Source organism: Castanea sativa, chromosome 4 (assembly GCF_040712315.1).
Source record: "Castanea sativa cultivar Marrone di Chiusa Pesio chromosome 4, ASM4071231v1".
Taxonomy (NCBI): Eukaryota; Viridiplantae; Streptophyta; class Magnoliopsida; order Fagales; family Fagaceae; genus Castanea; species Castanea sativa.
In genome coordinates this window covers 4,891,406-4,963,494 of record NC_134016.1, presented here as the reverse complement: position 1 = coordinate 4,963,494, position 72,089 = coordinate 4,891,406, and the positions used below count along the sequence as shown (strand labels likewise).

Below are 72,089 nucleotides of genomic sequence, written 5' to 3'. Positions count from 1 at the left end.
CCAAGATTGTGAGAAAGGTGCTCAAATCTCTGCCCGAGAGGTTTCATGCAAAGATCATCGCCATTACGAAATCCAAGGATATTGACAAGATTCATCTAATAGAGCTTGTTGGAAATTTACAGACCTATGAGTTGGTTTTGACAAGACTCGAAAAGTCAAGCAAGAATAAGAGCATGGCACTGAAGGCCAAGAGCAGTGACACTGATGAGTCATCCGATGATGAAGATTCTAAAATGAAGTCCTACATCATCTGGTAGTTCAAGAAGTTCATAAAGAATGCCAATGCAAAGGGCTTCGACAAGGACCGTAGGCATTCCAGTTCTTCTCAGTTCAAGAGTCAAGACAAAGGGAAAAAGGATGCAAGAGATGGTGGTTAGTACATTGTTCCCTAAGGACCCAAGTGCTTTAGGTGTCAAGGCTTCAGACATATGAAACAAGAGTGCCTCACATATCTCAAGACCATTAGGAAGAGCAATGCGTTTGCTGCTACATTAAGTGACACCAAACCTGAGGATGATTTTGACAATGAGGATGACGGAATTCTAAATGCTTTCACTACAACTATCAATCCTATTAAGGGGATTGTTGAAGATGTGGATGAAGAAGAGGACTTGGTGGAATCTAAATTTGAGAATATGGATGAACAAGATGACATCCATACAGCTTATGCAAAGTTATACAAGGTCTTAGAGAAACATGAAAAATTGTATAGGTTGACCACCAAGAAGCTTAGTGATGTGGAGCTTGAACGTGAAGAACTCTCCACAAAGTTTGATGAAGCCAATCAAATTATAGGAGCACTGAGGTTTGAGAACAACTTCCTAGCTGAGAAGACCAAGAAGCTTGAGGTAGAACTGTTCCAAGTCAGAGCTCAGTTGGAAAGGACTTTAAGCACTAAGCTCGATGAGATGATCAGTCTTTAGAAATCTGCTTCTGATCGAACCGGTTTAGGGTATGATCTCTCTTCTTCTAATATTGCTTCTACTGGTACTACTGTTTTTGTTCCACTTAGTAATAATGGCAAAATTGAGAACACTAATGTCAAAATTGATTTAGCTAGTGAGAACATAGACAAGGGTAAATCTATCTTAAAAGCACCCCTAAGCAGAATAAGAAAAAAGCTAGAAACCCTAGGGCTAAGAAGGCTAACACTCAAAAGCCTAAACAGAAGAAGCAGCATCTCTGTCATCACTGTGGAGCAGCCGGTCATACTCGACCTAATTGCTATAAGTGGTTAGCCACTCAACAGAGCAACGACATGATCGCATCGGGAAACCAAAATCAGTTTCCGTCCTCTCTTGCACCTCTTGGATATTTTCTCAAAACCCTCATGTTCCTTTTGAACTTGAACGGTTTCAATTCTTCCCCCTCTCAGCCGACTCAAGGCTTTGCTCAAAGGAAAGGTTCTTCCAAGGTGTGGAAGGAAAAGGGCTCCAAGTGATTTTATCACTTCTTTCCTCTCTCCCTCTTTGTTTTTTATTGCATTACTTGTGTGTTTTTTATTTCTTGTTTTAAGTCAATCTAGTTTTATTCATTACTTTGCTTTGTTTAACATGTTTTTGTTGTTTAGTTTCAGTTTGCTTTATTTTGTTTTTCTTAAAAAAAATTGCAAAATTGAAAAATACAAAAACAATACGTGTTTGTGTACATTGGTACTTGTGTACCTTGAATGGTCATTAAAACAGAGTTTTCTAAACTTTATATCTCTTGTAGCTTAGATGAGCTTCTCTATGCATAACTAAGCAAGTGAGCTTTGTAGCTCGTGTTTGTGATGAGTTAGATTAAATTATCTCTTGTACTTAACACTCGTATCACTCTATTTGATGGGAAGGACTAAAAAATCCTACGAGAAAAGCATAAATAATCATCTCACCAATGTTGCCCCCCAATCATAAAATGACATTTGTATGCTTCGGCATAGCAAAAGTGCAATGTCAAAAATCTTAACATAATTGGGTATTTCTTTCCTCTCTTTTATATGTCCATACATGGTTTGCTTAATAGAAAAATATGCAAAGAAAAATAAAAGCAAAAAGATCAAAATGTCTTACATATGATTGCAAGCATGTATTCTAAGAGATGTGAAAGTTATAAGATGTACCTTAAAGGTGATAGTCCCCATCAAATAGTTATGATTGTGTGTGAGTTAAAGTGATCTTTTCATATCTCAAATCGTCATAACATGTATACACTTATGCAATCTTGCAATGTTTTTCACACACAACATGTAATATTCTTTGCTACTTTTGACACATGTGCAGGTACAATATGATTTAGCCATCACAAGGTTTACATGTGTTAATGTATGCTCACTAAACTATCTTAACTTGTTTTTGAAATATAAAATTGGTTAGACTTGTTTAGTGTGTGTGTGTGTGTGTGCGTGTGCGCGCGCGTTTTGGGATCTATGTGCTTCAAAATGTTTGTAGAAAGTAGTTTTTGAGAGATAAAAATGTTGTTTGGATCCTTAGTTGAGTTGCATGCTTGATTGCATTCATGTTTGTGTTTTTCTCTTCTTTGAAAAATATTTTTAAGCAATCTCGACAGCACCTCGACACCTCTCGACACCTGGCTTATCTATTGATCTCATCAGTTTATTTCTTATCGCAATCTCGACACCTCTTGACAGCTAGTTCGATCGATTGAGAATCTTTCTATCCCCTCGATAGCTCCTCGACAGATCCTTGATCCATCGAGCTTCTTTTTGCCTTGGACACCTCTCGATAGATGCATCTGTCGAACCCTTTATAACTCAACACCTCTCGACACCTCTCGATTTGTCGAGATTTACTGGGTTTCTATATAAAGGGTCTTCACGACTCTAATCTCACTTTCCTTGATCTCTCTCCCCTGATCTCAACTGTTTTACCTCCCAAACACACTTTTCTCTCTCTAAACCTTTTCCTCAAGGGATTTTCGGCCTTTATCAAGTTTTTCTTCACTTGGTATGTGTCCTAATCCCTCATATTCATGCATTTCATGTTTTTAACCTAAGTTTTTGGGATTTTTTTTGAAAATTTTGGGGTTTTTCAAAATCAAAGAGGTTTTTGCAAAAATTTTGTGATGGGTTTTGTTGTTTTGATCTTGAAACTTCATGCATTGCATCTAATTTGCATTTCAACTATATTTTCATGCATTTTAGATGTGTCTTACATATGTTCTATGATTGTGTGTTGGTAGGATTGGATTGGGCTAAGCCCATGATGCAATTACCTTTGCGTGTCACATGTTCATGCATTCCTATACATACATTTTTTTTTCTATACTTTGATATATTTGAACTGCTTAGGACTCTTCTGATTGTCTTCTTCTCCCTCTCTCTCTTCTGTTTGTGTTAGTTTGCTTCTATGGCACCTAAACGTAAATCTACTTCATCACGGAACCCTCTACATTTCGGGGCATCCACTTCTTCTGATCCTGCTCCCTTTCACGTCCGGTTCAGTGATGAGAAGGCCAAATTGGACTTATTTGAAAACTTTTCACAACGAGGCATTTATTTGGAACACCAAGTCAGTTTGTCAGACTTCTCCGACATTGACCTACCCACTGTCATTCACAGCGGGGGTTGGGAGTCATTGTGTGACATCCTGGTCACTTGTCCATCCATGCTGATCTAGGATTTCTACTCCAATATGCATGGATTTGATCATTCAGTACCTCAATTTTTCACTCACGTTAGAGGTACGCGCATCGTGGTCACTTCGATTCTTGTAGCCGATGTGCTCCATGTCCCTAGAGTAGTGCATCCTGACTACCCTAGTTGTGATCGTCTTAAGACTGTGTCTAAAGACGAGCTTATGTCTGCCTTCTGTGAGCGCCCTTCTAATTGTGGTAAGTGTCAGTTCACTTACTATTCAACCTTTGCTAAAGGTCCCAGGTTCATATACATGGTCATGACTTTTGTGTTACATCCTTTATCTCATTAAAACTCTATTACAGAGCCCCGTACTCGATTTTGCTTTCCCTTCTTGAGCATCTTAATATAGATTTTCCCTCTCATTTCATTCTTTCTATCATAGATGTGTATAGGGATACGGCGACTCGTGATAAGCTCATCTTCCCTTCTGCTATCACGAGGCTCTTACGCCATTTTTCTGTTCCTTTTTCCGTGTCCAACCACTTTTCTACTATGGGTGCTATAGATGCCGCTACCGTTAAACGGAGCGAGGCACAGCTTCAGTCGACGTGATCTGGGTCAGTAGCTCCTCCCACTCCTTTCGCTTCATCAACATCTGCTTTCTCTTCTTCTACGAGCAGTGTGACTGTCGAGGACATCATGGCGCAGCTTCAGCGTATGAATGCTCACCTCGACACTCTTAGTGATGAGTTGTGTTAGGTGAACACCCGAGTTAGTCGTATTGCACGACGGCAAGCGGTCATGGGTGGCTTCGTTGCTTCTCCTCCACCAACTCTAGAGGCTTCTAAGGATGAGGATGATGCTGATGATGCTACTGCTTCCAAGGATAAGGATGATGGTGATGCTAGCTCTTCCAGTGCTGACAAGATGTCTACTTGACACTCTTACCCTTTGTCACGCGTGACAAAAAGTTGGAGTAGTTTTGGCTATGAGAGTAATCATAGTTAGGGGGAGAGTTAGTATAGGAGATTTTAGTTAGGGGGAGTGTTGATATTGAGGGATGTAGTGAGGATACTTGTATCTTTTTCTTTTCTTTCTACTTTAGATACATTATCTCTTATACATGGGTCTTGTGAACATTTTGGCATACATTGTACTTATCTTCTTTATATGTTGTTGCATGTATGTTGTTCACCTACCCTTACATGTGTTGTTTCTTTTCTCTCTTTATGCACATGCTTCTTATTTTTTATATGCAATCTTTTATTTCTGTTTCACACAAAGATGTCTTGATGAGTTTTGTTTAAGTGTTTCAGAAATACAAGCTATCAAAGTCTTCCTTGCCATAAACTTTCTTCTTGCAAAATTTTTCAAGAGTTTGTGTTAGGATAGATTTTATTGTATTCAGCAAGTGAGAATGAGTCGAGTGATTTATGACTTCTCTCATATGTTCATTTGTTTGTTGTGGTTTTGTCACAGATTGCTAAAGTGGGAGATTGTTAGGACATATGTGATTAAATGTTAGGAACATATGTCACTATTTATGTAATTGGCTAATCCTTTGACAAAACACACTTTAATTGTAATTGGATAGATCTAGGATGTGTTTAATACTTCAAGAAACCTTGTTTTAAGACCAAGTGTTAAAGCCATGCAAGTCTGTTCGAGATTCAAGTGTGAAAAGTTCTATTCATTAAAGCTCGACAACTAGCATCTATCAAGCCTTGAAGAGCTATTCTATCCTATGACTCGATAGCAACTCAAAAGATAGGGTATCTATCGAGGTTTATGAAACTTAGATTTTCGAGTCCGTTTTTCCTCCAATCCATGATTCCGTGTTTGGGTTTTCTTTTCTCACAACCCTAGACATATAAAATGATTATTTTAAGGGTCGTATCAGGTTACACAGCCAAGAGCACAATTGCACAAGAGCATAATTCATCAAGTGTGACTAAAAACCTAGCTTGCCTTAGTTCTTAAGAAGCTGCTATGTTTTGTACACTGTAGGGTTTTGTGACCAAGCAACTTCAAGATCTTCATGTGTTGAAGAACAGAGGAACTTTGCAGTCAACATTCTTCTCTAGTTAGTGATTGAAGTCGCGTACTAGGATCCACGCAATTGGTTAGTCACGTACTGGGAGCCGTGCATTGAAAAGGAAAGATTGTCACTACAGAACAAGCCCAATTGGGTATTGGGGTAAATGTTCAACTGTACGTTTGTATAAGGTATTGGGATTTCTGTACTTGTAACCGCTTGTTATGATAATAGTGAATTCTCAGGAGTGGTGACCTTAAAATCACCCAGTGGGGATTTTGTTATGTTGGTTTTCTCCATTTGTAAACAAATCATCGTGTCAATTTATTTTTCGCTGCATACTTCACTTAATTCATGATTTTTTTGTGCTACCACACGTTTGCATGTTAATTTGATTAATTAATAAACTTAGCTAATTAATCAATTAGTTCATCACAAGGGGTCAATACATTCTTGGCCTATCACATAAACTTATTTTTTATGTATAATTTTAGACTACAAAAACTCAAAATTTAAACATTTGATTGATGATAAAGCTAGTGATCTTTGGTCTTATTGAAAATTTTCATGTATAGAGGATATAATAAGAAAATGTAATCCAATTGCTGATTTGTTAAAATTCACATCCAATAAAAAATATATATATTAAGTGGGGTTGTAGTCTTAGTCTACAACCAAATTTGTTGCCAAATTTTGTCCAAAATTTAATTACATTGGGCCTATATAAATTTAGGGTGGTCACAAATTTTTTTAAAGGTAAAAAAATCATAAATTTTTAAAAAACTTTTTCCATGTCAAGGGACAAGGTGGTCCTGTGACCACCCTGGCTTAATGTGGAGCTGTCCTTGATTCCTTTTATCATTAAAACATAACGAACTTATTTTCCAATAATAAATCTTACTTTGTATAGAAACTTCTTCACTTTCATGATAGTAATTTTTTATTAACAAAAAAATACAATGAAATTTTAAAGGAAGACAAAGTTTTTTTTTTTGCTAATTAAATAGTATAAAATGAAGATAATAATTATAAGGGGAAATTCCCTAAAAAAATTAGAAGGGAAAAAACCGTAGGTACTTTTTTCTTTTTTCTTTTTGATAGAAAATAAAACCATAGGAACTATGAAAGTATTATGATCAATAATCACATTATAATAGGAGAACTATGATTTTAACCCTAATTATGCCGAGAGTGGATTACATCCAATGCATCCAGTGTACGTGTTAAAAAATTGACTTGTGTCACAATCAAAGCGGGTTCAGTGTTTCTAGACACTGAACATAACCCGCTCCTAATTATACCAAGGAAATAAAAATTGTCAAAGTATTCATTATTTTAAGATTTATTTCTGCCTTATATATATATATATATATATATATATATATATATATATATATATATAATAACTAATAGCCGAAACGTTTGAGTTTTTGTTGATCACTCCTTGTTGCGCCATGTGGCTGCATAAATTACTGCCACATTTACATTTTAAAAACATGAAAAGAAGTGACTTTTTGTATGGTGATTTCTGCGAAACATTTTGATATTCTTAGTAACTTTGATGTTTAGTAGCCTATATTAATTTAAAGACACAATGTTTTGATTCATTAGATACCATTTTACTTCTCAAAAGTTTCTGGGGAAAAAAAAAAAAAAACCATTCTTCTTCTTAAAAAAAAAAAATACAACGTTCTAACTTTTGGGTAGGAATTACAAACCCATCTCGTGTTCCTACCCATAAAAACTATATAAAAAATATCTAAGGCTTTACTCTCTTTGTTTCTATACGTTACTCCTCTCTCCCTTTCTTTCTCTCCCACTCTCTTCTAAAATTTATTTTTCTGTGCACAACTTTGAAACAATTTCTCTCTATTTGGTGGAAAATCTCAGAAAAATGGCTTCTCTTTTCAATTCCGCTCTTTGTACTTTATTTCTTGCAAGAACTTTGTGACAATCTCTCCATACAAGTTTTTACCTATTTTCAAGCAAAGCCTCAAACCAAGAAAAAACATCTTTAAGGCACATTGAGAAGAAATAGAGACCCGGAGAGAGAAGTTTGAGGGCTGCCAACATTGTCAAGCCAGAACTCACCTTCAGTCGACATCCCACCACTGTAATACTGCTGACACCATATCAGTTAAAGGTACTTTCTTATGTTCAAAAAATTTGATATGAATTGTTTAGTTTTGATTTACGTATGTAGCCTAGAATTGGTTTTGATTAAGGTTTAAAATTTATAATTGGCTTGAGAGACTTAGAAAGATGAGAAAAAGAAGGGCACGATTGGAGGATTGAAATGCTTTTTGGTTGGTGGAATTGGTTGGGGAAGCATTCATCTCAGATCTGGAATTTAGTCCCGCTGTGCATCCTTTGGTGTATTTGGAAGGAGCATAACCGGAGGATTTTTGAGGATTTGGATAGCTCTAGTGAACAGTTGCTTGTTTTTTTTAGTGGGACTCTCTTTGATTGGTCGCGCGCGTGGGGACTCACGTCTAGTGATTCCCTCCCTTCTTTTCTTTGCTCCCTTTTCCTTTTCTAATTTTCTTGTTGTCTTTGTTTCTCTTTGTTTTCTTCTTCTTGTATCTCCTAGGTTGCTTTGTGTTTTTTCAGGCATAGAGTAACCCTTCGTATATATATCATTCTTACTTATCAAAAAAAAAAGGGTTGCCTACCATGTGTTTGATGAAATTTCTCTTTAGACAGGTGGTACATAATTTTTGGATTCAATTCTTTCTTTTTCCCGTATTGATATAAATTTTGGCCTTCTGTTGTATTCACAAAATCCTTTTGAGTTGTCGTTGATTTCTTGGCTTGGTTTGTTTGCAGCAGTTCTGCTGCTTTTCGGATTTTGTATATATATGTTGATTTTATTGGTTTATTTGTTGTTCAATTCTAAGATTCCAACATAATCAAACAAAGAAATATGTGGCACTGGTATGAAACTATGAAATGTTGGCACACCTTTGAGGTTTGTAAGTTGGAACATTTGTAGTTGTAGTTTTTTTATTGACAAGATTTGGCAAGTTTTTATCACCTTGATTTATAATAAAATATAATAATAATAAAAAACCCTCTTTTTTTGTCGTCTCATAGTGGAATTGATACTATTTATGCCTATTTCTTAATTTTTTAATTGTTGAAATTGTTTTAGTTATTGGATTAAAAATAAATAAATAGTTTTAGTTATATTTTATATGGAGGTTTTGTAGTTCTATACCTTCGAATTAAATCAGTTTTAACCTCTATCATATTGCACTCAACATAACTCACATACTTAAGTACTGTGTATCTAGGGATATTTTTGACACCTACACTTCGATATATGGATTTCATAGAGAGTTTGTAATGGTTAAATTGTTAAGGTGATGTTACATTTACTATTCTTTTGATCTTTTATTTATTTACTATTCTTTTGACCTTTTATTTAATTTGATTAGTACTTAATGCATTTAATCATTTGTTTAAATATGTTTTGGAAGTAGATTAGAACTTGATTTTAAAGTATGATATTTGTGGAGTTGAGGTTTGCTTAGGTTTCCAATCGATCATGAATGCACTTTTCTACTTTATTTCACTAAAAATTTGGTCAATTCAGTTGCTTGATATTTAAATTCTAACATGTGCTGTAATTTGGTTGATAGTTTCAGTATGTGGCCATATTTATAGGCTCTAGAAGTTATTTTTTGCTATATGAATAAAAAAAGTTATGAAATTTAGTAATTTTGTTGTTAATTGCTTGTGTTGAGATGTAATTTTTCTTAACTCTCTAGGATCTTTTGTTTGTTATGTTTATCTTCTGAGTTGTAATTTTGTTGTTGTTTGCTTTTGTGATGTGTCTTTAAGGTTTTGCTCTTAGGAAGTTTGTTGGCTAAGGGCATGACCTATGTTTATATTAAACATGTTGGTGAGATCTTGCTTATTTACATTAAAAAAGTTTTGTTGGGTAAGTGTTTGATTTGTGGTTATATTAAACATGTTGGTGAGATTCTGCTAATTTATATTGAACTCACATTATTGTTGGTGGAGGAAGTCACATTATTTATAATAATAGACCTGACCTGACTACCATATTAATCAAGGTTTCATTTACTTTTGTTGTTTTTAATTTAAAGGTGAAAATATGTTGAAGTAGTTAATGGTGGTCATTGCAATGGAATGGTACGTTGCTTTCTCTCTAAACTAATAAACATGTTCGTTACGTTTTTTTTCTATATTATTCTATTCTTAGTTGGTTATCTTTTTGGCATGTTATACAATCTTTAGATTTGGGAGAGTTGCAGACTATGGCCTAGACTTTAGGAGGTTCACTCTTTATTTCTCAAGGGAGTAATTGAATTCATGTTTGAGTAAAGCAAATGACACAGAAATTTTTATTGCAATGCATGGAGAATTTGGCAACCAAAAATCAACAAAGGACTGAAATTACAAAGCATCCACTATGGTCCATGGAGCATCTCACTGTGGGCACAAGAATACTTGATTGAATAGACTGGATTAAGAAACATAGCAAATTGATTTATGGTTTTTTTTTTTGGTTTAGCTTCCGTGAAAGCCAATAAAATACAGAGTGATTGGGTGTGATGTAGATGTAGGGGTATCATATTGATGGTAAAGTTGTGTTATTTTATATTTATTTTGTTACAATTTTAATTATTCCTCACTACTAGAATTTTGTCTGTTTGATTTCTTAACTAATTAGATATGCTCTCTATTTGTCCTTTATTCTAGATTTGTTCTTTCTTTTTCTTTTTTCTTTTTTCTTTTTTCTTGCAATAATGTAGAGTACAACTCCCAGCCTTATACTTATATTGGATTATGCATTATAATAATAATTCTCTTGGTTCTATTGTGGTTTAAAAGAATTTTGTTATTATATCTAATTTTAATTTTCTCTTTTTACATGGTTGTAGTTCCAATTTTATGTGATAAACTACAATTGTGGGGCAAAATTTTACCCAAGATAATATAAAATAGTTGTCATCTATCTTAACATTTACCAAGGAATTGTATTTGTGTAATAGCACGTTATGATTATGTAATATATTACTATATAAAATTTGAATGTTTCTCATTTTTAACAATGTTTAAAATTTTGACAATTTGTCATACGAGATGTTTAATTACTGTCTCTCCATTTCATATGGGAGATGATTTAACTTTAAAATAGTCGAAATTATTAATTACTCTCTCCATTTCATATGGGAGATGATTTAACTTTAACATAGTCGAAATTAGATAAATATTTAAATTTGGACATGTTAACATTTTGAGCTAAAAGTTACCCGTGCATCACACAGGTTAGCGACTAGCATATATATATAACCGAAATCTCTGAAACTCTCACGATTTTTCACGTCAACACAATATTAAAAAAAAAAAAAACATAATAAAACTTTTCCAAAACCCTCGATGCTCTGCTTTTACTTCCACGATGCTTTGCTTTTACTTTCACCAAAACTCTTTCACGATGCTCTACCTTTTCTTTCACCAAAATGCACGCCCTACCTTCCTCTACCAGCTCCTCCTCGAGCAGACCCACGGCAAACCAAGACACCATACCCACAAATTCCTCAATCAAAACCCACCATACCCACAAACTTGCAAACATCTTCTTCCTCAGAATAGAGACAGAAAAAAGGAGATTGAGAGAGAATCGTCGGAGTGTCAGACTATCATCCATCGGCAAGCCAATCGCTCACCAACATCAAGCCACCTAAACAGCTATCGGTAATATATATATATATATATATATATATATATATATATATATATATATATATATATATATATATATTCTAAATCTAGTACTCTTTTTTTCTCCCAAAATACCCGATGACCTCCACTCTCTTTTCAAATTCTTTCATGCAACCATCTTCTTCCCTGAAAATCAAAACCCTCTCCTTCCCCAAAATCAAAACCCAATAACCCAAAACTTAAATGACGCCAGTGTTGTCAAGGAAGCTATGAGCAATCCAAAACTCTAACGCAGCCTCTGAAGCAGGTTTTGGAATTTTCTTGAGATTTAAAATATATATATATTTAACCGTTCATGGTTGGTAGTGTTGGAGAATTGGAATTATTTGGATGAGAGGAAAAGAGGATGGTATAACCCCAAAAATCAAAATTTCTTTTTGTGGGTATTGTTGTATATTGCTATATGACTTAAAATATTTGTTTTGGGTTTGTCTTATTTTCCATTTCTATTTTTGTTTGTAGAATGCAAATTACGTGTTTGATAAAATGCTTCAATGAACTATCTATGAGTAGTGAAGTAATAAGTAATTGATTTAATTAGTATGTGAGGTTAGGTTATGCCTACAATGCAAGTGTATAGCTTATTTACTCCTGAATTAGTGAAGGAGCTATGAATTTGAATTTTGGTAGATTTGGCTCTTAGAGGACTATAAGAGGGATATTTAAGTGAGGGCAGAAATTGAGGAAAAATGAGAAATCTGGGGATCCGATGGTATAGATTTTCACCTGGTTGCTTTAAACATTGTGTTGAATAGACACTCTTTTTGTTGCACTGACATGCCATTTTTGGCGACGTGTCGGTGTCCGACATGTGTTAGACACCAAAATGGGTATGACTCATTGGACTCCGGTGTCTGAGCAGTGTCTTTTATTTTTTTTATTTTTTTTCGCTTCTCCAACATGGCACTAACACGCCCGACACGCCAACAATGAAAAAAAAATCATAGACCTCTGCCTGCATCTCAAGTTCTCAACCCACCCTCCCTTTGACCTCTGCCCACTGCTGCTTCCCTCTTTCCCTTGCCAGAGCTAGATCGGGCCGATCGGCGAGCTCCATAGACGTCAACGTCGTGCCCTATCCCTTCCGATCTCTCTCTCTCTCTTGGCTTGGACTGTCCGACCTCTTCTCTTCTCTCTCTCTGTTTTTTTTTTTCTTTCTTTCAAATATTTTGGTGAATGGTGTACTGTGTTACTCACTTTAATATAAGGTATAACGCGTTTTTTTTTTTAACCCCACTCTCACTGTCACAGTCACTGACACTCAGTGGGTTATATCTTTAAAGCTTGGTTTCCTTTTATGTTTTTAGTTTGATGTTGAATGTAGCTATTTAAACTTTTGGTTTGTACTCTAAACATTTTTTGCGTATTATTGTACTACTTTGGGGGTTAGTTTACTTATTTGTAGTTCTTACATAATTTAAATTCTAAACATAAATGTATTTTATGTCTAAAAATATTTAAAAAATATGCCTAAATATAAAATTTAATTAATTATTTAATTGCCGTGTTCACGCTATGTCGTGTCTTTATTTTTCAAAAATTGCCGTATCGTCGTGTCCATGTCCATGTCGGTGCATCATAGGCACCGACCTGAAATCTACACCAACCTAACCTCACCCACCAAGCCTTCTCCGACTATCAAACATTTAGATCACAAATATAGTCCAACTAATACTCGATGAAGTAAACATAATCTTTTTTTTACCCACCATAATAGGTAAGTGATGACCTGAACACAAGACCTAGGACTTGACACGCCAAGGCCTCACTAGCCTAGCTGGGTGGCTTAAGGCAAAAACACTAAATCTTAGCTGTTGAAAAACATGGCATGGCTTTTTTTATGTTACTTCGCAGTAGCAATTCCAAATCTTCAGGCCACTCCACTTATCCCCTTCCTACATTACCACCAAAAATAAAAAACCTTGCAAAAGCCATAAATGTGAGAACTGGTTCTCTTATCACTCTGCACATCCAAATACCTCTTGACATCTATTTGATCAACTCGAATGTCATCTCTGTTTCACTTTCTATTCTATAGAAGTTGTTATTTTTGTTTTGAAGGCTGGGGTTGGTTATTATAGCTGTTTGAGATTCCTAACAGGTGTTTGATAGAATGCCTACAAGATATATTAGTAAATAGACAGTATAGACAGTTTAATTATCTATATCGATTAATTATCCTACATATCTCTCAAATTTTGAATGGTGGTTGTGCTTTTAATTGTGGCAATTTAAATATCAGTTTTTGCTTTATTCGACAAAATGATAAAAAGAGTCTCTATAATAGTGCCTGTGAGGTGTTTGATGCTAGGTCTTAGTGGGATTTTGCACATGGGGAGCAATGATAAATTTGACAAAATTACAACAATTTTGACTTTTAATTTGCTTAACATCTGAACTTTGAAAAATAACAAGCTCGACGTAGGAGAAGGAAAAGAGGTCAATCATGAGAGATGTTCTAGATCGAAGCTTCAATTGCAGTGCATCAGATATCTTGGTCCGGTGAGTCTCATGTCCCTGCTTTATGCTCCCTAGCTAGGAAGTAGAGTTTGTATTTTGATAAAAAGCAATCATGCATCATGGAACAAACACCATACTTAATTTGAAGTTCAATCATCATGCATTGTAGGCAGAAAGGAAGGCTTATGAAGTTGTGGTTCAAGATGGGAAACTTATCTTCAACCATAGTGGTGAATTCCTTCACATAGCAAGAGGACTTGAAAATGCGAAGTGGATCTTTGTCCTTAGTCAAAACTCTTCTTTTTGTTGAAGGGGTTCTTAAAAGTAGAAGTTTTCAAATCAATGATTCTATCAAAAGTTCATTCACTTGGGTAATTACCTTTGTCTAAGCCTTTTTAAAGTGGTAGTATATTGTTCTATCCCCATAAACATCCATGACTTAGATTTGCTACCAGAAGAAGAAAAAAGCTTTAAGTGGATATTGTTTGGGTTGGTTGGAAAATTTTGATTAAAAATAAAATTTAATAGAAATATTTTATCACGCTATAAGTTGAAACCTGTGAATTTATTTATATAATCAATTTTATGTGATATTGTGATTAAGATGTTTGATATTTTGGTAAATGATAATTCTCCCTGTTAAGTTGGTTTATATATTCTTTATAGGTCTTTATTGATTTCTTTAAGTTATAATTTTGTTTATATAGAACTGTTAACATTTAGATGCATTTGTGTGTTGTTATCTTTAGAATAAATAGATTATGGCTTTGGGAATTTACGTTTTTACCTGAGTAGCTTATAAATCTTGGGGTTTAGAAGCTTATTCCACTATAGTTTGCCACAAATCCATTTGATATGACCTACTATCTATGACTTTAAAAGAAAAGGTTTGTGAAAAAGCTTTTCTTGGTCCTGTTTGATGCTTTGTCAATGGGTATCATGTCAACAATCTAAATACTAATTGGCATGTACAAGTTAGAGAATTAATAAAAAATAAACCCAGCAGCACACTCACATTTTTTTTTTATTGATTCATTTATATTATTTTGTGCAATTTTTGCAGCAGATTTTCCTTTTAGCTATGTACTAATTATAACAAGTAGACATGTTATCTAATATTGCTATTGTTGATGTGATGCTACTTTAAAGTAGTGAGAATGGGAATTTGAATTGTGCATGATGATCTATAGAACATATGGGGTTTGATGGAAGGTTGAATAATCAAAACACTTTGAAATGCATATCATTTATGCCAATGGTGTGAGACCACTCCACAAACATTTTCATGCATGATAGCTTAGTGATTGACTTTGTGTGGATAGTAGAAAAGATTCACATCTAAGATAGATGTGAAAGCTTTTTTTTAACTCTTTGCCCATTAAATAATAAGTTTAGGGATATAATTTCTTTTAAAAAAAATATTAAATTCCTATTTTGCAGATTTTAATATTGAAGTTAGATAAAAGAGCTACACTTATCAAGTTACAAAAGGACCAGGTTTTTACATTCCATGTTAAGTGTGTACTCAGAACTTGATATATTCTTTTTCTTTTTTGACATGGCAATGCTTTAGATGATGATTTTCAAACCACATGCTCATATCTTTTGTTTTTCATGATGGAAATGATGGACTGTATGTAATTTAAAGTCTTTGGTGTTATCTTTAATGTGAGTTACTAAATTCAATTGTGGATGAGTGAAACTAAATAATATGATTCTTATTCTGTTAAGTGGACATTTTCATGTGATGGTCTTTGTTATTTTCAAGGAAGTTAATAAGTTATTTTCTTTTTTAAGGCATATAAGCTGCACTTTTGGGAGATCTAGGATACCATGGAAAAGAAAGAACACTGCTAGGGGCCTGAAAACAACCTTATGTTGCTCTTTGGGACCATGATTTAACTTTGCCTTGAGGTTAAAAATGAGATTACATCATACAAAGATACAATTGTATACAGTAATGAAGATTTCCAACCATGAGAAGTGGAAGCATATAAGTATAAACGAATTATTTTTGTATTTATTTGTATGTAAGTTTTTGATGTTATATTATTGCAATTTTAATGTGGAAATTGTTACTATAAGCCTTTATTTATTTGTTCAAATATACAAATTTATTTATTAGTGCTTAATAAAGAAAAAAACATATAATATATTAAAATAAATTTCCTGAACTTTTCCGTGCACAACACGGATTAGCGACTAGTAATATTATATACCATACACATGGTAGATTAGATAGTATATAATGATAGATCTCAGCGGGAAAAAAAAAGTATATAATGATAGATTTTACTTTCTTTGTCAAAGCATTAATTTTTACACTACGTGATCGATTGATATGGTATTTGGGTTTTTTTTTTTTTTTTTTAGATAGGATAATATTTTTTAAGAAATATATATTAGAACTAGTCGCTAACCCATGTGATGCACAGGAAAGTTCTTAGAAATACTAAAATTTTCCAATTAAGAAGATGTCAATTCAGTAAAGTTCTTAGAAATACTAAAATTTTCCAATTAAGGAGTGGTCAATTCAGTGAGAAAATGAATGTCATGATTAATGTTTTTGGAGGGTTGAGAGAAATGTAGTTAAGATAAATGGACATTTTTGCTACGGATTTTAAGGAATAAGTCACACAAATGGTTAATTGCGACACTAATATTCAAAGGAATACACATAATTCATTAGAATGTAAAGGATTTGAGTTGGTGAGCCAAGGTGTGTGTGTGTGTGTATGTGTGTGTGTAGTGATCTCGTCTCATATTTCTTAGTCTACCGACAAAATTCTGAAAAATAATATGATGTTTAAACATTGGTTATTGCCTGCACAATAAAAAGGGTAAAATTTCAAATCAAAATATTACATATCACATAAAAAAAAAAACACACTAATAAAAAGTAAAAATATACGACATGCACTAATCACAAAAATTTATAATATTTGAAGAGTTTTGCAAATCAACTCAACAAAATCTTATTAAATTGGTCAAGGGCAGCTTCACTAACTACATTTTATCAATATAAATAACCATCTTCATAAGACTTTTGCTTAAATTATCATACTAAATATGAGAAAACAGGTGCAAGCATCTTGTTGTTGACTCCACACTGTATCCCAAAGAGTTTCTCTTGGATTGCTTCGTTCTTCTCTCTGGCTTTACCGCTAAAGCTCCCCCATCATAACGTTCCTACCTTGTAAAACTTTGCAGACAAAGGAAAAATCACTCCACCTTTGTTTATCTCTCAATAATTAAGATAGATAGCTACAGAATTTTCATTTTCTATTTTTGTAGCCCCCAAAAAAAGTTGTCCTGATTTTATTAAAAGCTTGTCTGCCATTAGTATTAAAATTCTTAGTACATACACCATTAGCATAGATACAAATTAATTCAAGAGTAGCCTTGTTTTAAAAAGGCCAAAAAGCTCAAATATCACCAACAACCAAATAAATGAAATCATTGCTCAGTACTAACGGCAAAATTCTCATTAATCTAGTACCATATAGAACAAATGTAGATTTTATAAAAATATCCTATTATACTTATACAATATATCTTACTCCCATATTCATGTGCTAAATGGTTTTGCTTTAATATATAACATTATAAGGATTTGTGTCAATACTAATATGCGACAAACCTAATGTAGATTTTGCTCTCATATATTTTGTGCCTCAGTGACAAAATTCACAAAAGTCCCATCCAGTAGTTTAGGCTATTGTTTCCATGTTTTGAAAAACAGAACTTGATATTTATTGTAAAAGGAATGAAATAAAAAAAATAATTAAAAATCACAAAATAAAGAACCAAAAATCAAGAACATAGAGGGAGATTGTTGGAAGTAGAATTAACGAACCTAGCATGAATTGTGAAGAGTCAATTGCTAAGATTTTAGACTCAATTAGAAAGGAAGCAACTCTAAAAGTTGAAGCTCGCCAAGCTCTCTTGCATTGTTTTTGTACCTCTTGAGCAGCTAATAGACCAAACAAATTGGCCCGTATTTCAACCATCAATAACACACCCAAAATGAAAACAATCTAAATAGATTAAAATGGAAGATGGCAAAAGAATCTAACTGCTGAAAATGTTATAGGATTTCCAAAACTGCTAAAGTTTGTCAAAGTCAACAAATTTTATATACCTAATGGAAACCCTTACTTGGTTCTCCATCTCAAACACTAATAAAATTAATCTATTCAGCTTAGGCAAAGAAATGTTAATGAACAGCCCACATTGAATTATGTATTTGTATGATTCTAATTCATATAGTGTATAACTTATCTATAATTTTCAATCCAGTCAAAGAATTAAAAAAAGATGTAAAAAATTTATGGAGAGATTATAGGCATTGGTTGGGCACATCCTCAAAAGCATATACAGTTGAGAGAGAAATTGTAATACCCCACATAATTTTATTTAAGAGTTTTCTTTGGAATATAATTGATGGGCTATAGGTTTTCTTTTAATTATTACTGCTGCCCACTACCCACTAAGCCCACATCTTATAATACAAACTACAGGGTAGAGGAAGAGATAGTCAGGGTTTTATCTAAGAGGCTAAGAGGTGTTTTCCTTGGAGTTAGAGCCCATACAATTGAAGAGACAATCAGATTGTTCAAGGTAAGATTTCTCACAATTAGAAATAAAAAAAAAATAATAAAATTTTATAAGGTTATTTAGAAATTTGATTTTGATCCTAAAATTTATAGTCTAATGTTTAGATTTGCCGCTGGGTATCCACATTAGATGTTAGATTGTTCATTAGGATATATATATATATATATATATATATATAATCCTAGATTGAGCCACGGATTGCAAGAGAATGTGATTTTGGCTCAAGGCACCTTCAGATTTGAATATATATAATCCTAGATTGAAGTCAAGGAATGCGGCTATTTAGTACATATAATATATATATATATATATATATATATATATATATATATATTTATATGATAGATATATAAGTCAAAGAATGCGGCTATGTTCTCATTGCCTCTGGGACCTTTCCTTGAGGTTATGCTAGAAGTCAAGGAATGCGGCTATATATGATAGATATATAAGTCAAAGAATGCGGCTATGTTTTCATTGCCTCTAGGACCCTTTCTTTGTGATTATGCTATGCCTTAAGGTTATATATTAGAGTTGAAATAGGCTTTTACGTTCTTTGGGTTTTATATATCTACATATATTAAATCCTAGGGTTACTACAACTTGTATTCTAGAGCAAAAATCAAGATTTTAAAGCTTAAATAATGTATAAGGGTTTACTTTTGTAGGGGCATATATCAAATCCTGAGTTTACAATATATTGATTACTGCCTCTAAGGTTTGATAAATTCAAGGAAACATCTTGGGCAGAGATTCCTTACATTGGTGTTATTAATAAGTTCAACAAAGTATAATCATAGTGAGTTAGTTGTATAGTTCTATAAGCTTTATGGTTGTAGAGAATATTGAGTATATTTTCATGATTGATTATAGGTCCTATTTAAGAGTGTCTTGAGGCTCTTTGGAGGTTATTTTGGCTGGACTTTCAGAGAGATTTGAGTGTGGTAAGTAATTATGCATAATATGCACAAGGTTTGTTCTTTAGGTTCTTAGAAGTTAAAGATTTTCAAAGTTATATTTTTAAGCTTATATTTTTTTTAAAAGTTTGTCAAAAAGCATTTTTACACTATTGAAAGAGAAATTTTAATTGGCTTTTAAATAGTGTTTTAAAAGAAATTTCGAATTTTAAATAACGTTTTGAATGTCCAAATCCCATTTAAAAGATGATTTTTAACTAAACTATTTTCTGAAAATAATTGAGTTTCAAAGTAAGTTTTCTAAAAAGATTTTTATTCTTTAAATTGTTTCAAACCAAGTGATTTCGAAGTCATATTCTTGTTTTTCAAACGATATTTAAGACGTTCCTTTTAGCAAACTGGATTCTCAAACTTACTCAAGAATTGTAAAACATTTATATAAACTTTTCAATTCCTATTCGTTCCCCAAGAGAGTCAAGCATCTTTTGATTTATGTTTCAATTTGATATTGTGATATTCAATATGTTTTTATTGTTGGAACAATTGTTAATATTGACAAAATTATTATATGTTGTATAAACTTTATTGTTTGTGATATGTGACTCAAAATGAGTGTTTTTAGAATTGATCAGATATATGTGTAAATTCGCTCACAGGATTGTATGTGAGAATATGTGTTGATCCCTCACTAGCAGGGGTTAGATGTTGGTATCCGCTCACAGAATTGTATGTGAAAATATGTGATGTGTATATGTGACACTGTGCTCTGATTAATTATTTGTATGTGTTTCCAAAAGACTTTAAGACTTGATTATATGTGTATTAAGTGATTCTTTACATGTTTTGAAAACTATATTGGATATTTTGAGTGAAATTTTGAAATTAAACTCGTGCTTTGCTTGACTCTATTCTGTTGTATATTCTGTATAATTACTTACTAGATGTGTGGCTCACCCCATCAATTAATATTTTCAGATTAAAGTGTAGTTGGGAATTAGAACCCTTGGATCGCTTTGTAAGGTGCAAGGTCGAGCGTGGAAGTTGTAGGCGACTTCAGTATTACTTGAAGACTCATAGAATTTTAGTTACCTTTGTTTTGGTAATTCACATTTTATATAGTGGAGATTGTTTCCAATTTGTGGAGTTTTGAAAAGATTATTAGTTATTTTTATATTTCCGCTTTAGACTTCACAGTATTTTGGAGATTATTATAAATTGTGGATTTTAATTATTGTAAGAGATTTATCAATAGCATTGTTTATTTGGAAATTTATGGAACTATGTTTAAATAAATTATCTTTATTGAGCTAGGTAAGGTTAGCAAGTTAGTCATGCATCTAAATTCATGTTTCATGGATTTGGGTCTTGACAGCAATCATCACTTCTGAATCAAGCACAATCCTTAATAATGAAAATATCATGAGACCTAAGATGTAAACCCTTTTTTTTTTTTCCTGTAGTCCCAAAGTCAACAAATTTATATTAAATATTTAAAAAACAAACAAAACAAACAAAAAGAAAAGAAAGATATAATACTCATCTCCAAACTTTTCAAGGGCTTTAGGTAATTGCTCATACTTATACTCCTTCATCTCCACCTCTACCCCTACTTTCTCCACCACTCCTGCACCTTCTAAAATACCAAAATAACCAAAGTCAAATTCTTACCCACCAGGGGCAAAGATAGTAGCAGCAAGAGACATAATCGAATTGTTATGTTTCGGTTCAATGTGTAATGCCATCACTGAGCACTATCTTTGTGAAAAATAATAATCATGAATTTGAGTTCGAGGATAATCCAATAAAAGCCTAAACGAAAAGTTTTGTGTACCTAAAAACAATAAGAAAAAATATTCAACCATTATTAGAACAATTAAAAACCAAACAACACAAATTTCTTTCAAACTAAATAATCAGCCTTTTGTAATTGCAGTTCCAAAGAAGTAACAGGAAAAGCCTTCTAGAAACTAATTATAAATCAAAAATTTAATTAAAACCAAATGTATCCCATAAGAAAACAGTAATTAACTGCCACTAACACCCAGAAATCTATAAAATATTTAGAACCTTATTGTTAAGCTTTGACTAAATGAACACAATTTGAAAACCAATGTGCAAAATTGGATCCAAAAACCACAAATTCAAGTTGTAACTTATCTGACCTGAAATTGCAGAGACGTTTTGTGCAATCCAGGCATGTAATTGTCCATTAACAATAGCTACATCTTGTGCAGTCTAGGAATCTTAAAAGTACACAACTCACATCTTATGCTGTTTGCAAAGACATGAGAAATACAAAAGAAGTTGATCAAGAACGCTTAACCCCCAAATATCAAAAGAATGAAAATTAGACAATCTTAAGCTAAACTATGGTCTTTCAATAGAATGAATGCAATGGTAATAATTATAAAGAAACAGAGGTAAACATTGGGTTATTGTCAGAACAGAACCTTGCCTTGTAGGTACACCTATCAAATGTATGTGATAGCAATATACACATTAACTATTCACCTGATATTCCTAATAAATGAAATATAAATTCTAAACTTAAACTGGCCCTATGACAATTCTTAATTCATGCAATCAAAAAAAATTTGTTGGCACCTTAAGTAATCAACAAATTTCTTTTATTCTATTAGCATAAACAAATTTTGAGCTCCTTTAAAGCTACATCTTTTCTTCTAAATGAAAATCCAAATCAAAAAGTTTTTATTCCCCTAGAACATGAAATTTATTCCTCCGTTGAGTCATTTAATATTCCTCAAAATGGAAAGTCATATTTCTCATATATATTCATAGAAGGAGTTGATAAAAACTCTTTAAACCCAGCATATTATATAGTCTATTGTCAACTGGATAGAGATATATTCTCCTAGAGATCAAGGATATGATGAAAAGGGCAAACTATTATCAAATTTAAGGGAAAAGAAAATGAATTTCATAACCACCCTATGCAAAACTAAAATGAACCATTTTTTTCTTAATGGAAATATAGTGGCATGAGCCTAGAAGGGACAGTCATGCATAATTTACATGATAAGCTACATCTTGAAAATGCAAAAAATAACCCTCTTACTAATTAGCCAAAAAGGTCATATCACCAAGTTTTAAGGTACTAAGGTGGTACTACATATGCATAAAGATGAAAATAGTTGTCAGTAAAATCATTTGGAGTACAAATATAATAGCAATACTATTAACCACTATTCAATTGGCAAAACTAAAAGTTGTTTTGGGATTTTAATCAAACAATTTGGATTTAAGGAGAATCTACCAATTAGGAACAACTACCACATCAAATTCAGATCCAAATCCCATTAATGTAAAGTTGTTTTGTTTCATCAAGCTAATTTCTTCTTCATCAACTACTTTCGTTATATATTTTTTGTAACAGACTTTTATCTATAATGAAAACATACAAACTTTTAAAATACAAAGACAAAGGAAAAGGTGCAATGGAATAAAAAAGTGAAGTTACAGACTTTAGATAAAATAAGACAACCATTAGTTATCTTATGATTGGCACACCCTAAAGGATCATTGTGATTAAAAAAGAAATAAATTTTTTTGTTTAAGATGTTTGCCTTAGAACTCATTGCTAGACCCTTTCTTTGGTGGATATTGGTGATATTATGGTGCAATTTGTATTATGCTTATATTGAGCCTGCTGTGGATAGTAATTAATTTGTTATCCAAAATATCTATTCATTTCTTTATTGTTACTATTATTATTCTAGAAAGTATGCTTCAAACATAAATGGAACTCTTTCCCACAAGAATTCAATATATTTTGAACAAAAATAGCCTTTTACCTTCCACAGCCTTAGGGTGTTATCTTTAGAAGCAGCACCCACAATGATACCTTCAACACCTGTATATAGAGAAAAACTTTAACATTGATAGTATAAAGAAGTAGAGTCATTGAAACATTTACCATTTGAAAGAAATAGATATTAGTGAACAAAGAATAGATGAAAAAAATATCTTCAAAAACTAAGTAGGATTAAAAAATGAAAATTATTACTAAATTGCTTCAGACATACAAAGTTTTTAAACAAATCAAGCCATATAGGTCCCAAGTTCAAGTGAAACAGTTATTTTTGGCATTTTTGGGAAGTAACAATGGGGCAAAAAAAACCCTTTCTTTATCTCAGATTTAGGCTTCTTATAAACTTCTTTTCAGTCTTTTTCTAACAAAGATAGCACCTCCTTAACAAAAAACGGTTCCCATAAATCAAAATTCCTAAGCAAATATAAATATCCCCATAAGCAGAGCACTCAAAAATGGAAGAATAGGATTGCTATATTAATAGAAAATATTTTCCTCAAAGTGAAAGTTTATTTGTAAAAATTCGGTGAACCCTTCGCACTGAAGTTAAGATTCAAAATAATTTTCAGTAAGGATGGAAAGTTTTCTATTAGATTTTTTACCTTCTACTTCCTAAGTGATGGAAAGTTTGGTTTAGGCATTTTTACAAACACTTTGGGGAGCAAAAAACAGTCACCACTTGTAGTACAACTTTAAAAAAATACAAATGTATAAATAGTTACTAAGTATTTAACATCTAACCACTGTAATTTATCACAAACACATTGACGTATACAAAAAATTTCCAATACCAAGAGGAATATAAACAAAGAGAAAGTAAGAAAAACACATAAAGGACACTCACAATGTGGTTCATGTGGGCGTCAGAGATGCAAAGGAAGTCTTGCTGTACTGCCTGCTAGGGACAATGACCAATATTGAAAGCCAAATTGAGAGTACGCAAACTTATGCAAGTTTTGTGGCCTGCGATTGACAGATCCTTCACCAGTAACTTTGTTTTATATTCATAACACTCTCAACTTTGCGACTCAGTCGAGGAGAACAAACCACCATCTAAAAAATACAAATAATTTAGTAAATTGACACAAAATTAAAATAGAAAGGTAGGAAAAATCCACATTAAACAGAGTCTCAAGAAGGACAGTAAATAAATAAAATTTACTAAAATTAACGACAATTTATAGCATAATAACATATTACCAATAAATTTTATTTATTTCAATCAACCTAAACAAATAAAGAGCAATAAATTTATGGTATATAATGAAAGTGGAGTTGAAGCAACAGGAAGTTCCAACACTCCAACGGTAACTTTTGTTTAAAAAGAGAGCTTAGGTGGCATTTAGTTAAATGAGAATTTTATATTGACTCACATGTGTTTAGTGTGGTGCTCCATCTGATCAGAATTCAGTCTACCTTCTTCTATTGTTGACTTGCTCTGTTTCTCTCAAGCTTCCAAATTCAGATATTTTGATGGTAGATATTTATAGATATTTGTACAGCTGTATGGTCCGTCGGTTAGGAGTTTGTTAGAGTTTGTTAGATAGAACCTTCTAGAGTAGTACATGATGTGTAATATATAAACAGATGATACGTTATGTAATTCATTCATGCAAGCTTAATAGAATTCCATCTTTTAATTCTTTGTTCTCTCTCTCTCTGTTTCAACCAATTCACCATTATTAAAACCATCAAGCTTGCTTTTCTTCATATAGCACCAATAACCTAGAGGTCAGAGGTCAGTTCGTGTTTTGTGTTTTTCTGGGAAAAGATGGAGAGGCTGAGAGAGAGTTAAAGAAGAAGCAGATTTCTTCGGATTTTGCATGGGTTCAAGCTTAATCAAAACCAATTATCCAAAATCAAACCAAATCCAAACCTAAATCTAAGATAACAAAAATTAAATCATATACAACACAAATACCTGCACTGGTAGCGGCTTTGGCGGTATATGATGGTGGTGGGAGGCTGGCACTTTTTGCCACTAAAGGAGTGAGAGAGTGCCCATGGGCTATGGTTTAGGGATTTTTAGAATTGAGAGAGGCAGAGAGAATGGCAAAGAAGAAGAAAGGGCATTTGGTCTCTCTAGAGTGGGTCTAAAACCTAAAATAAAAAGAAATTTGGTAGAACACAGAGCATCAGGTTGGGTTTTAAAAAAATTTTCTTATGTTTTTAATATTGAGGGAATTGGGTTTTAAAAAAGTTTTATTATATATTTTATTTTAATATTATGCTGACATGAAAAATTGTGGAGCAAGCAGAGTTTCGGTGTATATATATATATATATATATATATATATATATATATATATAGATAATAGGTCAAAGTTTGAACCACATGGATTTTCAAAAACTAATATGATAATATTTATTAAAAAAAATGTCTTGTTAACCGATGCCCTTAGGATAATAGATATTTTTAATAAAATTCTAATGTCACTTTTATGGGAAAAAAAAAATCAATTAATTTTTTCTTTTTTCATAAAAAGTTTCTAAAATTATTCTTAAACTAATGTCTTTAGTGCATCCGTTAATTTTTCCATTATTAACAAAAAATTAAACTTTTTTTTTCTTTTTCTTTTTTTGTTTGAGAGAAAGAGTTTCAACATATTAAAATTTCGGTATGTGACCAATTATAAACATATTAAAATTATGAATAAGGTTTTTTTGTTAAGTGAAAAAGAAATTCTATTACAAATCTTTTAAAAAATTAATACACCGATTAAAACTTACTTATAAAAGTTTCAATATTTAAAAGAAATTTTAATTTTTTATTACATTATTGGTTAAGTAACTTAAATCATTTTTTTTTTAAATTCCAGTAGCTCTTTTATTATTCAATTTTAATTATATTATTGAAATATTCTTGAGTTCACATATATTTCTTGAGTCCAAAATGTATATGCATGGTGCAAATCATATCAATAGGAATCTTTTATTATAAAATGGCAAGAGTATCAAGACCAAGGGAGTCAATCTCATACCGGAGACTGTACCGGTTTGACCAGTGGAACGATATATTTCAGTACCGGTCAATGTCGGTGTACTGTTTTGGGTTTACCGTTATTTTTGTTATATATATGTATCCATGTATGTATGTGTGTGGGTGTGTGTGTATATATGTATATATATTATAATAAATATAAAAGTTTGCCATAAAACATTTCCTCAATTCACAACAAATTATTCATGGTTTTAGACTTTAGCATCAATTAAAAGAAAAAGAAAACACAATATAAAAAATAGAAAACTTAATTTTTCATTGCATACTAAGAAAACAAATAATACTAATAAATTAATGCAAATAAGTTATCATTCTGCTCTAACAAAAATTCAAAACTACAAAACTAAAAAAAAAAAATTGTACCGGCCAATACGCCCGGTACCAGCCGTTATTGCCCGAATTTGGCCAATATGGCTGGTACAAGGCCGATACGACCGGTATTTAAGCTGGTACAAGACGTTGACGTTTTGATACCGATATAGTACATACCGGCTGGAACTGGTACGGTATTGACTACATTGATCAAGACAAAAGAATTACTGGCAATCCCATCCAAAGTTTCAGATTTTGGCCTTTATGGTTGGTTATGGTCGTGAGTGAAGAATACAGATGTCTGTGTGAAATTGGACCTTAGAGTAGAGTAGTTTGACTAAAACACTTCTCTCTTCGTGATCTTTTAGAACACGTCTCTGAATGTCCTTTGGAATCCGCTAAATGCCGCTTAAAAGACAAAGTTTGGTTACAAATTTAGTTTTAGTTTAAAATTACAACTTTACTCAATATTTTTTATTTAATATGAATTTTGATGAATCCACCGTTGGATTGTATTTTCTTCTTATATCCTTCATGCTTGTAAAATTTCTAAAAAATCAAAAATTAATAACTATATCATCAATCAAATGTTTAAGTTTGAAGTTTTTCGTAATTTAAAATTATGCATAAAAATAAGTTTAAAATTATGTATACATCACTTTTTTACATACTAATAATCACTCACCACATTAACAGTAAAAATTTTGTAGTTCTAACATTTTCCTTTATATAATCATCAGTTGATACAAGGTTTCAGTCAAACAATACAAAAATCTCATGAAATTTCAATGTAATAAAGACCATTTCAGCATATCTGTGGGGAAATTGAACTGAAAATCATGAGAAATATTGTCAAAATTTGAATTAAATCAATTTCTGCTGTTTATGAATTTGAACAAAGACACAGATACCCAGTTTAGGAATTTCATAGTAACTTTTGTTAATGAAAATAATAATTCAAAAGAACAAAAGAAAAAAAGGAAAACCAATATCAAATTTCATATACCATCGATGAGAAAAACCAACTATCTAAAACACATAAATAAACAATCCCAGAAAACCAAATTCAATCAAGACTCTAAATCACACATGGCGTATGTGTATTGATAGTAGAGAAGTAAACAAGATCACCATTCAAAACTGCTTTTCTATTCTGAGGTTAGATGATCTTCTTGACCAACTTTATGGAGCTACGGTTTTCTTAAAGATTGATCTACGTAGCGGTTATCATCAAATTTGAATAAGGCCAGGTGATGAATGGAAAACAACTTTCAAAACTAGGGAAGGGTTGTATGAGTGGATGGTGATGCCCTTTGGACTCTCTAATGCTCCTAGTACTTTTATGCGCTTAATGAATCATATCTTGGCATAAAGGCACTTTTGATCCCTACATTTTGCACCTTTTTCTATTTTGGTCCATACATTTTATTTTTACCACTTTTAGTCCCTAAACCAATTAACGTGTGACATTTAAGTCCTTCCTGTTAGCCAACTAACAGGGAGAGCTGATGTGGCAGACGGAGAGAATTAAAAATCATTTAAAAACATTGAAAATCCACTATGGCCAAGTCTGCCATGCCATGTGGCCATCCCACCCAATTTACTTTGCATGTGTCCCTCACGTGACCACCACTACCACATTAATCTCCCAAACTAGGACCAGAAAACCCAAAATCCCCCAAATCAGTACCAAAAACCCTAACAACAAAAAACATTCCTCACCTCCACCCACACAGCTATTCCTCGAAGCCTAGACCAGAATGGAAGCAAGGTCTTCAACAAGTTCCCGCATGAGAAGGAAAGCACCAATGAGGTGCTACTATAATAAAAAAAAACCTGTCCTAGTTGTGTCATGGACATTAGACAATCCTGGCAAAAGATTCTTCGGTTGTCCAAACTACTGGGTAAATTGTTTAAGTGGGCTTTACTACTGATAGGCCAAAAACGTATTGACCCCTTGTGATGGATTAATTGATTAATTAGCCAAATTTATTAATTAATCAAATTAGCATGCAAAAGCTAGCATAAACAAATCACCAATAAACTAAAGTGCAGCGGAAAATAAATTGACACGGTGATTTGTTTACGAATGGAGAAAAGCTCCAAGGTAAAAACTCGACCGGGTGATTTTAAGGTCACCACTTTCGAGAATCCACTATTATCACAACAGGCGGTTACAAGTAAAGAAATCCCAGTACCTTATAACAACCTATAGTTGAACCCTTACCCCCAATACCCAATTGGACTTGTTCTGTAGTGACAATCTCTCATTTTCAATGCACGGCTCCCAGTACGTGACTAAACAATTGCGCGGATCCCAGTACGCAACTTCAATCACCAACTTGAGAAAGATGTTGGCTGCAAAGTTCTTCAATTCATCCTCATAATAAAGAATAAGAAGATGCTTGGTTACAAAACCCTACGGTGCAAACACACAACAGCTTCTTCACAAAGAGATGAACTAGGGCAAACTTTGTCTCCAGTCACAAATTGCTTGAACAGACTTTGCTCAATGCTTGTGTAACTTGTGCTTACTTTGACGGCCCTTAAAATAATCCTTTTATATGTCTAGGTTTATGAGAAAAGAAAACCTAAAGACATATCCACGGATTGGAATCAAAACAGAACTGAAAATCTATTTTTCTTAAACCTCAATAGATAGAGGTGTCGAGGTGCTATCGAGCAGCTGTCGAGCCACAGGGCTGGAACAGCTTCTTAAAACTCGATAGGTGCAGCTGTCGAGCTTTAATGATAAGCACTTCTCAGCTTGTTTCTTGGACAGACTTGCATGGTTTTAACACTTGATCTTGAAACCTTATTTTTTGAAGTATTAAAAACATCCTAGATCTACCCAATTACAAGTAAAGTGCGTTTTGTCAAAGGATTAGCCAATTACATAAAAAGAACAACATATATTCTTAACAAGTGAACCACATATGTCCTAACAACTACATTAATTAATTTCAGTATTTTTGTTTCAATTTGTTGTTACAATTGTTTATGGGTTTTCATTTTCTAGGCATTATTTGCATTTCAGGTAGGGCGTAAGTGTAGGTTCTTCCAATGGCGTGATGATGAGATATGTGCTTGTGGTAAGGTGCTTATCCCAAAGCAAAGGTAGAGGATCATCACACTTGAGGCTGAGGTTGCAAGTTGCAAGAAGAAGGAGAAGTTTTTACTTGTGGCTGTGGCATTGTTAGTGGTGATGTGTGTAGTTCTGTGTTTGGTTAGGTAATGTATGTAGTGTTGGCAGTGTTAATGTATGTAGGGTTGTATGTAGGGTTGGCAGTGTTAATGAGACAGGGGTGAGTAAACTGTTGCTGTGTTTGAGCACCATCTGCTGTGTGCAAGCAACAAGTGCTGCTGCTGGTGTGTGCTACTGTTGCTACTAGTGTGTGCTGCTGCTACTGATGCTGTATGTTGCTGCTGCTAATGGGCATTATTAGGGCTGGTAGTGGTAATGTATGTAGGGCAGTGTTAGTTTATGTTGGGCTGGCAGTGTGTACAATTTTGTATGAGATGTGTTTAGCAATGTATTACCTCCTGGTAATTTTGTGCTCCTACCAATTATTAGCAATGTAACCCACTTTTTGTGAATGAAATGAGTACACTTTTTGCGCCCATGTAAATATAAATTCTGATTTGAATGCATCTACCTATGGATTCCATATTGTGAATGAAATGAATGCACCTATTGCAGAAAATAACTGCATTACAAATTCATTAACTGCTGAAAATAACAAACTTGTTTTGAATACAAATACATTAACTGCCTCTCATTGATGTGAGTACCAAAAGTATGCCAAGATATATATGTTCAACACCTACTATCACTGCCATCACGTACAATAATTGCCTCATTGTTATCACTGACATCACTTACAATAAAGTTCACAAAAAGGTCAACTATACTCTTGCTGTGTATTCCAAAACAGGACACAAGATTCAATATTAAACTAAACAACACAAATTGAATAGAAATACATCTTTAACTCAAAAGGGTTCATTTTTAAACAAAACAACACCTGCTATCATCACCAGAATTGCACAAAATACATTGGCATTGTTCAACTACAACACTAACTACCATAGTTAACCCAAAACACCAGTTGGTACACAATCACATAATTACATAGTTAAGCCAAAATGGGGCATTCTTCCATAGTTAACCCTATCACCATAAATACACAAAACAATTGACATAAATACAAGTGACCTTCATCAACAAAAGGAAAAATCAACTTCTTGCTCTCTTCATTTCCTTGGACCCTGCAGAGATGATTGACTCCCAGCATGTCTAATTGCTTCCATGTATCTGGATGCATTCTTAGAAGCCTTCAGAGTCTCTGATGTGACCACCCTTTTCTTTTTCTGCCTTGAAGTTGGGCTGCTGCTGTTGGATCTGTGATGTGCACTTGACTGGTGTGGTGCATTTGGGGTGGAGCTATACTACTGTGTATAAGAGTGGATGAATGTGCCTCTACTTGCTTCAAATGGATTGAATTGGGGCATACTGGTCTGATATGGTGCAAATTGAGTGGCTGGCCTTGTCCTAGACTAGGATGGAGCACCTGGTCTGAACTGGTACGGTGCACTTGGAATGGATGGGCTATGCATGCTGAATTGTGGTGGTGCACTTGGACTGAAGCTATGCATGCTGGCCTGGTGTGATGCAAATGGTGTGGCTGAGGCTATCCAAGCCTGTGATGGTGCAATTGTGGTTCTGCTGGTCTACAAACAACAAAGTCACAAACATTAATAGTGAGTATTGAACAGCAACTGTTTCACCCTAATGTCACTTTATTACCTTATTATATGTGCTGGTTCTGTTTGTAGTGCCTAGCAGTGAAGAGTTTCCTTTAATCTCACCCTTGCAACTTCTCTTATTGTGCCCTAACTTACCACAGGCCTTGCACTGCTTAAAGATGCCAGCTCTCTTACTTGTTGGCTTATTAGGTTCCCTTGCTCTCTTCTTTTTAAGCCTGTCAGGTGGTCTTCTTTTGATAAGGGACTAAACTAGGGTCACACCACTTGGTCTCCATATATTCTGCCCATTGATTGGTGCTATGATTGGCTAGTAGCATGCTCTGTATGTAGAGACATGGTAACAGGGGTGAACATACTGCTTAGCATCTTGTCTATTGAAAAATATGTAGGTGATTGCATGAGCACATGGTATGCCAATTATGTTCCACTTCCTACAACTGTAGTGTGTTGTGGACAAGTCAACAGTGAAGCTCTGCAGACCATTTTTCACTTCAAACTATGTCTGCCCTACCCAACAAGCTAACCACCTATTGGCTGCCAACTTTTCCTTGTGTAACCTCTTCATCACCTTGGCAAAAATATCTGACTCTAGCCTCACACCCTTCTCTCTGTTCTCTTGGAACCTAGTCATCAAGTATAGCTTGATACACTCAAGCTACAATCACATACAAGTACAATAAAACATTATATATTAATTGCAACAGCTACCAAAAACAATACCAAACAATCGTTTTAATTAAATACTCATACCATGCTAATTATGGGCTTAGATTTGAATTTAAGAATCCTACAATTGAAGCTCTCACACATATTGTTAAGTATGGTGTCAGTCAAGCCATCCTCATTAAACATGTGTCTGGCCCATGTTGTTGTTGAATGAGCATCCAACCAACTTTGTGTGTTAGCATCAATCTACTTCAGCTCATCCATCACCCTATCAAACTCTTGTTTGTAAGTTGCCTTGGCTGCCCTCCAAAACAACTCTCTGATTAAAACACCAGGATGGTTCTTCATGAATAAGTTGTTATAGAGGTACCTGCAGCAAATCCTGTGTTCATACTGTGGCCAGTTGTCAATGAATGTTTGCACCAACTCCTATCACAAATAGTATCACAGGCAAGTATGTGAAGTTAGTGGACTAAAAGTACAATGATTAAATATAGATTAAAACAACCAAATGGAGAATTAACTACACACCTTTTGTTGGTCTGACATAAACACCCATGTCCTATTCTGACCTATGTCTACAGGTAACAGGTTGATGTACCAAGTCCAAGAGTCCTTGGTTTCAGCCTCTACCATTGCATATGCAAGTGGGAAATACTCTTCATTAGGATCTCTGCATACTACAGTAATCAATTGCCCCTCTTACTTGTTTTTCAAATGGCAGGCATCCAAACCAATGAGTGGCCTACGTCCAACCAGAATTCCCTTCTTGCATCCCTCCAAACATATGTATAGCCTCTCAAAATAGGGCATTCCACACACCAAGTCCATCTCAGCTGCTAAATCACCATCATTGAAGGTATGTACCTTCATAAGTATTGTACTGCTAAGACTAGACCTCCTTAATTCTTCACAGTACTCCCACAGTTGGTTGTACTGTTGTGTATAAGCCCCATCCACATATTCTCTAGCCTTATCCTTAGCCCTACTTGCTTTTCCTACACTTATGTTTATGGTATACTTCTCATGGACAACATCTTGGATGTCTCTCAGCTTGATGTTAGGCTGTCTGTTCACATTCTTTATCAAATTCTTCCCAATGTATGATGAAGTACACCTAGGGTTCTTAAAACTCTTAGAGCATGTATGTTCCAAAGTCAATGTACTTAATTGGTAGCTCCTCTCCCTTGGCACTTTTGTTAGATAGGCAACAAACTTGCAGTTTTCCTAGCGGACAGCTCTTACCCTTTGCAGGTCATTTTTTACAAATATGATCCCCTATCCACCATGAATTTCATATTTTGTTATAGCTGCCTTGAATTGCTTAGGTGTTATAAACTACATATCTTTTTCAAAAGAAATATGATCTGCCATAGCCACTAGCTTAAACATAGGGAACTTCTTCACTTCCTCATTTTTCTGTCCCTTACCATTTCCCACATGTGTACTTCTATCATCCTTAGAATATATCATCATTGTCATGCCCAAGCTCATCATCAGATGATGATTCCACCAAACTGTGCAATTCCTCACTCTCATAATTAGAGTTCATTACACCAACACCCATTTGGCTTGGTTCAAAAACATCATCATCATCCTTACCATTCGAATTGTCACTACTATCTTCAACAAAGTCCCTAACACCATGGTTCAAATCTACCTCATCATCTAGCCCACTTCCCCCACCACCACTTCCCCTACTATCACTGCCATCACTGACAATAAAGACCTCAGATGGGTGCTCAATGATAGGTTCTTTACCTACTCTCCTTGACCCCACATGGGAAGTAGCAACCTCAATGGGAACATCAGCATTAATCTCCTCAATAACAAGTTCAGCACCTACTCTCCTAACATACACCTATTCAGCATCCACCTCAGTTGGCTCATCCTCATTGTTAAAAGTTTGATCATTAGCATACATGTCATCACTATCATAAAAACTGTAAAATTCACCCCCATCATGGTCATCATTATCACTGTCATCACTATAATCACTATAATAACCCATAGGGCCTTACTCTACTGCCAATGTCTGCACACCCTTACTAACATCATCTCCTTCATCAGCTAGTATAGGATCATCTATTAGGTGCTCCACATACACATGAATCTCTTCATGGCCCTTCACTAATTCTGTCATGTACATGGCATCATCATCATCAACAGGCAAATGGAAGTTTGCCCTTTCCTAATCCATACCAGGCATTGTATACCACAGCCTACTAACAGATGTGTACCCAAAGCCCCTACATATACCCTCTATCTCAACCTTGGACCACTTATCAGGGTCATTATCAACTACATCTACTTCACCTCCCACATATCTTTTAGGGTTCTCAATAAAATAGCCACCATGATGCACAGATATGTTGAATAGGTCATCCATTCCACATGCCATACACTCAAAACCAATTAAACAATGCTAGTTAAAGAAAAAGAACAAAACAACTCTTACTTAAGAAAACACTGCTCATTTACCAACACAACACTAAATGAAGTAGTTCACTTTGCATGCAACATACCCTCAATACCAATTAAACAATGCAAGAACAATACAACACTCATTTACCAACACAGCACCTAATAAAATATTTCATTCTATATGTAGACAACATAACACTCAATAAAGTATTTACCAACACAACACTAATCAAACAATTTTTCACAACACAGCATTGCCTTCAATAGTTCTATCGTACTAAAATAGACATGCATAGTTATCAAATTACACAAAAAACCCTTATACAATACTGTTAGGCTTACTTAACTGTCTTCAACAGAGGCACATAGGGAACACAGAGAACATAGGGAACACATGGGCCACAATCAAAAGTAACATACAAAAGCATACAAAAAGCATATAAAAACATTGCGGCCCCTACTACCAAAACCAACCAACAAGCATATTGTAAAGTTATAAATAAGGACATAAATAGAGAGAGCAAAGACCTTTTCACGTAGAGAGAGAGAGAGAGAGAGAGAATTTTGCCTTCAAGTGGCAGAGATGGGTTTTGATGGTGATGGTGGCTCTAAGTGACAGAGCTAGTTGATGATTGTGGTTTCAAGTGACAAAGCTAGTTGATGATGGTTGATAATGGTGGTTTCAAGTGACGGAGGTGGATGATGGTGGTTTCAGAGAGAGTCTGATGGTGATTCTAGGGATTCATGGCTAGTTTAGGGATTTTCAATGTATACGCACCATGTTTAGTGGGTGGTTAACTCAAGTGAGGGACACATGCAAAGTAAGTTGGGATAGAAGGCAATGTGGATTTTTAATGTTTTTAAATGATTTTTAATTCTCTCCATCTGCCACTTTAGCTTTCCCCGTTAGTTAGCTGACGGGAAGGACTTAAATGTCACATGTTAATTCATTTAGGGACTAAAAGTGGTAAAAATAAATGTAGGGACCAAAATAGAAAAAAGTGCAAAATGTATGGACCAAAAGTGCATTTACACCTCATATCTTTAAACCATTCATTGGTCACTTTGTTGTATATTTTGATGACATCTTAGTGTACAACAAGTTTCAGTAGGAGCATATGGAGCATCTTCATGAGGTGTTTCAAACTCTTTGAGAGCAGAAGCTTTATGCAAATCCAAAGAAATGTCATTTCCTAACTGACAGCCTTGTGTTCTTAGGCTATGTTGTTTCAGGTGAAGGAATCAAGATGGATCCAAGCAAAATTGAGGCTATACTTAGTTGACCCGTGCCAAAGTCTCTCCATGATGTTAGAAGTTTTCATGGGCTTGCTTCCTTTTATCGGTGTTTTATTAAGAATTTCAACAGTCTTATTGCCCCTGTTACTGAATGTTTAAAGGGAGGAAAGTTTCAGTGGAATGAAAAAGCCCAAAAGAGTTTTGAACTACTTAAGAAGAAGGTGATAGAAGCTTCGATTCTAGTGCTTCCAAATTTCAACAAATTATTTGAAGTAGATTGTGACGCTTTAGGTGTGGAAATTGGTGTTGTGCTCAGCCAAGAGGGTAAGCCTATTGCTTTCTTTAGTGAGAACTGAATGAATGCAAGAAAAAGTATTCTACTTATGATAAAGAATTCTATGCCATTATTCGTGCCTTGGATCATTGGAGTCATTATCTCCTTCCAAATGAGTTTCTCATTCACTCTGATCATGAAGCTTTGAAGTATTTAAATAGTTAGCAAAAACTTAACAGTTGACATGCCAGATGGGTTGAATTTCTTCAATCCTGTTCTTTGTCTATCAACATAAGTCTGGAAAGCTGAATCAAGTGGCAGATGCCTTGAGTAGAAGACATTCATTGCTAAACACTATAGAGGTGCGAGTGTTAGGTTTTGAAGTTCTCAAGGAGCTATATAATGATGATCCAGACTTTAGTAATGTGTGGAAAGATTGTTCCAAGGGTTCCATTAATAATTTCTTGAAGTAAAAAGGTTTTTTACTCAAAGACAACAGACTGTGCATTCCTCAATGTTCTTTACAAAGAGCAATTATCCAAGAAGCTCATGGGGGAGGTCTTGCTGGACACTTTGGAAGAGACAAAACTCTGGCTCTTGTTCAAGAAAATTTCTATTGGCCCAAGTTGACTCATGATGTTATGTCTTTTATGCGAAGCTGCAAAACCTGCCAAATTGCTAAGAGTCATAGCCAGAACACAGGGATGTACACACCATTACCAGTTTCCAAGGCTCCATGGGAGGATGTTAGCTTAGACTTTCTTTTGGATTTGCCTCGGACTTAAAGAAACAAGGATTCTATCATGGTGGTGGTGGCCTTGCTTGACCTCCACGAATATCTGTACAAGGAAATGTCTTGCGTCCCACGATTAACTATAGTTAAAGGAATCTCTATAAGGAAAGGATCCTGCTAGATACACATATTTATAAGGATCATCCCTACAAGGAAAGACCCTCTCCACCAAGAAATGAATGTCAGCTTTACTCTACTATAAAAACCCCAAAGCCCTCACAAACCAAGGTACGCATAATATACCCTAGCTCTAGCACTCTAGGGTTGTGAAAGTTCTCTAACTTAACCTTCAGAGGATATTTAGCCAGTACCACACTGGTACTCTCTGTAAGGTCTTCTTCTACTTTGTTGTACAGGTTTTGTCTAGAGTATGTGAAGGTTGTGTGACTTACTGATGATTATTGGCATCATCAATTGGCACTGTCTGTGGGGATAGAAACAGCCATAGTAGAAGCCATACTACCACTTTCCAGAAAAAGAGTTGTATGGTACTCACTTGCTTGATGACTACCACCAACAATAACCAAAGAGACAAACCACATACCACCGCCTTTAAGAGACAGGTTCAAACTCTTGCTGCGGCCGTGGAATGCCTCACCAAGAAAACCCATGACCTAAAGGAACAATTGCACCAAAAAAATGCAGGGCTAAACACTCAAAAGGAAAACTAAGAAGGTACTAGTGTTGAAAGAAGGGACCAAGAAGGGCCGGAAAGTAGCAATGCCCCAAGCAGATCGAAGTGACAGGATACAAGCCGTCCATATGCCACTAATGGCCCCGATCGATCAAGTTCTGATGCAAATCAAGGATGAAGAAGCCTTGACATTTCTTGGCAAGCTGAAGGGAGACCCCAGTAAGAGGTCCAGAGACAAGTACTATCGTTTTCATCATGATCATGGTCATGACACATTTGACTGCTACGACTTAATGCAGCAGATAGAAGCTCTTATCAAACAAGGAAAGTTACAAAGGTTCGTCAGCAAGGAAAAGACGGACCCGCCACAAGAACAGGTTGCTTGAAGAGAAAACGGACATCCTAGGCCACCCATAGGGGACATAAGAAAAATGTAGGGGGCACCATGGCTTCCAGTTCATCTAAGAGGGCCCGTAAAACTTACCTTAGGATGGTTCAGAACGTCCAGCTGATGGGGTTCGTCCTAAAGATGGCGCGTGTCAAGAACCTTATAATTGGATTCTTAGAGGAAAACGCTCGACGTCTCCACCACCCACACGACGATGCACTCGTTGTTTGCATACGGGTAGGGGACTACAACAGTCATCAGGTTGTAGTTGACAATGGGAGCTCTGCTGACATCCTCTACTACTCGACATTCCAACAAATGAGGATCGAAAAAGAGCGACTCATACCAACCATTGCACCACTCGTCAGGTTCAGAAGGACGAAAGTATACCACCTCGGTGTGGTTACATTACCCATGACGATCGATGACTACCCTTAGCAAATTACTAAGGATGTTACATTCCTTAATGTCGACTGCTCATCTGCTTACATTGCCATCCTGGGTCGACCTACCCTCAACTAGTGGAAAGCTGTAACTTCGACCTACCACCTGATGATCAAATTGCCCACCAAGTACGGAGTAGGAGAGGTACGTGGGGACCAAGCGGCTGCACGAGAATGCTACATAACAATGTTGGAGATGGACAACCATATACAGGCCATGAGCATAGAAGAACAGCGAACGGTTGCAGAGCTCGTTGAAGGACTTGAAAAGATACTTCTCGATAACTCCAAGCCCGACCAAACGACTAGGATCGGCGCCCTTGATAGTTCGCCGGTCCGCCAAGTGCTCACAACATTTCTCAAAGAGAACTAGGATGTCTTTGCTAGGAGCCATGAAGACATGCCCGAGATCGATCCTTCAATGATGGTGAACAGGTTGAATGTGTCATCCTCTTTTCCCATTATCTATTAGAAGAAGAGAGTATTCACCCAGGAGCGAGACAAGGCTATAGTAAGAAGTCCACAAGCTGCAAGATACAGACTTCATTAGAGAAGTGTACTACCCCGACTGGCTAAACAATGTAGTGATGGTCAAAAAAGCCAACGGGAAATGAAGGATGTGTGTGGACTTCACGGATTTGTACAAGGCATGCCCCAAGGATAGCTACCCACTCCCACGAGTTAACGTCTAGGTAGATTCGACAACAAGACACCAGTCACTAGGCTTTATAGATGCATTTCTTGGCTACAACCAGATCAAATTGGACGAAGCGGATCAGCAGAAGACTTTGTTCATCACCAGCTAGGACCTCTTCTGCTACAACATAAGGTCATTTAGTCTCAAGAATGCGGGCGCAACATATCAGAGACTCATGAACAAGATGTTTGCACATCAAATTGGAAGGAATGTCCAAGTCTACATTGACGACATGCTAGTAAAAAGCCGAAGGGAGGACGGCCATTTGGACGATCTTAAGGGGACCTTTAACACCTTCCGCTCTTACAACATGAAGCTTAATTCGAGCAAGTGTAGGTTCAGAGTGACAGCTGGAAAGTTCCAGGGGTTCATGGTATCTCAGAGAGGTATTGAAGTCAACCCAGACAAGATCGGAGCCATAATGGAGATGACGCCACCAAGGAACATGAAAGAAGTTTAAAGCCTCAACAGCAAGGTAGCTACGCTGAATAAGTTCGTATCAAGGGCAACGGATAAGTGCTTACCTTTCTACCATACGTTGAAGAAGTCCTTTGAGTAGATGACCGAGTGTCAACAAGCATTTGAGGGCCTGAAAGCCTACCTCTCTTCCTCATAGTTGCTAAACCCCTCCAAACCAGGGGAAGAGCTATTCCTTTACTTGGTTGTGTCCCCGACTGCCATCAGTGTGGCCTTGGTCAAAGAAGAAGACAGGGTGCAGAAGCCCGTATATTCTACTAGCCAAGCACTCCAAGGCGCGGAGGAAAGGTGCCCACTAATGGAGAAGCTCGCCTTCGCTTTAGTTATCGCAACCCATAAGCTCAAGCCATACTTCCAGGCCCACACTGTGGTTGTCCTGACTAAAAAGCCTTTACAGCAAGCAATGAGTAATCCTGAAGCTGCCAGACGGATGGCGCTATAAGCAATAGAATTAAGCAAGTTCAAGGTACAATACTGCCCGCGTACTGCCATAAAGGGTCGCTAACTTCATTATGAAATTCACCCATATAGAAGGTCTGGGGGCAGAAGAGCATCCTTAATGGAGTATCCACAGGACGGGTCATCTATCATGCAGGCTGGTGGAGCAGGTGTAGTACTCCGTTCTCCAGAAGGGGACAAAATCAAGTGCATGGTTCTTCTTGACTTCCCTACGACAAACAATGAAGCGAAGTACAAAGCTTTAGTGACAGGACTGGATCTCGCCAAAGCCGTAGCGGCTACAAGTGTGATTGTGTATTGCGACTTTCAGATGGTCAGGAGCCAGGTGAACAGTGACTACAAATGTAAAGGGGAAAGAATGAAGAAATACCTGGAGCAAGTAAGGAGACGGGTGGGCGAGTTATAGGCCAGTTTTGTTCAAATCCCCAAGGAAGAAAACGAGTAAGCCAACCGTCTTACCAAAGCCGCATCAATAGAACACATGATTACCCTCAGCAAGGTACTTTCTTTCGTTCAGCTTTCACCTTTGATAGATGGCGTTGGCATGTAGCAAATAAACTTGGGAAGCAACTAAACCACACCAATAGTTTCCTATTTAAAAGACGGCACACCACCTGACGGTAAGGAGGCCGCAAGAAAGCTAAAGGTCCAGGTAGCATGATTCGTCTTGATAAAGGATGTCTTGTACAAAAGAGGTTTCTCCCGCTTGTACCTGAGGTGCTTAGGCCCCGAGAAAGCGGACATCAACAGGAACCATTCCGGGTCAAGGTCGTTAGTGCACAAACTGATTCGGGCTGGATACTATTGGCTTACTATGCAAAAGGATGCCCAGGCTTATGTCAACGTCCGCAACAAATTTCAAAGGTTTAGCAATGTCATTAGACAGCCAACAAAAGAGCTCACTCCAATGATGGCCCCATGGCCCTTTGCTCAATGGGGGTTGGACATCATGGGTCCATTCCCAATAGCAATGAGACAGTTGAAATTCGTAGTGATCGACATAGACTACTTTACCAAATGGGTAGAAGCCGAAGCTTTGGCCACCATCACAGAAAATAATGTACGAAGCTTCATCTGGAGAAACATCATTTATAGGTACAGGATCCCTAAAGTCTTGGTCTCAGATAACAGAAAGCAATTCCACAACGACTCCTTCAGGGACTTTTGCTTACAATTAGGGATCAAGAACCACTACTCCCCTGCCCACCCTCAGGCCAACGGGCAAGTTGAGGTCACGAACCGATCCTTGTTCAAAATTATCAAGACTTGCCTTAAGGGGCCAAAAGGTATATCGCTAGAAGAGTTGCCAAGTGTACTATGGGCATACAAGACAACAGCCACAACGCCTACAAGAGAGATGCCATTTCGGCTAGCATATGGAAGCGAGGTAGTTATCCTCGCTGAGGTTGGACTCACAAGCTATAGGGTAGACAACCATGATGAGAGCGGGAACGACGAAGCCATGAGCCTACAGCTTGACCTAGTAGACAAGGTCAAAGCGACAGCTGAACAAAGGCTAGCACAATACCAAGATCTCATGGCCAAGCACTACAACTCCAGAGTCAGACACAGAGACTTCCAAGTTGGGGACCTCGTCTTGAGGAAGGTAACAGGTGCCACGAAAGATCCCTCCCAAGGAAAGCTCAGACCTAACTAGGAAGGGCCCTACAAAGTCACGTCATGGCCGAGGAAAGGTACCTACTACCTGGAGATGTTAGGCGGGCAGAAGTTATACCACCCATGGAACATCGAGCATCTTAAGAAATACTACCAGTAAATGACGGCATGAAAAGCGCCACTCCTCATTTCCTATTTATTTCTTTTAGTTAATTTTTATCTACAATACTTTCTAAACCCAAAGGGCAGTTTTTTATTTCTTTGTAAGAACAATTTTTTACTTATGCACATATTTATCACAATAAGAGGAGTCATTCAGATATGACATCTGTATGTATACATTTTTGCAAAACTATGCTTGCAAGTGGACGAGCTCATTACTACAAGTGGACAAATTCATTAAGTCCACAAGTGGACGAGTTCATTACTACAAGTGAATGGATCATCCCAAGGGATGCTTAGAAATTATTAAGTCCACAAGTGGACAGATCATCCTAAGGAATGCTTAAAAATTATTAAGTCCACAAGAAAATGAATTCACTAAGTCCACAAGTGGACAAGTTCATTATTACGTTCACAAGTGGATGGATCATCCTAAGGGATGCTTAAGTCCACAAGTGGATGGATCATCCTAAGGGATGCTTAAGTCCACAAGTGGAGAATCATCCCAAGGAATGCTTAGAAATCATCAAGTCTACAAGTGGACGAATTCATTAAGCCCACAAGTGGACGAGTTCACTACTACGTCCATAAGTGGATGAATACGCTGAGCCCACAAGTGGACGAATTTATTACTAAGCCCATAAGTGGACAGAGATATTAAGTTTATAGATGGACGAGTTTACTACTAAGTCCACAGGAGAACGGAGATATTAAGTCCTTAAGTGGACAAGTTTAAGGGGACAGGCTCATCCTAACGGAACCCGAAAGATACTAAGTCCCTAAGGGACAGGCACACCCAAATGGACGGGTGAATCGTAACATGTATGCTAGTCCCAAGGTGGACGGACATACGCACATCTCAAAATAAGAAATCAACACATAACAGGAGCATACTAAAAGCGACGGATGTAAAATATTAAACAGCTGCCATAAATAAAAAGAAGTGTTTACAACAAAAGCCCAAAAACACAAGGGCACTTATTATTGTCTGAAGATAAGATGGGATACATAAAAAGTTAAACAATTAAAAACTAAGTTGAAGGATTCTAGGCATCCTGAGTAGGAGGGTTCTCATCATCTTTAGTAGAAGGATTTTGGGCAACCTAGGCAGAAGGGTTCTCAGCATCTTCAATAGACAGGACCAAGGAAGCGATGGGTCTTTCCACAGTGATAGGTCTTTCCAGAGTGATGGGTCTTTCCAAGACCGTAGTCGACGGCGCACGCATCAATAAAAGGCTGCGAGGCCCTAAACTCCACCACGGCGTTGGCTTTGACCTTCTTTGTCTGCTCGCGAAGGGTCATCAGCTCCGTCTTCAAGCTTGCCTTGGCCTCTTGCGCCTTCTCTAGGAGATGGGCTTCCTCCTTCAGCTTTTTAGTCAAAGTCGTCACCTCCTTATTAAGGGTACAGAGGGCCCCCTTATATTGCTCCTGCTCCTTTTTCTGGGTCTCTTGACGTTTCTGAAGCTAACTGATCACCCCTTCTTAGGTGACACACCTATCTTGGAGCGCTTTTATATGCACCAACGCCTGAGATTCGAGCAAACCATCAGCAAAAGAATGGACCCAAGTATGAAATAGAAACATACCCTTGATAGGTTAAAGAGACCCGACACCTCCAAATCTTCAGTCATCTGCTCGGCACACGGGTCCAAATTTGTCTCCTTAATAATTGATTCAATCACCTCAATGGCGTGCTCCTTATGTGTGAGTAGACGACGAATGACTCCCTAAGTGACGAGACCCTTCCCCGTCATCAACCCTTTGCCCACTCCGTGATTGGGTTTAGGAGGCGACGGCTGCTTTGGCTGCTTATCGCTAGCAAGGGTGCCTAGTCCTTTCTTCTACGAACAATCACCCTTCCCTTCATTTTTCCATTTGGACAACCCCTTGCTGACGACTTTAGGAGCTGATGTCGATGCCCCCTCCTTCTCCTTCTGCTTATGCATCGTGGCTGACGCCCTTACCAGAGCTCTTTGCCTAGCTCCCTCCATTTTTGCGAAGGATAAAAGACGAACGTTAGATAAGCAACGTAAGTTCGAAGCATACGAAAGAAAAAAGGTCAAGAAGTAAGAACTTACGCCGATAGGAGTAAGCATTCAGCCTACGAGCCACAAGTGTCGGCTCTAGACCACCACAGTAGGTGTGCAGCGTGTCGAGGGTGATGATGTCCTTGCACTTCTATTCGTTGAAGGGGATTTCAAGCACCAGACAAAAAAGGCTCCTACTCGTCGATTATCCGCGGACGAACACTAGCTGAAAAGAAAAGAAAAAAAGGAAGTAGATGACGTCAAAAACTTAACAAATAAACAAGAAAACAATGAAAGTGCAGACAGGACTAAACCTAAATCCTTGACAATACCCCAAGTATTGTCGAAGCCATAAGGCATGGTAACCCACTCCTCTCATCAGCATACCCAGTCCCTTGGACAAAAAAGTACATATTCTTCAAATTTCTATTGGAATTAGGCATGTTCGACACCAGCCTAAGTGCCTTTTTCCTTTCTGCGAAATAATATATCCCTTGAGACGAGAAGATATGCGGGGGTTTGTACTCGTCAAGAGTAAGTCAACGGTTCCCACCATTAAGACGACCCCAAAGGACTTTAGCTCCTATGAATATCCTCCAAGCATTGGGAGCTATCTGGTTGACAGATAAACCTAGGAAATTGGCCAACTGATGGTGTAGTTTCGTCAATGGCAGTCTCAATCCCGCCACAAACATGGCATCATACATGCCAACATTTGTGGTCTTCCTAAAGTAGCACTTTTCAAACTTCTTGGGCAAACGGATTGGGATATTATCAGGGATCTAGTAACGATCCTGTAAGTTCTTAAAGATATTAGTCGTCATCGTCGGCTTGAAATCGTTGACAGTCCATATCGTGGGAAGGATGAAGGGACGAGTATAACCATCCCCTGGGCTTTCTGAACTTCCTCCCTCAAGAGCTCTCTCGTCGCCCTCACTCTCTTCCTTTTCTCCCTTGCACTCCTCCTCGCCCTTATCATAATCATCCTCATCCTCTTCTCCCTCTCCTTCCTCTACTTCCTCTCCGTCATAATCTTCCTCTTCATCATCAAGAGAATGGGTAGACAGGTCCCTCTCTGACGACCAAGATAAGCCCTCCTCAGGCCCATGGCCTGATGGGTAGACTTCGTTATAGCCCACTCCCTCACGGACTGACGAAGACTGCTCACTCGTCACTTCTCTATCACCTACCATCTATTCACCTACAAGCGATGGAGGTATTCTAAGAACCTATTTTGACGGGTCTCTCTATAGAAGTGACGACTGACGGGAGAAACAGAAGTAAAAAAGAAAAAAAATGAAAGGAGAAGAGGACTTACAGGATCAACAGACGACTCTGTAGAGGTGACGAGATCTGCAAATTGACGACTCTGTAGAGGTGACAAGATCTACAAGTTGACGGCAACGAAGTTGACGAGATCTGCGAGTTGACGACAACGAAGGTGACGAAACGACAGCTCTCCCTCTTAAGATTTGCAAAGATGAAATAAGGAAAAATGAGAGGAGGTGATGAGATATTTATAGGACGAAAGAATGTGGAAAAGAAGTGACGCTTTTGTTCAAAAACGAGGCCAACCAACCTATACCACGTGTCCTAGCATTTAATAAAAAGCTGCTTAAAGAGCCATTAATGAACACCTTTTTCCAACGGATAAATAATAAAAGAAAAGTTACACTCCATGACCCGTTAGCTAGAACTGACAGAGCCTTGGAGTAGGAAGCAGCTGACAAGGGTGTTTAAAGGAAGAAGTAAACTCATTATATACAAAGAAGCCAACGACTCCATTGAGCCCGACAGCTTCATATACATGAGAAGAAGTACGAAAGTGACGGTGCCATAGGCTGATGACCTCACCTTAATACATGAAGATCTCACCTCAATACCCGACGACATCTACATAAGACATCGGGAATCCTCAAACGAAACAAGAGACCGATGGGAATAAAGAGCATGATGGGTCCACCGTGGCCTTGCTTGACCTCCACGAATATCTGTACAAGGAAATGTCTTGCGTGCCACGATTAACCATAGTCAAGGGAATCTCTATAAGGAAAGGATCCCGCTAGATACACGTATTTATGAGGATCTTCCCTACAAGGAAAGACCCTCTCCACCAAGAAACGAATGTCAGCACTACGCTACTATAAAAACTCCAAAGCCCTCACAAACCAAGGTACGCATAATTTACCCCAACTCTAGCACTCTAGGGTTGTGAAAGTTCTCTAACTTAACCTTCGGAAGGTATTTGGCCGGTACCACACCGGTACTCTCTGTAAGGTCTTCTCCTTCTTTGTTGTGCAGGTTTCTTCTAGACCACATGAGGGTTGTGCGACTTACTGACGATCTTTGGCATCATCAAGGAGAGTATGACACTGAAGTGTCCCAAGATCCAGTAAGCCCAACTTGATATCATTCCAGTCCCAAAAGCTTTCCTTGAAGACCTGAATAATAGCCCAATATAAATGATTTTTTCCTATTAAGTCAATTTGTCTTTATTTAGTGTCTCCTAGGATGAATCAAACTTTATGTTTTATCTCTCCTAGGCCGACAAGTAATCTATTGTATTTTCTAAGTTCCTAAGAGTCATATTTGACTTTGGTCAGATTAAGTGAATGTATTTATTATTATTTTTATTTTCCTATACTTGGGGGGCTGTTCCAAGCTCTATTTAAGCTTTTGTCTGAATCACATAGAAATCATAGAGTGTATTTTCAAAATTAAAAAAACCTTGTGTTTTTTCAAAAGTAGATTTCTTCTAAAGTATCTCTTATCCCTTACGTGGATTCCTTTGGGTGGCAAGTCCCAGTTTTTGTATCTCTTGGGTGGTGTTAATCTGTATCCCATAGAGTGGTGAGCCAAAATAGTTCTATGTCCTTAGTTTAATTCCTTTGGGTGGTGTTATTTGTATCCCTTTGGGTTTACGTTAGTGGTGAGGTTATTTATCCTTCAAATTATTGAGTGTATTTCTTATCCCATAAAACCAGAAATTATTAAATATATTCATCCAACCTATTTCCATTCATCACATTGGCTAAGTTTGGGTTGCACCTTATGAATCTGGTATCAACTCATCCACGTGACTTTCAGGTTTGATTTCCCCCACAAATCCAATTCTAATTAGTGACTTATTAAAGACTTAAAATAGGACCCACGTTTGCAATAAAAAGGCCCACAAAAATATTTGTTAAGTTTTTTTTAATAACTAGGTGCTGATTATTTACGTGAATGAATTACTGAACTGGATTTTGGAGTTCTAATGAAGTTGGCTTGCACAGTATTATTACTAGGTTGAAAGTGGAAACTAGTCTGCTTATTTCCCTTAAACTGCAAGATCAAAAAATTGAAAAATCAAAAAATTTAAACTACAAAAAAAAAAAAAAAAAACTCTTTATGATACTCTGATGTATAGTCATATTCCTTATTAACAATCCTAAGCTGTCTCATTTCTTCCAAGGCTAGGCTCCACCTCTCCATGTCCATTCCTACCATCTAGTTCTTCAACTTCCTCCTTGCAAGTTTCACTAACCTCTTCCAGTGGCTTATAAGTATAAAGCCAACTACATATCACATAATATACGAGATTTAGTACTTGGCTGCCACTAACAAGCCAGTAGTAGCATTCCAATCTTCCCCTATTGAGGTTCCTATCAGGCAGCAGTTACTTTTCAAGCCTAAATACTTATGAACTAGTGATACAATCAGTGTGCCTACATAGTTTCCCATTGTGTTGAAATGGCTTGAATTTTAATGACAGTGGATTAACATTACAAGTAAGCATTAAATGCTATCTTGTATGAACTGTCAAAGAAAATATGACACAAGTAATTTACGTGGTTCAGTAATATGCCTACGTCCACAGGAGGCGACAGAATAAATTTTCACTATAACTTTGGAGATTACAACAATGGCTTGAAGACACTCTCACACAAACCCAAATCCCAAATACACCCTTGGTTCTCTCACAAATAAATAAAGAACATCCTATTGTATTTAGACAAAAGTTGCAAGACACTAACTTCCTACACTCTAGTGCACACACACAGAAGAAGTTCTAATTGCTATCTCCGCACAATGGAGATCAATGCTTCTAGTGCCAAGGTAGACGTAGTTAAGTTCAATGGAACTGGTAACTTCGGTTTATGGCAAAGAAGGGTGAAAGATTTGTTGGTACAACAAAGTTTGGTGAAGGCTTTGTACTGGAAAGCAAAGAAACCAGAGACGATGACGGATGATGAATGGGAAGAACTCGATATGAAGGCGGTCAGTACAATTCAACTATGTCTGGCAGACAAGCTTGTGTACGATGTCATGGATGACGTGTCTACTGCAGCTATATGGTTGAAGTTGGAGAGGCGGTATATGTCCAAGTCCCTCACAAATAAACTTAATCTTAAGCAAAAATTGTATGAGCTTAAGATGGTAGAGGGTGCGAATATGGCTCAACACGTCCACACATTCAATAAAATTATCAGTGACTTGTTACGGATCGATATAAAATTCGATGATGAAAAAAAGGCGAAGATGCTTCTATCCTCCCTCTCGGCATCCTACACACACTTGGTTACAACCCTGCTTTGGGGGAAAGAGACTCTGGAATTTAAAGAGATCTCAGGAGCCCTATTAGATCACTACCAATGTAAGCAGAATTCGGGTGAAAGTTCTGGTGAAGGGCTTATGGTAAGAGGTAATCAAGAACATGGAAGGAAGAAAGACAGAGATCATAGTTCTGCCAGGGGCCATAGCAGATCCAAATCCAAATGCAAGATAGTGAAGTGCTATAAATGCCAAAAGAATGGGCATTTTAAGTGAGACTGTCTAGAGTGGAAAATAGGAAAGGACAAAGACAAGGAAGGGTCATCAAGATCTGCAAATGTTGTGGCAGCAGATTCAAATTCAAATGGAGATATGCTTTCTGTTTCATCCAGTGCGATCAAGCTAATCGATTCTTGGATTCTAGATTCAGCACGTTCTTTCCACGTGACTCCTCACAGAGATTGGTTCTACACTTACAAGTCGGTTAATTGTGGTTCTGTTCAAATGGGCAACAATGCTACTTGCAAAGTTGTTGGAATAGGAACAATTAAGATAAAGATGTTCGATAATGTGGTGAGGACATTAGGAAAGGTACGACTTGTTCCAAAGGTGAAAAAGAATTTAATTTCATTGGGAACCCTAGACTCTAATGGCTATTACGATAAGTCTGAGAATGGGTTAATGAAGGTGTCAAAGGACGCTATGATTGTGATGAAGGGGCAAAAAGTAGAAGGTAATATCTACAAGCTATTCAGCAATACCATTGTAGGTGGAGCTGCTACAGTGACTGAATCTGAGCAGGATGATACACTCTTGTGGCATATGCGACTAAGGCATATGAGTGAGTCTGGTATGAGGGAATTGCAGAAGAGAAATTTGTTGGCTGGAGTTAAGTCATGTAAGTTAGATTTCTACAAATACTGTGTCATGGGAAAGCAATGTAGGATGCGATTCAAAACAACCATGCACAAGACAGAGGGTATATTGGATTATGTACACTATGATATTTGGGGACCGGTGCAAGTGGTCTCTAAAGGTGGAGCTCATTATTTTATGAGTTTCATCGATGATTATTCCAGAAAGGTTTGGGTTTACTTCTTGAAGAACAAGTCCGAGGCATTTGCAAGTTCAAGAAGTGGAAAGTCGAAGTGGAAAACTAGACTGGAAGGAAGATCAAGTGCCTAAGATCTGATAATGGCACTGAGTACAAGGATGGGGAGTTCTTGAAATTTTGTGAAGAGCATGGTATCAAGAGGCACTTTATAGTACGAAGAACACCTCAACAGAATGGAATGGCCAAGAGACTTAACCGAATAATCGATGAGATAGCTAGATGCATAAGACTGAATGCTGGGCTTCCTAAAGTCTTCTGGGCTAAAGCAGTGAACATGGCTTGTTACATTCTTAACCAATCGCCTAGAGCTGCGCTTGATGGGAAAGTTGCTGAGGAGGTATGGACAGGAAAAGAAGTTGATTACTCATTGATGAGGATATTTGGATGTTCAGCCTATGTTCATATTCCCATTGAAGAAAGGTCAAAGCTTGATTCAAAATCCATGAAGTGTATTTTTCTCGGGTTCGAGAAAGGAGTAAAAGGGTACAAGCTTTGGGATCCATTGGCACAAAAGGTGGTGATTAGCAAGGATGTGGTGTTTGACGAGAAATCCATGATAAAAGATTTCAAAAAGGAAGAAAAGTCTCAAGAAAAGGGAAGCAATAGTGACAGCGATAGATCAGTGGTGCAGGTGGAGCTAGATGAAATAGAGTCTCAACTAGAGAAGGAACCTCACAATAGTGATCAAGAAGATCACAACATGATATCAGAACAACCTAAACGCAACATAAGACCATCGGTCAGGTATGGTTTCGAGGATCTTGCTTCTTATTGCTTAGTAATCAGTAGCGGGGATCCTTCCACTTTTCAGGAAGCAATTGATAGCTCTGAAAGGGACAAGTGGATGGAAGCTATGGTGGAGGAGATGGAGTCCTTGAATAAGAACAAGACTTGGGAGTTGTCAGAACTTCCAAAGGGAAAGAAACCGATAGGTTGCAAGTGGGTGTTCAGAAAGAAGGAAGCAGTATCAAAAAAAGAAAGAGAACAGTTAAAAGCAAGATTGGTAGCAAATGGATATTCACAAAGACATGGGATTGACTACAATGAGGTTTTCTCACCTATGGTCAGGCATACTTCTATCAGGGTAGTGTTGGCCTTGGTAGCACATCAGGATCTAGAATTGGAAAAACTGGATGTGAAGACGACATTCCTTCATGGGAATTTGGAGGAAGATATCTTCATGGAACAACCAGAGGGGTTCAAGAAACCTGGTACAAAGAATCTTGTTTGTAGATTGAAGAAGTCACTCTATGGGATTAAACAATCTCCCAGACAATGGTACAAAAGGTTTGATTCCTATATGATTCAGATTGGTTATACCCGTTGTGAGTATGATTGCTACGTATATGTTAAGATGCTTGATGATGGTTCTTATATTTTCTTGTTACTGTATGTTGACGACATGTTAATTGCTGCTGAGAGCATATGTGAGGTTGACAAATTAAAAGCTTTGTTGCACAATGAGTTTGACATGAAAGACTTGGGTACTGCCAAGAAAATTTTGGGTATGGAGATTCGTAGGGATAGGGAATCAAGAAAGCTGTGGTTATCTCAAAAGAACTATATCAAAAAAGTTCTTGAAAAATTCAACATGTAAGATGCTAATCCCGTAAGCACCCCATTGGCAAATCACTTCAAATTATCTAGTAGTCAGTGCCCAAAGAATGAAAAAGAAATTGAAGACATGTCAAAGGTTCCATATGCAAGTGTAGTTGGGTGTTTAATGTATGTGATGGTTTGCACTAGGTCGGATTTGGCTCATGCAGTGAGCACTGTCAGTAAGTACATGGCAAATCCAAGTAGAGAGCACTGGAATGGAGTGAAGTGGATATTCAGATACCTGAATGGAACATGGGATCTTGTTTGCAAGACAACATGGCGATAATTCAGTGGTAGGATATGTGGATTCAGACTATGCAGGCAATATAGATGATAGAAGGTCTACAACATGTTATGTGTTCACACTGTCCGGAGGGCCTGTTTGTTATAGATCCACACTACAATCCCTAGTAGCCATATCTACTACAGAAGCTGAGTACATGGCGATAGCTGAAGCTGCAAAGGAAGCACTATGGTTGAAAGGGATAGTCAAAGATCTTGGTTTGAACCAAGGAGGAGTTCAGTTGCATTGTGACAGCCAAAGTGCCATTTACTTGGCAAAGCATCAGGTTTATCATGCTAAGACAAAGCATATTGATGTGAGATTCCATAAGTTAAGGGAGTTGACTGCTACAGGAGAAATTATTCTTGAGAAAATTGACACTTCCGAGAATGCAGCTGATATGTTGACGAAGCTGGTACCTACAAGCAAGTTCAAGCACTGCTTGGACTTGATCAGTGTTTGTGGCTTGTGATAGCCCGTAAGGACTAAGGTGGAGGCGATTGAAGAGTTTAGTTTGTGAAGCTTGATACAATTCAAGCCAAGGTGGAGATTTGTTGAAATGGCTTGAATTTTAATGACGGTGGATTAACATTACAGGCAAGCATTAAATGCTATCTTGTATGAATTGTCAAAGAAAATGGCAAGGAACAACACCGACTTGAACTAAATTCATGCATAGCCGAAATATATGACTCCATAGGCAATAAATGGATGCATAGAAAGTATGGCTTGATCAACAAAGTCAAAGATATGCAATTCATCATGTAAGCTTGCGTGAAGAAACACAACACTCATGCATTAAATGTTGCATGGATTGCTTGGCCACTATTGTTGACATCCTTAACAATAGAAGTCTCTTATGTGCTGAAATTTCTGATATTTCGGTTGAACACCTAGCTATAAATAGATGTGAGCTTAAGAGACTAAGAGCATGTGTGAGCTATAGAGATAGCCATTAGAACTTCTTCTGTGTGTGCACCAGAGTGTAGGAAGTTAGTGTCTTGCAACTTTTGTCTAAATACAATAGGGTGTTCTTTATTTATTTGTGAGAGAACCAAGGGTGTATTTGAGATTTGGGTTTGTGTGAGAGTGTCTTCAAGCCATTGTTGTGATCTCCAAAGTTATAGTGAAAATTTATTCTATCGCCTCCTATGGACGTAGGCATATTGCTAAACCACGTAAATTCCTTGTGTCATATTTTCTTCTCTCTCTTCTTTAACCTTGTGTAAACAAATTATTTCCCCAATTTTTACAACACATTGCTATTGCTATCCAATACAATGCTAGAGTAGTACTTCTCATGCTTTCAGGTGATTGATCATAAAGAAATTCCAAGTGCCCCCACAGACATGAAAACTTCAGCTACCCCATGTAGGCAAAATTGAGGTGCTAACCAAAAAACAGTAATAGGAATAATTGCATTTGGATCATCCAATAAGTTGTGATCAGAAGCCACTGCTTTTCTCTTGATTTCAATAAATGATGCAACAATTGTAGCAAGAATGTTAACCACATAGCCTACTCCCATTCTTTGTAGGCATGTGATGCCTGATGGATTTCCTGTGAATCGACGAGCAAAGGGTACAAAGAGACGTTCATACAAAACAAGGCCAATGAGTATGGTTATGTTGCTAAAGATAGACAAGGAGGCTGGAGGAATTTGAAAGGAGTGAGATAGGTGACGATTCATAGAGCGAGCTTGTTGAATGTTGAAGCTAAGCAGGTGGGAAGATGAGGCAAAAAGTGAAATTCCAGTTGCCCATATAGGAAACATTCGGATAATTCATTTTAATTCCTCGACTCGATGTACAGTGGCAAGCCTCCATAAATTTGGTGGCTTTGAATTCCGTTGCATTGCTATCTGTTACTATTGCAGCTTTATCAAACCACCTGCAATCATATACACAAGACTTAGCTAAACCATTCAATGAATACTTGCTAGAATAATGGTTAATTAATTAAATCCAACATTTTCTAACATCTTAAAATTTTTGGACAAGAAGTAATTTTATCATGGTATGAAAGCAAGTGATCCTAAGTTGAAACTTGTTTCTGCTCTACCTCTCTCCCTCCCATTTAAACAGTTAAAAATTCCACATGTTGGGCGGCATTTATTAAGAACAAGCAAAGTGAATCATATTCACTAACAGTTGTACTTGCTGAACACACAATATTAGTAATGAGCATTTGTGAAGTATGTATCGCAAATTATATGTGCTTCACTCTATCTTTTGCATCTACAATGACATTCTACATTATACTTAAAGAATGTTATAAATTACCTACTTGAATTGATTTGTGTGTAGAAGCCTTCCATACGAAGAAATAGCAACATCGAGCTCTCTATTTTCATACAAGTGAGCAGGGTCTTCTTGTACAACTTCTTTCCTCTTCTTCACTGCTGCAACAATTACTTGAGCCAATCTAACAAAGGGACTACCCACAGGTTTGATTCTATTATAAAGAGGTGAACCCACCGAAAAGGCTATAATTGACAAGGTCATGGCTATGGTTGGAACTCCAAGACCCCAGCCCCAACCTACATTATCTTGGATGTAAACCACAGAAGTCAGGGCAGTTATTGTTGCCATTCCCATGCTGAAGTAGTACCAATTGAACAAATTCCAACTTCTAGCTGCTACACTAGATTTGGTCATGTCAAATTGGTCTGCAGCAAAGGTAACAACACAGGGCCTAATGCCACATGAGCCAAGAGATGTAAGTAGCAAAGAGATGTAGAGGACCAAAGCTGCAAGGCTGAGGCTTCCTCGCTGTTCATTTAAGTTGGGCATGGTGGAGGCTGGAGCATTGGCTGAATTGCTGATATGGTGATGCTAATCAATCCCTGCAAGATGAAGAATGAGAAATTGATAAACATTCTAAATTTTCACAAGCCAAATATATGATCATAAGAAACGCTAAAAAATTTTGTTGCTGTCGTTGTTAAAATAGAATAAAATAAGATTACATTCAATCCACCGCAACTCAAAAAGAAGTCATTGTGAAAATGTGAGATTTTGTTCTACTTATACTATCATATGAATAAGTGTGCCTAAAAATTGTCAAATTTTTCTACCAAAAAAAAAGCGTAGTCAAATTAAATTAAAAGATCAATGATGCAGATCTTGTACACTAATATAATCCATCTCATTATGGGCCAAAATATTTTCTCACAGTTTTCATTATTCTGATTAGCCAAGGAACGTAGCATGAACTCATCATAATGTATAGGAAAAATTACATGCGTTTAGTGAAAAATGATTTATCAGTAAAAGGGATTCTTTTAATAGTGAACTTTAGACCTGTAAAGCATGGTATTGCTGTTTTTACCAGCTCATAGATAATAGATTCAACCATGATTGTCCAAAACCACCCAGCAAAGGAGTCGGCAATTAAAGCACCAAACAATGGCATGAAATTGGCAGTTCCAGTGAAGTTGCTGAGTGTGTTGGAGGCTTGTATCAGCGGCATGTTAAGCCCTTGTGTTAGGTACGTTATCATGTTGGCATGGAAACCAGTTGCTGCAAATTTGTCGCATATTTCATTTGCTGGGAAACAAAGGGGACAATAGTTAGCGTACTTGGCTCATGATATAATTAACATTAAAATAGCATGAGAAATTTATGCATACTTATGTGTCAATACATACAGTGGTACAAAGCTTTTACGAAAAGTGTATTAGAAGTATATAGTTAAATGATTAAATTTACCATCTTATTAACTTAAACTTTTGGGACAATTTGTAATTTTACATGGTATCAAAGCATGATATTCTAAGTTCGATTATTGTCTAGTAATTTAACAAAGTGATCATTTATTTAAGAGTACAAATTTTAATATATAAGTTTTTTTTTTAACAAAATGATCGATATTTCATAAATCATAAAAAAATTAAATATTTATTTATTATGTTGTCAATTTGTAATCTCTCCTTAGTAAGATTGATTAATAATTCTAGTGCTATAAGAATTTATATAACAAGGCGATAAATTGTGATTGATGTAACCATCAAGTAATATCAGTTGTAGTTTCAGTGTAAATAATATTGCACTAATCATAATTTTCCACCTCTAGCAATAAGTAAAAAGTTATTAAATTTGATTTGTTCGTAACATCGTGGTAAATGTGGGCCAAACGAGGGGCCTTAGTAAAAAGCTAATGCAAGTTGTGAATGAATAAATTTTCTATTGCACTCAGCGCGTGTGTCTATATATATATATATATATATATATATATATATATATATATATATATATATATAAAGAAGATCTTTTATTTTCAAAATAGAAGAATAGAAATTCCTTCTTCTTCTTTTCGCTGGATAGCTGGGTCAAATCTTTTCCACAACAGCTTTCCACATCTAGTGGATAAAGAAGGTCTTTTACTTTCCAAACAGAAGAATAGAAATTCCTTCTTCTTTTCGCTGGATAGGTGGGTCAAATCTTTTCCACACAGCTATTCACTTCTAGTGGCCCAACTTTCTATTAATTGTGTTTGTTCAACGATAGGGGACAGCCAAAACTAAACTTAATTCTAGATTGGGAGTTTTGTTTAGTGAAATATTGGGACCACTACTATTAAGGCGGCTTAGTTGCCGTTGGATCAAAGTTGTGCATACCTTGAGATTTATTTAACTCCAAAAGGAAAATTGGTAAATCTCAAATTAGCATATAGGAGAATAAAAGTATACATAAACTCCATTATACACATACATTTCAAGTGTATAAGAATATGTGTAATAGGGTGTATATAATAATCACTGCCCTAAAATAAGTTGTTGGACTATCTTAAAAAATCTTTACTATATATAGTGATAATGTTGCAATGCATTACTAATTGAGAAATGTTACGTCCGCAATATTTTTACAACATTTTTATAACAAATCATAAATAGTTAGCTGTTATAAGTTCAAATTTAAACCTAATACTAAGTTTACTTTTTTGCCCTAACAATAACAACCAGTGACAACCTGCCACTTATAATTTATTGTGAAAATGTTGTGGACATATCATTTCTCTTAGTAATTATATTAGGATTGTTAGACATTATGGCCCAAGTGGCCTAAACCAATTCTACACTCATGTACTTGTAGAACAAACATATTAACCTTATGTTAGTCTATGGTTAGTTTAAGATTAGTCAAATATTCTCTAGTATATAAACTCTACTTTGGGTTCATTGTAACACAAGTGCTTAATATTAATATTAATATACAGCCATCAAGGGCTTTCTCATTGTGGACGTAGACTCTCAAGCCAAACCACGTAAACTTTTATGTGTGCTCTCTTTTTCATGCTTTCACTCATCATTCAATCATCACACACCATCTAATCTGATACATACGGTGATAACACAATGAAATTACCATTTGTTCTAAAAATTAAAAAAAAGAAAAAACAAATTTAATCATTTAATTTTAATTCTAATTTAGCTCATATGTATATTTTGAGATGGTAGCTTATAGATACGCAAACACAAGAATAAAATGGTGTTTTGATTTGAAAAGAAGAACCAAGAAGCTCTAATTGGATATCTCCCTAGCGGAGAGTTCCTTGAAAACATTGTCAATCCCAGACAAAAAACAACGATAGGAAAAGATAGTCGTACGACTAGAGCAAGAATTTGCGAACGTACCAAAGATGAATGGCATTATTTTGATTCCTCCAAGCTTCTTCTTCTTCTTCCTCATGATTTTCCTTTCATCCTCCATCTTCTCTTGCTTCTGATCAACATCGTCCATGTTATCTTTGTCCAAATACTCCGTCTGTGGTTTTCACCTTCACATGCAAAGGCAAGTTTCAATAGGAGGTCTATATATTATGGTCGGCAATTGGATTTAGTAACAAGTATAGTGGAGAGGTCAACTATATGATGGACGTGATCCACAGGACTCCATTTGGTCCATTGGTGAGATGTAATTTCTTATGACATATATTTGCACTAATTGAGGTTGTATTTTCACTTAAATTAATGGTATGGCTTCTGCATGTCTTAGAAAATAATACCCACTTTGTAAAACCCTTAAACAAAACGGAATAAGAATAGGGGAAAAAATATACTATATCTAAAGTATTTAAAGGAGGTAATAGTAGATATTTTAAGTAATTTTCTTTAAGGATTTTTTAATAGATGGTGAAATTTATGGTTTTATTATTGTTGATACATGACATTTTTGTGAGTTATAATTAAGTCTGATAATTATTAGAGGTTTTCACATATAGGCTTTGACAAAAGAACACATGTCATCATTCTATGTATCCACTAGCAATCCAAATAAATTGCGGAATTTATAGGGCATATTTAATGACTTTTTTTCATTTAATGACAGTTTTTATACATATTATATTATAGAAAATGTTTGAAAAACCAATCAAGAAATGAAAAAACCAGGAATCGGTCTCCTTTCTGGCTCTTTGATCGTTTTGGTTTTTATAACCATGATCATAGGTCATTGATATAGATATGAGCCACTTCTTCTCATGTTCATAATAGTACAAAAAAGTGTGTTTGTACAAAAAAGTTTTTTTTTTTTTTTTGTTCTAAGTATTTAGTTTTTCAAAATGATTTAGTTAAAAAATTTTAATCGCAACTTATTTAATTACATAGCATCTTTTTAGAATTCAATTTCAAGTTCTATGTAATTCTGTGATATGTAGCAAAAGTAGAACTTAATTTTCTCAAACTTTAGTTCCATGTTCCACTGAATTGCATAGAAGTAGAACTCAACTTTAGTGAAATCAAGTTCAATGTTCAATCTCGACATTCAGAAAATTGAATTCCAAAAAGACGCTAATTAACTAAATAAGATGCAAAAAAGACTATAATAAAATAATTTTTTAAAAACGAATATTTAGCGCAATAAAAAAAAAGGGCCATACAAAAACGTTTGTACTTCCAAATAAGAACCTGAGGCAATGATTACAATAAATTATGACAAGTAGTCAAATAGTCTAAGAAATTACCAAAACTTTAGTCATTAACTATAGTATAATTAAAGTTGGTACGTACACGGGAATAATATGAGCTGTGAGCTATGACACATATAACTTTTGAACTTATAGTCAACATAGTCCACTTGGAGCCATCGCGGAATGCAATTTGGATTTTATCATTCACCAAAAGTTATGTAGGACTAAATAAAAGTATAAAGTTTGATTATAAACTTTGTTATAATCTAAGGTTATAATTTTTTTTTTATAAAAATTAACATTATTATATATTTTAAAAATCAATCTGACAATTGGATTGCACTTTTTTTATGTGCTTAATATATATATCAAATTTTGTATCAATCATATGTCATTTATTATATGATTCATAAATTTAATTTTTACGCATAATTTTAAACTATTAAAAAAATGTAATTTAAGTAGTTGATTGAAGACATCACTATTGATTTTTGATTTTTTGAAAAGATAATGTAATTCAATTGTAAATTTGTCAAAATTCACCTCCAATAAAAATATATTGAATAAAGTCGTAGTCTTATACTATAACTAAGTTTGTAGATAAACTTTGTCCTAAATTTTATACAACTCCTTTGACAAATAATATCAAGAGTCACACAAAGGCCACATGATAATCTGAATTTGGACTCACTTTTGCTGCTAAACAGACACTTGCTTTCAAGGGCGGCCCAACAAATTTTGAGGCATAATAGGATATATTTAAATGAGGCTTTTTTGATAAATAAAGTTAAACTAATTTTTAATATCATAATTTTTTTATAACAAATTTCCATTCTTTTTATCATGTAATATGCTTTTTTTTTTCTTGAAGAAATGCTAAAGTTTATTAAAAATTTTACTACAAAAAACTTACAAATGATGTAGCAATGAATGTGATTAGTGACACTTCAAGAAGATAATAAATAAGTATTTGAATGAATGATGTTAGGGACATTATAAATTTTACACCATGAGGCTAATAAAGATGTTTCAATCACAAAAAGTAATTTAAAAAATGTATTTAATAGGTTGTTGACGTCCACAAATCATATTAATTGTCACAACAATTTGTAAAGGTTTTGAAGTAAAATTTATAGTATTTCTAGCATTTTCGTATCTTAATTATTTTTTTGTGATTAATGACACATATTTGCAAGCCCTATATATTTAAAGTTGTATTATCTCTAGCATTACTCAATTCTTTAGAACTTCTTAAAAGTAGAGGAAAAATGTAAAACTATTTTTTTTTTCTTATATCTCAAAAAAAAAAATTTTAATATTTCAATTTTTGCTCCAAAATTTGGGGTCTTTCTCTAGTAGGGGGCCCTAGGCGATTGCCTAAATGGCCTAGGCCTAGGGCCGGCCCTGCTTGCTTTTACCATCGACATTAATTGAAACTAGTCTCATGATTAAGGTTATCCATTTGGCACAGAGATCCAATGAATCCACTTAACCTGGACCGACTCGCACGGTTTTGAATGATTTCGACAGCAAGCAGTGGTTGATTGCAGTTCTCCATGGTCAAGTTCTACTGAAACAAGTTGAATAACAGATTTCCTCCTTGGGAGCCGATGAAACCCAATTCCTTTGATATTCTTCTCTTCCTCCCATTTTCGGTGAGTCTTCTATCCATATCTAGCAAGAATCTCCTCCCTCCACCATTTTAATGACTTTGACCTAAATCCATCTACCACTCATTAAGACTTGATTTGACTAAACTTTTGTTCCTCACGGGTCGATGGCGGTTTCATTCTCCCCTAACAGAAGTGATTAGCTCAAGTTTGAGTTGAGCACATACCTGCCTAAACAGCCCTACTCACGGTCATGGGCGAAATCACAACAAGCTAAAGTGAATTGAGAATATCGATAGTAAAATGGCATTAGACCTTGGGAAAGGTTTCTCTTCAAATTATTTTGAAGTGAAACCCTTCAAACTCCTCATATATCTTTTTATTAGATATGAATTTTGAAAATCTAACATTTGGATTGCATGTTCTTATTATATCCTCCATGGTTGTAAAATTTCAAAAAGATCAAAATCAATAGCTATGACATCAACAAAAATATTTAAATTTCAAGTTTTTGTGATCTAAAATTATGGATAAAGAATAAGTTTATTAATCGAATAGTAAATAATATCCGACTTCAACAAAATTTGACATGCATGTTAAGAACATAAAGAACGTGTAATCCAACTATTAGATTTTCCAAATTCACATCTAATAAAAAAATATAGGGGAAATTTGAAAATTTTCTTCCCCTTGCACCTTTACCGTGGGTCATCTTTCTTTTTAGGCAATTTCCTAAAGCTCCCAAAATTTTATTTTATTTTTTTAAAAAAAACCTATATTTTTTGTTTTATAGTACTCCTATAATATTATAGTACATAACAATATTAAAGAAAATACATTTTATATATGATAAGTTTTTTTCTAGAAAATGTTAGGGTATGTTTGGTAACTGTTTTTTCCCTTATTTTCTGTTTTCAAAAACAATTTTCTATTTTTTAAACTAAAAAACTTGTTTGGCAACTCAAAATTAACTAAAAACAAAAACTATTTTCAAAACTCAATTTGTGAAAGAAACTGAAAATATGTAAAATACTGTTTTCAATTTCTAGTTTACAAAAGTCAAAGAAAACACGCATTTGATTTAATAAATCTGTCTCATTTAATGAGTTAGCATTAGAGTTCAAATCCAAATAACAACATATTTTTTTATTTCTTTCTTCAAAAAACTTTTTTTTTTTTTTAATTTCAACTAACCAAACATGTTTTTTATTTTAAAAAAACAAGAAAATTGTTTTTTTTTATATTCCAAAAAACAATGTTTAAAAAAAAAACTGGTACAAAACATGGAGTCCAAATCTTCTGTCCCACCTTTTCTGCTCCACTCTATACTCCACCAATAAAAATTTGTCACGTGTTCACCTAATTAAATAAAATACTACTATTAATTAATAACCGTAGCATTAATAAGTCAATAATGATAGTATTTAATTAATTAGATAAACATGTGGCAAGTTTTTATTAGTGGAGTATAGAGTGGAGCAGGAAATGTGGGACAGAAGATTTTGACTCCAAAACATGACTTACATGTTTGGTTAATAATGAAAGACTCTCTCTCTCTCTCTCTCTCTCTCTCTCTCTCTCCAAAAAGACAAAAGAGTCATTTTCATCTTTTAATTAAATATGTATTTTTCTCTCCGCCTCACTAAAGAAGTATCTCTTGCAACAAGTCATCATTAAACCACCTTTTTTTTCCACTCTTATAAAATAAACAAGTTTTTTATTTTTGTATATTATTCTTTATATACAATTGATGTGAAAGGATCTTATCATTAATTTAAATTTAATTGAATTTGTCTTTAATTTTGAATGTTAAGGGTATTGGGTGATTCTATTAAAGTTTTGTAAATTATAAACAAAATATATCAAAAATTGTGAGTGGAAAAAAAATAAAAAATGATTTTGATTGAAATTATTGTCTTAGACCTAAAATTATATCATATTAGCTTTGATTATAAAAGGAGAAAAACGTGGGTTCCAGTTAAGTCAACTGGTAAAGTCTCTGATGGTTGTATAATAGATCTGGGGTTCAATCCCCACCTACACCAAAAACTACTCATCGGCATAGTTTTCAGGTTTGATTGCCCCACAAATCCAATTCTAATTAGTATATACGTATTAAAGTATAACAAGTGTTCACAACAAAAAGGCCCAAGAAAATGTTTATTAAAAACAAGAATAGTGACCAACAGGTAACTCATCGGCATAGCTTTCAGGTTTGATTGCCCCACAAATCCAATTCTAATTAGTATATACCTATTAAAGTATAACACGTGTTCACAACAAAAAGGCCCAAGAAAATGTTTATTAAGTTTTTTCTATAACTAGATGCTAATTATTTCAGTGAATGAATAGTTGGAAATAAACCAAAATGTGCCTCTTGATTTTTCCATAATAGTTTGTGTCTTATGTTTTTCCGTAATTGTTTGTATCTATTGTTATTCTATAATATTTGTGTTTTTGTGTCTTTCATATTCTAGAATTTTCTATTTTGAATTGAAGAGTCATTAGAATAAAGGTAACTCTTGTAATTCCACTTAGTCTGAAACTCTATAAATGGTTGTAGAGATGTGGTGTGAATGTGGGTGAGAGAAAAATATAAAGAGTGAAAGGAAAAAAGCTGTAGAGAGTATTCAAGTTAGCAACCTAATATTTTCTAGAATAAGAGAAAAAGTATTGGAGAGTGCTTAAGGCAGTAGCCTCATTTGTGAGATTTTTTTTAGGGTCATATTTTCTATGTACTAACTTATTCTTTGACAAAACGCACTATACTTTTATTTAAGTAAACCTAAGTTGGGTTTAATGTATCAAGAAGTATTTTGCTCAGCTACATAAAGTGGTATCATTAAAGACATGAAGATTTATTCAAGAAACAAGTGAAGAAAAGACAGTTCATTAAAGCTCGACACTAGTCTTGACACTAGCATCTATTAAGAATTGATGAGAAGCTCGACACAAGCTCAATTTATCGAGAATTATGATTTCAAAAATCTCAAATTTGAAATTCAGTCTATGATAACTTGGATGATTAGAGTTTCTTTCTCTACAACCATAGACCATATAAAAGGCTTATTTTAAAGTCATCAAAGTTACAAAGACTCAATTAGAGAACCCATACACTCTGTGAGATGTTACTGCATTTGTGCGTCTTAAGATTTTGTAACCAAGTGCTTCTTGATCTTCAATGTGATTTGAAGTGAAGAATTTTGCAGTTAACAACAATCAATCAGTTACTAAAGTTAGTCACATACTGGGATCCTTGCATGCAAAAAAGTCTACTACAAGATCAAGTCTAATTAAGTATTAGAGCAAAGATTCAACTGTAGGTTAATATTTTAGGATAGGCCAAGGGAGTGGTAAGATTCTTCATACTTGTAACCGCTTGATTGTTGATTAGTGGATTTTTGGAAGTGGTAACCTAAAAATCACCCGGTAGAGTTTTTACCTTACGACAGGCTTTTCTCATTTGTCAACAAATCACCATGTCTATTTAATTTCCGCTGCTTATTAATTTATTTGGTAATTTGTTGGTGCCTCCATGATTTGCATGTAATTTGACCTAATTAATTAACTTGGATAATTAAATAAATTAACTGGAGTCAATCTATAACCCAACACTTTAGTAAAAGATTATAGCCTCATTTGTGAGAGCTTTGTAAAAGGTCTTAGCCTTATTTGTGAGAGTTGTACAAGGTAACAACTTGATTTCTCTTTGTTTGTGAGTTTGAAGTTGTGTCTAATAAAACATCTGTTCCCCTCTATATTGTGAGTGATTAGTTTGTTATTCTTCCTATTAAGGCTTTGCAAAGCCAACAAAGTAGTATCAAAACTTCCAACGTAAATTACTGAACTGGATTTTGGAGTTTTAATGAAGTTGGCTTGCACAGTATAATTACTGGGTTGAAGGTGGAAACTTGTTTGCTTATTTCACTTAAACTGCAAGATCAAAATACAGGGGAAAAAAAAACCCTATTTACAGTACACTAGTTTATAGCCATTATCAGCAATCCTAAGCTGTCTCATTTCTTCCAAGCTCCACCTCTCCATGGGCATTCCTACTATCTAAAATCATAGATGGTATTTTGTCTCCAGCTAGTACTTCTTTATCTTCCTCGCAAATTTCACTAACCTCTTCCAATGGCTTATAAGTATAAAGGCAACTACATATCACATAATATAAGAGATTTATTACTTGGATGCCACTAACAAGCCAGTAGTAGTATTCCAATCTTCCCCTATTGAGGTTCCTATCAGGAAGCCAGTTGCTTTTCTTGCCAGAGTACTTATGAACTAGTGATACCATCAGTGTGCCTATATAGTTTCCCATTGATATTGCTATCCAATAGAGTGCTGCAGCAGTGCTTCTCATGCTTTCAGGTGATTGATCATAAAGAAATTCCAAGTGCCCCACGGACATGAAAACTTCAGCTACACCATGTAGGCAAAACTGAGGTACCAACCAAAAAATACTAATAGGAATAATTGCTTTTGGATCATCCAATAAGTTGTGATCAGCAGCCACTGCTTTTCTCTTGATTTCAACAAATGATGCAACAACTGTGGTAAGAATGTTAACCACAAAGCCTACACCCATTCTTTGTAGGCATGTGATTCCTGATGGATTTCCAGTGAATCGACGAGCAAAGGGCACAAAGAGACGTTCATACAGAACAAGGCCAACAAGCATGGTTATGTTGCCAAAGATAGACATTGAGGCTGGTGGAATTTGGAAGGAGTGAGACAGGTGACGTTCCATAGATCGAGCTTGTAGAATGGTGAAGCTATGCAGGTGCGAAGATGAGGCAATAAGAGCAATTCCGGCTGCCCATATAGGAAGCATTCGGATAATGCATTTTAATTCCTCGACTCGATGTACAGTGGAAAGCTTCCATAAATTTGGTGGCTTTGAATCTGTTGCATGACTATTTGTTATGACAGCAGCTTTATCAAACCACCTGCAATCATATACACAAGAAGCAATTTAAGCATTCAAATTATATGTGTTATAATGATGGTTAAGTAATTGAATTCAACAGTTCTTAACAACTTAAGCTTTTTGGACAAATTTATCAAGCTATCAAAGCAGGTGATCTTAAGTTCAAACTTGTGTCTGCTCTACCTCCCATGTAAACGATTAAAAATCCCGCATATTGGGCCTCATTTATTTAGAGGAAGAGAAGAAAATTGTCTTCAGTAACATTTGTGTACTTACTAAACAAGATATTGGTAATGATCATTTATGAAGGATATATGGCTAATGCCCAAATTATTTTTAAGGCATCTCAAAGAAATGAAATAGGTTAGTCACTATCAGACGAAGTAGCTCTCAAAACACGCTTTGCATCTGCAATGACATTCTACATTATGCATAAAGGATGTTTTATATTGCTTACTTGAATTGATTTGTGTGTAGAAGCCTTCCATGCAAAGAAATAGCAGCATCGAGCTCTCTATTTTCATACAAGAAAGCAGGGTTTTCTGGTACGACTTCTTTCCTTTTCTTCACAGCTGCAACAATTACTTGGGCCAATCTAACCAAGGGACTACCCGCAGGTTTGATTCTATTGTAAAGAGGTGAACCCACCAAAAAAGCTATAATTGACAAGGCCATGGCTATGGTTGGAACTCCAAGACCCCAGCCCCAACCTACATTATCTTGGATGTAAACCACAAAAGTCAGGGCAGTAAGTGTTGCCATTCCCATGCTAAAATAGTACCAATTGAACAAATTCCAACTTCTAGCTGCTGCACTTGATTTGGTCATGTCAAATTGGTCTGCAGCAAAGGTAACAACACAAGGCCTAATGCCACCTGAGCCAAGAGATGAAAGCAGTAGAGAGATGTAGAGGACCCAAAGTTGCAAGCCTGAGGCTTCCTTGCAGTTCACTTGAGTTGGGCACAGTGGAGGGCGGAGCGTTGGCAGAACTGCTGAAATGGTGATGCTAATCAATCCCTGCAAGGTGAAGAATGAAAAAGTGATAAACATTCTAAATTTTCACAGGCTAAATATATGCTCATAAGAAACGCTAATAATTGCTGTTGTTTTTTCAAAGATGTACAAACGCAAGTGACATTAATGCTTATAGGCATGAGCTCCCCTGGTGATGATAGTTGGGAATTTTTCTGCCGTACTTATCAACATATGGTAGTATTATTAAGGACCTTGGCATTTGAGTGCTAAATTGACTATAACAACTAGTTAAATTGCCCCCTGCCCCCCAAAAAATTTCAAACATAATTGTCAATTTACAATGTTTGTCCTCTCCCAGTTATAACTTGATTGTTTTTTATTTATTTTTTGTTGATATATTTATATTTTTAGGCTTATAATCAACACACTATTATCTCTTTTATACGTTAAAACTAATGCAAATAACAGAAGGAAAATATTCCCTGTTTATACAAGGCAATAATTTTTTATGTAATAATGTATTCTCCATCATATGAAATTGTGTAGTAATCAACAAAATATTGGGATAATTGCATAATAATATAAATTTACATAAGTTGTACTTATTCTATCTACAACAATAAATTAGTGAAATTTCGTTTGATAGATTAGTCTGGATAAGCTATATGTATTTTTATCACAATACGTGACATTTTGAATTTGAAAAATAATTAGAAAAAAAATGAGTTCTTGCAATTATTCTTTAAAGATAAATATATATATATACTATTGTATATTTTATTACATTGAAAAAGCATTTGATATACTACATTCAAGTGTGTGTAGATATGTGTATATAAATTTTTCTTCCTAAATTCAAATCCTACCTTTGCCGGCTCAAATCCTAGAATATATATATTATAGATCAATTAAGTAGTGGTTTAAATGATGTAGATTATGTGGCAAAATTTTAACTATATATGAATGGATTCCTATATGGCCACTACAAATTTCATACATTTTCACGATATGCTAAAGTGTCAATCTTATCACTAGTCATAATGAAATAAAATAAAATAAGACTACACTCAGACTCACCACAACTCAAAGGAATGTTATAGTAAAAATATTGTAAAATTTTGTTATCCCATAGATTTCCTCATATGAATAAGAGTTTGCATAAAAATATTCAAATGAAGAAATATGAGGATAATGATGCAGATCTTGTACACTAATATAATTCATCTCATTACGAGCCAAAATATTTTCTCACAGTTTTCATTATTCTGATTAGCTAAGGAATGAAAGCAGAATGAACTCAGCATAATAAATAGAAAAAATTACGTGCCTTTAGTTAAACTAGTGTTTTTACAACATTAATGAATAGTTAAATTATAGCTTTCCTTCTTAATTTATCAGTAAAAGGGATTCTATAAATAGTGAACTTTAGATCTGTAAAGCATGGTATTGTTGTTTTTACCAGTTCATAGATTATAGAACCAGCCACGATGGTCCAAAACCGCCCGGCAAAGGAGTCGGCAATTAAAGCACCAATCAATGAAGTGAAATTGGCAGTTCCACCAAAGTTGGTGAGTGTGTTGGAGGCTTGTACAAGCGGCATGTTAAGCTCTTGTGTTAGGTACGTTATCATGTTGGAATGGAAACCAGTTGCTGCAAATTTGTCGCATATTTCATTTGCTGGGAAACAGAGGGGGAAATAGTTAGTGCAGTTGGCTCATGAATTTATAATTATCATTATAATAGCATGAGAAATTTAAGCATACTTATGTGTCAATATGTATTGTGGCACAAAGCTTTCAAGCCTTCAACACAAGTGATAATAATTTATTCTAAGAGTGATGTTAGGTTTACAACAAATTTTTCTATACAAATCTTACGGACATCATCACTACCAATCATTTTAAAAAAAATAAAAAATAAAAACCTGTAATTTGAATATTTATTTAATAATAGTGACATCAATCACATTCAATATCATCTCAGTACTCACTTCCCTTAGCCCTTACGAAAAATATCCTCCTTGTTAGGATTTTTAAACTCTAAGCCTTCTCTTATTGAAGGGGAGGAAATTCCATTATTGAGGTTAATCTAGCTCATGCAGAATTTTTTTTTTTTTTTTTTTTTTTTTTTGCTGAATAGCTCATGCAGAAGTTGCTGACTTGCTGTCCGGTACAAGTTCATCTACAGTCCCAAAAATCTCACAATATTTTTACAATAGGGTAAGTATCAACCCACCATTTTTTCAACAAAAAAAAAAAGTATCAACCCCACCATAGGTCACAATAAAATGAAATAGAATAAAAATATATATTATACTTAGACCCACCATAACTCACCACAACTCAAAACAAGAACATTGAAAAATGTTATGAGATTTTTGCTATTTTAACTAACTTTTATCTTTATCTACATACTTTTAACAAAAAATATTTCAATTTCAGTAAAATAAGCAAATTCCAAGTAATCCTTACTCATATGGTATTTTATGATTTTCATATGCTTAATTTAACTCTTGAACAAGTTGGGAAGGTAAAGACAGACAAACCCGCATTCTGACAACATTCCATTTTCAAACAATGTGGGCCTAACGAAAGCTTTCAATTGCACTCAGCCAAGAAAAAAAATATATCTATTGCTAGTCTTTTATTTTCCAAAAAAATCTAGTGGTCCTACTTTCTTTTGATTGTGTTTGTTCAACAATAGGGGACAGCCAAAACAAAACACAACTCTTGATTGGGAGTTTAGTTTAGTGAAATATTAGGACCACTGCTAATGTATAGTACCAAGGCAGCTTAATCGCATTTAATTGGATCAAAGTTAGTGCATATCTTGAGATTTATTTAACTCCAAAGGGGAAATAGCAAAGCATTTTTTGATCTCACGGCACTATTTACCCATTTAAAAATTATTTTACTAAAGTGTTTTCAATAATAAATTTTCAATTTTCAATAAATAAGCGGTATCCAAACACACTCTAAGTATCTTTACCATACATAATGATAATCCAATGTTGTATAGTACTATACTAGGATCATCTGATACATACGTTGATAACATTATGAAATTACCATTTGTTCTAAAAACTGATAAAAATATTATAAATTTAAATAAATCTAACCATTTAATCATTATTCTAACTTAGCTCATATATATTTATTGAGATAGTAGCTCATAGATACTCAAACATATGAATAAAATGGTGTTTTGATTTGAAAATAAGAACCAAGAAGCTCTATTTGGATATCTCCCTAGCTGTGAGAGTTCCTTGAAAATATTGTCAATCCCAGACAAAAAACAGCAATAGGAAAAGACAGTTGTACGACTAGAACAAGAATTTGCGAACATACCAAAGATGAATGGCAATGTTTTGATTCCTCCAAGCTTCTTCTTCTTCTTCCTCATGATGATCTTCTTTTCATCCTCTATCTTTTCTTGCTTCTGATCAACATTGGCCATGTTCTCTTTCTCCAAGTACTCCATATCTGTGGTTTTCACACCTTCACATGCAAAGGCAAGTTCCAAGAGGGCTTTATATTGTGGTCGGCCATTGATTTAGGACGAATTGAGTGCAGGATGAAACTATAAGATAGGTGGGACCAACAAACGCACTCCATTGCTGTGATGTAATCTCTTATGTCACATATAATGGCACTAACTGAGTTTGTGTTCATTGAAATCACTGATCTGGCTTCCCAGCATGCCACAGAAAATCGATTTTGTCTTTTGTGTATTATTTGTATGGAAAGTAACTCTTACATACACTATACATACACACTAGTGCATGTGTGTATACAGTGTGTTAGCATGTGAGCAATAATCATTGCTCATATATATATATATATATATATATATATATATATATAGGTTTTAGCTAGGTTTAAAGCAACTTTTTAGTAGTGTTAAATTATTTAATATTATTTTTATTACATGATAATTTTGACAAATTCACTAATAGATTATATTTTCTTCTTATATTCTTTTATGTTCTACAAAATTTTCAGATAATCTCAAATTATTAAATATTTCATTTACAAAATGTTTAAATTTATTTTTTTTATTTTAAAATTATGCATAAAAGATGAGTTTATAAATTGAAAAGCAAACAACATCTTATTCACACAAAATTGAACATCCATACCAAAAGTATTGAGAATGTGAAATTGAAGTTAAATCTTTAAAATATTAATTCAATAAATTTTTTTATAAAAATTGTGTAATAGGAGTCCAAAATGTATATGCATGGTGCAAATCATATAGCTAGGAATCTTTTATTATAAAACGGCAAATCAAGACAAAAGAATTACTGTCAATCCCATCCAAAGTTTCAGATATTGGCCTTTGGGGTAGGTTACGGTCCTGAGGGAAACAGATGTCTGTGTGAAATTGGACCTTAGAGCAGAATAGTTTGACTAAAACACTACTCTCTTCATGATCTTTTAGAACACATGTCTCTACATATCCTTCAGAATCCGTTTCATGTAGTGTTAAAAAAAAAAAATTAGTTACAAATTTAGTTATAGTTTAAAATTACAACTTTATTTAATATTTTTTTTATTTAATGTGAATTTTGACGAATCTACCGTTAGATTGTATTTTCTTCTTATATCCTTTATGCTTGCAAAATTTTTAAAAAATCAAAAATTAATAACTATATCATCAATCAAATGTTTAAGTTTCAAGTTTTCATAGTTTAAAATTATGCATAAAAATAAGTTTATAGATCAAATAGTAAATAATATCCGATTCACAAAAAATTTGATATGTGTATTAATAACATAAAAAATATGTTATTTAACAGTTAAATTTTCAAAATATGTAGTAATGTTAATTTTTTTAGTGAAAGTTGTAACCTAAGACTACAACTAAATTTGTAACCAAACTTTGTCTAAGCTTAAATATATGGTTCAATATTTATATAAGTAATTCATAACCTCAGCCCTTACTGTATTATTTAGATTAGAATTTTTTTTTAATGAATCTTTAGATTAGAATTAAGAAATAAAGGATTTAATTTATTCTGTATTTCATGGCCTAAATGGGTGGGGGATGAAGGAAAATACTTCGTCTTTTTGCCTTTTACTATCCTTTTGCCGACAAAGGCAAATTTATGTCGAATGAAAGTTCTAATTGATCCAGTTTGTGAAGCCTGTGAAGCTGGAATTAAAAGTAGTGCACATATCTTTTGGGAATGTGATGAGGCTCCTGAGGTCTGGCTGCTCTCTGGACTCACTTTTGATACCCATCGCTTGGTCTTCCCTAAGTTTATCGACATATTGTGGCATCTGAAATTTTCACAACGTGTGGGGGATGATACTCTGGAGTTAGTACTCATGATAGCATGGAACATTTGGTACAATTTGCAATATCATTGAGGGGATCTGGCAAAAGCTACAAGACTTTAGAAGAGAGCAAGTGGACCAAGTCAAGCGGGAAGGCAATCGTTGACGCAAAATGTATTTTTTTTATTTTCTTCTTAATGAAACTTACGAATTTCTTATCTAAAAATAAAAAATAAAAAAAGTGGATGTTATCTCAATTTTTTTTTTTTTTTCATTTTTCTCCTTATACATGTGATGTACTAAAAGAATATTAAAATAATCAACTTACTTTTCTCTAATTAAAACTTGATGGTTTCAGAACCTTAGAAATTAAAATAGGCTTCATTATTAATTTTATACGTTTCTAATATTCTGCTAAAATTTCGGCATGTGACTAATTATAAACATATTAAAATTATGAATAAGGTTTTTTTAAGTGAAAATGAAATTCTATTACCAATCTTTTAAAAAATTAATAATCTGATTAAAACTTGTTTATAAAAGTTTCAATATTTAAAAGAAATTTTAATTTTTTATTACATTATTGGTTATGTAACTTAAATCAATTTTTTATTCCAGTAGCTCTTTTATTATTCCATTTTAATTATATTATTGAAATATTTCTTGAGTTCACATATATTTATTGATTAAGCTATGTATCACATGAATAAAAAACAAATAATAATTAATGTTTGTCCAAGTCTTGCATTGTATGAATTTGACTTTGAGCGTATTGATTACTCATCCTTTTTTCTTATAAGAAAAAAAATGATATCCCTCTATAATATCTAAACTTTTGTAAAATAATCTACTTAAGCAATTTTTTTTTTTTTTTTTGAGAATGATCTACTTAAGCAATTTCATATCGAAGATTAAGGAAAATTGACCTGTCGTAATATATTTAAATTTATTATATACATAAGTTAGTCTGCAGGGACCCTTCAAAGCAATGAACAAGATTGTTGTATTGTATAAAATTAGCACTGGTTAGATTTTAAGATACTTATTTTAGACCCTTTGCAATGCTCTTAACATATATACTTCTAACGATGATGAAACTCAAGTAAAGTTTAGGTCATTGTTTTTTTAAAATACTATTCCTTTCAGTGGTGGCTCCAAGAAATTTTTTCAAAGTGATCATTATGAAATTTAAATTATACAAAATTTAATAAAATGAGAATTTCATATATTGACAAAAAAAAAAAAAAAAAAAAACCACACATAAATACATAAAGTCTTACAATTTCTTTCT

The 72,089-nt window shown here is 35.1% G+C and overlaps 2 protein-coding genes, 1 long non-coding RNA gene and 1 pseudogene across 4 annotated transcripts; 2 read left to right on the top strand and 2 right to left on the bottom strand.

Moving 5' to 3' along the window:
- Positions 1 to 7,381: 7,381 nt before the first annotated feature.
- Positions 7,382 to 15,898, top strand: LOC142631229 (uncharacterized). 2 transcript variants are annotated; one of them, XR_012843546.1, is made up of 6 exons: positions 7,382 to 7,755; positions 9,456 to 9,555; positions 9,725 to 9,770; positions 13,782 to 13,868; positions 13,996 to 14,197; positions 15,624 to 15,898. It is a non-coding gene; the product is annotated as an uncharacterized LOC142631229 (long non-coding RNA). The 2 variants fall into 2 exon arrangements; XR_012843545.1 differs by lacking the exon at positions 9,456 to 9,555 and having other exon boundaries at positions 7,387 to 7,755.
- Positions 15,899 to 38,996: 23,098 nt separating this feature from the next.
- LOC142632343 (uncharacterized) lies at positions 38,997 to 39,740 on the top strand. Its single transcript, XM_075806775.1, has 2 exons — positions 38,997 to 39,207; positions 39,460 to 39,740. The coding sequence occupies exons 1-2, from the start codon at positions 38,997 to 38,999 to the stop codon at positions 39,738 to 39,740; spliced, it is 492 nt and encodes a 163-aa protein (XP_075662890.1).
- A 7,253-nt stretch (positions 39,741 to 46,993) lies between these two features.
- LOC142632342 (protein NRT1/ PTR FAMILY 3.1-like) lies at positions 46,994 to 58,070 on the bottom strand (annotated as a pseudogene).
- A 5,438-nt stretch (positions 58,071 to 63,508) lies between these two features.
- On the bottom strand, positions 63,509 to 69,103 carry LOC142631226 (protein NRT1/ PTR FAMILY 3.1-like). Its single transcript, XM_075805347.1, has 4 exons — positions 68,867 to 69,103; positions 66,979 to 67,196; positions 65,002 to 65,561; positions 63,509 to 64,563 (listed from the first exon to the last, which is right to left on the bottom strand). Exons 1-4 carry the CDS (start codon positions 68,997 to 68,999, stop codon positions 63,618 to 63,620), a joined length of 1,857 nt encoding a protein of 618 aa, XP_075661462.1. The 5' UTR covers positions 69,000 to 69,103; the 3' UTR covers positions 63,509 to 63,617.
- Positions 69,104 to 72,089: the final 2,986 nt, after the last annotated feature.

Bases quoted from the DNA above. Each gene is read 5' to 3' on its own strand.
- LOC142632343 (XM_075806775.1), top strand. From the start codon at position 38,997: ATGAACAAGATGTTTGCACATCAAATTGGAAGGAATGTCCAAGTCTAC. The intron at 39,208-39,459 runs GTATTGAAGTCA...CCTCCAAACCAG, and splicing joins GTTCATGGTATCTCAGAGAG to GGGAAGAGCTATTCCTTTAC.
- LOC142631226 (XM_075805347.1), bottom strand. From the start codon at position 68,999: ATGGAGTACTTGGAGAAAGAGAACATGGCCAATGTTGATCAGAAGCAA. The intron at 67,197-68,866 runs GTATGTTCGCAA...TCTGTTTCCCAG, and splicing joins AACATTGCCATTCATCTTTG to CAAATGAAATATGCGACAAA. The intron at 64,564-65,001 runs GTAAGCAATATA...ATATGATTGCAG, and splicing joins CTACACACAAATCAATTCAA to GTGGTTTGATAAAGCTGCTG.